Source organism: Ceratotherium simum, chromosome 10 (genome assembly GCF_057802395.1).
Source record: "Ceratotherium simum simum isolate JZ-2026a chromosome 10, ASM5780239v1, whole genome shotgun sequence".
In the NCBI taxonomy this organism is placed as follows: domain Eukaryota; kingdom Metazoa; phylum Chordata; class Mammalia; order Perissodactyla; family Rhinocerotidae; genus Ceratotherium; species Ceratotherium simum.
The window spans coordinates 76,271,880-76,343,431 of NC_141909.1; the positions used below are offsets into that span (position 1 = coordinate 76,271,880).

Sequence of the window (71,552 nt, forward strand, 5' to 3'; positions counted from 1 at the left end):
GTTTGGGATCAGGGAAAATTCAGCCAATACAATCAAATCTGCTATTGTTCCTAAAAGGCTTATCCAAGTCTTTTCTGTGAATAAGACACTTTCATTTTTCCTAAGCATGTTTTCTGTTGATTACTTTAATAGCTAACGTTTGTTGAACACATGTACGTGCCAGGAACTGCGTGTGTTTGTATGTGTGTCTGTGTGTGTTTTTTAAACGTTAACAAGCCTTTGTGGAAAATACTTTTGTCACCCTCGTGTAACAGATGATGAAACAGAGGTTCAGAGAGAGTAAGTAACTTGACCCAAGACACACAGCCACCAAACCCGCTGATCTACGTCTCCCAGCTCCAGGTCTGCACTCCCGTTGCTCAGCTTTGCTGGCAACCCGCAGCTGGCCCCGTGGCTCTCCAGACCTCTCTGCACTGGTAGAATGCTTCCTTGTGCTGCACGTTCTTCTCCAACTTTGTTACATTGTTACATTAACAGTATTAACGTGCTTCTCAGCCATGGATTTGACCTTTCATCCATGCCGTCGCCTCTGCCAGGGAGAGCAGTTACCATCCTCTGGGGCAGCCTGCACAAGTGTGACGAAGCTCACGTGCAAGCCGTCTGGCCACACTAGGGGTGTCCAGGAAGCAGGCGCCAGCCCACTCTAACCAGGCTTGGGGTAAGATGTAGCTCCAACTGTAAGTCAGCAGCTCTCTCTCCCCCATTCAAGAAAGCAAGGCAGCCAGAGGCCAATGACAGAATAACTTCAAATCTATTCTAATCTGTGAAAAATAAAACTAAATAACTAAAATCAGTGGCAACTTTTACGATTTAAACCAGTATAATGTAAAAGACTTGCGCACACCAGTGTCATGACATGATGGTTGAGTGTGCATGGGGTACTATAAATCGTCAAAGGCTATCAGTTATAGCCTATAAATGGTGCATCGTAAATGTCAGGCACACCTACCTTTTTCTTCATTCGTCCCCATTATTCTGTTGCGTGCTGTCATAGTAATCATTTAACGTTACAGTTATAAATACACATGGATCCCTTTTATGATGTCTGTTTCTTAACTGTGAGAGTTAATATCAAAACATTTGACCACATCAGTCATAAAAATCCATCAATTACATACACAAAATTAACGAAGTAGTTTGAATTTTCTACTGTGTTGTGAACTTTGTCTCAGAGGCAACAAGGTCAGCCCAAGGTTACACGTGTTATCGTTTAACAATCCTGTTGACAATTACGATGATGATTATATGGAGCGTAGGCTGCAATTATAGAGTCCACAATGTAGCAATTCATACAAGGAAATCCAAAGACCTAGTTACTCCTTTATGAGACACAGACTTTCTCTATGATTTTTTTCATCAATTCTTTAGACTTTCTGTGCTGCTAATTCAATAAGTATAAATTACAACAGTAGTAAGTGTGCTACTTAGCCTAGAAGTTTGTTTCAACAAAAGATGCCTATCTCAGCAGAGCTTCCCAAAGGGGTTTAGAAAGGTTCCTCCTAAACTGTGATAAAATACCTAGTGGTCTCCTATTAAGTCCTCTCAACTCAAAGCCAGAAAGGAAAGGGAAGCTGCACCAAGTTTGTACACTTTATTCACAGTCTGCTGTCTCTTATTTCAGAGACCATTTGAATAGGCTAGTTGTGTATTTTACAGCCCACAACTGTTCAACAAATACTTAATGTACATTCAAGATATGCAGGCCTTAGGCTGGCTGCTATAGACGACACGAAAACTAGCAAACGTGCAATCCCTGCCTCTAAGGAGCTGACAACGTGGACGGCGGGAGATGCCAAGTACCCAAGTAACTATATTAGAAGACAGAGAAAAATAAATGCCGTAGAATAAGCATGCATAAAATGACAGGAATCTGAAGAAAGGAGAAAGTCATCCAGTTGGAGTAGGGGAAGGCTTCATGGAAGAGGTGCTCCTTGGGCTAGGACTTGAAAGATGGCTCTGTATTCCAGGCAGAAGGTAGAGCATGAACAGGCAGAGGCAGAAAAGCAGAGAATATGGTTTGGGAACACAAGGAGTCATTTGGCTGCTCAGCAGTGGTGGGTGAAGAGGGAATTAAAGCTGTAAGGATGTTGGCTGGTTGCAATGAACAAAAAGTTACCGTAAGAAAATCCACCTAAGAGTTATCTAAAGACAGGAAGTGAAGACCAGTGGACTCCATGGGGACTGGAATTAGAAAGTTAGAAATGAAGGCTCCTACTCCATTTCCCACAGGGCCCGCAGGCCCTTGTCTTTCTGCGCGGTTCTCCCTGCATGTCTCCTTCATTCTCCCACTTCTCTCTGCAGACCAACTCATCTGCGGGAAGAACTCCAGCAGGCACATGGCATTGGTTTGTACTCTGAAATCAACAACTTTCTAAGACTTTTTAGTTCAAGTACCGGGTTGGTTAGTAGATTCAGCTGCAATAAAAAAGCTTGTTTCTCACAGTCAAGAAATCCAGAGGCCTGGTGTGCCATGGTGTTCTAGTTCATTGCTCTACCATGCATGGTTTCCATTCCAAGATCCCCTCATGCTCCAGGATGCCATCCCAGCTCCAGCTGTCATGTCCACCTTTCAGCCAGCAGAAAAGAGGAAGGGGAGAAGAGCACACTCTCCTTCTGAGAGAACTTTCTGGAAGTTGCACATATCTGCTTATTTACAGTGACTATGTAATGTGCCATCTAAACTGGAACCCTGGTGACAGTGAAAGAGGGTGCTATTAATAACTACACCAGAATAACAGGCATAAATGGGGACTTTCCCAGGACTTATAGCTATCTTGTTTCACATATTCCATTGGCCAAGACTTGGTCGTACGGCCACCCCTATCTGTAAGGGAGGCTGCACATACTGCCCTTATTCTGGTGATATGTGCCCAGCTAAAACATGGGAAAGAGGAGGATGGATATCCAATGAATGTCCCTGCCATAAGTACTCTTTGACACCTAACAAATCTCCCAGTATGAATCTGCAAGTTGTCATGGTCTGTGGACTGGTTTCCTGTCAGTCAGGCCTCTCCTCTGGTCCAATCAGCTGTGAACAGAAGAGGTCATGGGGGCAGGACTTTTGGACTGTAAGGTTCCCCTTTCAGGGGCCGTGTACAGGGGCAAAGACTGAGAAAGGGGCTGGGCAGAGCAGGCAAACTGATGGACCTGTCAACTACAATAGGCTATAGATATGCTGCAGAGGGGCATAAACGCTAGAGTGGAAAATCACAATCCAGTCCAGCAGGCAGGCCGGCCATAGAAAAGTCACCAGAAGTTTTTTTAGCAAGGAAACGACGTGAATGGAGCTTTACTAAAACAAGGTTACCCTGGCTGCAGTGTGTGGCCTGATTTGGAACAAGGTGAGAGAGAGAGCTGAAAGTCCCCTCACATAACACCTGCATTAGGCCAGGTGAGATTGAATTTGACTTCGAGCAGAATTTTAGAAGGAAGGAGAACTATTAAAGCTAGGTAAGCAATTATAGCAACCACAGGGGTACTAACAGTATAATGGCAAGAGAGGAGTAAGAAAATCTATGAAGAGTAGAATTACAAATCCAAAAACCATGACAGTTTGGGCCACACAGTGTAGTGGCATTCAGTACAGGTTCAACTGCATTATATACCACCACATAATAATGTGTAGCCATAATGATACTCCCCTCCTTCAAAAAATATTCATTATACCATGTTTCAGAAAGCAAGAAAGTTTGTGATATGTTATATAAAATCTTCTTATTCAAAATGGTAAGAAGTTTTGCGTTCATTTGAGAAGAAAGCCTAGGTATCTAGAAGATGCCCTTATACAAAACATCTTATTTCTCAAATAATAATTGAGTCTTCACCCCAGCTGAAACAAACATGTCATCAAATGCATATTATAGTACAGCACTTAGATGTGTAGATTACTTTTACCCTGCTGACCATCAGACAGAAAACATGGCTCTGGAAACCCAAGTTCAACCACCTAAAACCTCAGCTAAATAAAGGTATAAAACTCATTCAAAAAAGGCAAGCCTCTTATTAATCATAGAAATGAAGCTAAATAATACATGATGCCTTCATATGATGCAAGACACTCAACATCAGTCCTAGGTAATCTTACTTTTTGAAAAGGCTGAGTTTCCAATTGAAAGGCTAGAGTTTATATGACTCTCTTTTGAAAGACCAGTTTCCATAACAATTCAGTCCTTGAACAAAAAATGTGGACTAACAGAATGATAAGAGCATAAAGGACATATACAGAAATCTGTGGCCATCTTTTTTGCTTACATAGAAATACAATAAGCAACTAGTTCTGTCCAGTATTATGCTCTAAATTTAAAGAAATACACGTACGGAAACTTAACAAGAGGCCTCCTTGGTAACTTCGAATAACAACTAGGAAAACTATACTAGAACGGTTGAAAGTAAAATACAAAGAAGCTTCTAGAAAATTGAGCCTCTGCATCTGACTGCTGAAACATTCCTCCATTTCTAATGGGGATTTTTTCAATACCCCACACAAATTATTTTTGACTTGGCCAAGCAGGGAGTCTATTTTAAAGCTCCCAATGTGAAAATCATGGAAGCTCTGTAATCAAGTTTCCCACCTGCATCTCTTTTTAGGCACACAGTCCTTTATTCTCCGAAGGATGAAAACCTCTAGCATATAAAAACTTTGTTAAGCTGTCACTATCAATAGGGTAAAAAAAAAAAAACAACACAGTTGACAAAGAAGAAACAAATTGCATCTTCGAATAAGTTTTCTTGAAGCTCTTGTTAAAAGCTATAACCTCTGATGTTAACTAAATTTAACCCACTCTGACCCTCACGGTGCCCCTTAACCTTTTCTTTCTTCTGCTTCCTGTGGCTGCTGGAGAAAACTGGCCCAGTCCTTGGAAAAGCGTTCTCTGTCGCACACAAAGGCCCAGCCTTCCTGCTACCCCACCAAGAGGCCCTGCGTCACGGAGGGGTCAGCACCTGTGCAGAGAAGCAGGTGACAGTGGCCTGCCTGCATCCTTCCAGAGCAAGCTGCGAGCGCGTCTACCCTTCAACTACCACACTGCAGCTCTAGGCATTCATGCCACTGAAGTTTAGGTTTTCTTTGTGAATGCCGACTTTACACAAATTAACCTATTGCTGTTCAACTGACTGTAAAATTAGTAGATTTACTGTTGCAAAAGAAAAGAAAGAAGGAAAACTGAGAGCTTTCGCTTCCACTTTGGGGAGGTCACAGATGCGTCCCAGGCTGCCAACAAAGCAGCCTTTAAAACCTTTGCAGAGGACTCTAGCAACTTTCAGGGGGAAAGCAGCCAAACAATGACAGACGTGTACAGTGGGAAATCTTCCCTATACACTCAACATGCAAACTCCACATCCAAGGAACCTTCCAAAATGAGATAATTTGCCTTTAATTCCATTTCCCTCAAGGATGTGAAACCATGAGAGTACAAATTTGTCACTAATATTATATTTGCTGTCAGTCCTGCCTTTCTTAAACAGCCCTGTAACTAGAAGCTCTCATGTGGGTGTTGGAAAACATTAGCGGGTTTTATTTAAAATGTAAAACACTAATAACCTGCTCCTGTTTTGCTCTGATTTACACAGTAGTAAGCACTGTACGTTTTGTAGGGTTTCCTGTACTAGCTCTTTATATTTCTGCATGATGTCCTATGATAGTAATGGGAATTATTTTCAAGTGTTTCAAAACGACCAAAGTTAACTGAATCACCCCAAAACCCTATATCTTTGAAGTGGAAACACATGGCCCTTGTTTTTCCAAAGACTTTTGAACCCATTTTCTGCTTCATTAAGTTGCACGAGGGACTTTTCACAGAAGATAAATAGACCTTCTGTACATAAATATTCTTTTATTTTGCAGACATGAAAGCTTTTTAAAAAAATCATAACAATATGTCATTCATTTTAGATAATTTTGCTCATTCACAACCACCATCATGTTTTAATAATTGCTGCCATCGTTTTTTGACAACAGAAATGATTAATCTGGAGTCTAATGTTGTGGGAAATCTTACATATGATAAAGAAACATATTCTGAATCTAATAATAGTTTGAGAGTACACCAAGGGTTTTAACACAGATGTGGTCACCAGATGTTCTCCAGCTCCTCTGGGGAAACAGCATAAGTAACCACATGATGGATTTAGGTTACTTAAAGGAAAAGATTCCTAAGTCCTTTGAAACATTGACGTGAGCTACCGATGGAGGGCTAAATCTCCTTGCCTGGAGTTTTCTTTTTTTTTTTTTTTTTAAGTGTATGGATGTTTACATGTTTGGGATGGATTAATCACAGTTCTGCCTGAAGACGAATGGTCGAGATTTGGTAAGAAGGCTTCCAGCTTTCATGTTACAATAATAGACACACAGGATTGGGCTGAGAGTGTCTTCAGGAGGTTTTTGATGAGGTACCTCACACTCAGCCAGAGCCCCTTGTACACCTTGCTTTCTGTGTCCCTTTTGACAAGTTTGTAAACACAAACTCAGGAGAGCATGGATCCTCTCAGCTATGATGCTGTGATGAGAAGCTGCTGCCATTTCAGACAACTGCCCTCAGCTAGATTTAGTGGGCACTGCACAGGCTCTCACACACAGCAGCCTTCACCTCCCCTATTGCAGCCAAACTGCCCTAGTAAGAGCTTACAACCTAATGGAGGAGGGTGTACATAAATTAACTATGATCCAGTGACAACTACTTCTGGAAGAAGGTGCTGAATATTTGAACGCACACAGGCTCTGCCACATCTACGTAACTTCAAACACAACCTAGGACTTTGAGGAGTAAAGATTAGCTTCTTGAAGTAATTGCTGCAGTCATTGTGGCATCATGAAGTCACAGCCCAGTGTTAATAACTTTTTAAAGAAATCACTCATAAGATAATTACTTTGTGGAACAGATATATTGAACCTCAATGACCTCAGGCTAAGCCACTGCGTCTTACTAGTCTCCTGGTTTCGGAAGGTTCCCTCCATGCCAGCGGAAAGAGAGAGGACTTTGAAAGCCAGCAGTCAAGGAGAAGGACAGAATATTTCCTTTAATGCTTCATCAGAGTGAAACGCCACAACAGGCATTGTGTGAGAAAATGTGCGTTCAGGGACCAACCACAGAAATGAACACGGAAATTACATTGCGGTGGAAAATGTAGGCGTTTTAGAGTCCCCAGGATTTGAGTCTTCTTGAGTTATATTTTCATATTTTGGGATTTTTTTTTTGTAAATTATGGGTAGAAACAATAACAATTAAGAAAGTTCTATACACTTCTAAGAGTCCTCTTCTATGCACATACTGAACCAGACAGTTTACAGAGAGTTTGAGGCACAGTACTACTACTTCCCCAAACCAAAGGTGCCTTAGCAGATTCAGGCCATAAATATAGGAAAGGGTCCTGGAAGAGCCAGTTGCCTGCTTTACTATCTTTACTCAAGAGTCTGCAAAGTCTGCCACCACGGAGCTGAACCCCAGGCTCTCAATGACACATTAAAAGCTGCTAGGTCCCATTTCAGCTGGAGGTCAAAGCCGAGTTCAAGGGAAGAGATGAAAAAAAAAAAAAAACGGCCTGTATCTGAGGGCATGTCTATAAGGCCCACCTCCTTTCTGCTCATCTCCTTCCAGGAACACTAAAGCATCTCCTCTTGTCGAGACATCTGACAAGGGCAGTCTAGAAAATTTCCCAATCATCCACTCTGGACATGCCTTCAAAGAGGGGCTACAAACCGGATGCTGGCAGGGAGTTCCAGCTGCCAATGATCGATCACCTGGTGTGAATTTATTCAAATCATAATCTTACCGAATTTCAATCCTTGGTTTGGGTATTAAGCTCTTCAATCAATTTTACACATTTCACTTAACATCTTCCCGGACTTGTAACTCTGCTTCACTCTACTTTAGTGAGGCAGCGAAAGGAACATTTAGCCTTCAGAGCACCAACTGTGGCACCAGGCTGCCTGGGTTTTTTTATTCTTGATTCTCTACTACTTGTGCGTCCCTGGGCAAATTACTTAACTTCTTTATGCTTCAGCTCCCTCATCTGTGACATGGGGTAATAACGCTGTCTTGAGGATTAAATGACTTGTAGAAGTAAAACCCTTACAACAGCGCCTGGCAGGCACGTAGGTAAATGCCATAAATGCTGCACTTACACTAGTTGAGCACCTACCATTTCCCAAGGTATTGTGCTAGTCACTCTATTCCCACATCTACACTAAACAAACTTGTATCTTGGTATTAAGGAATAATTGAGGCAGAATAAAATGAATCTCTAATTCTTGTTTAACTTGGAAATGGTCACCACGCAAATACTAACCTTGGACTTTGGGTCATACACACGAGTTGTGTTTATGAAATACTTTACTGAACATTAAGAGTATGTAATTCAACAAAGAAAACGTTTATGAAACCTCAAGACCTAGCGGGAACGCAGCCATACCGAGGTTGGCGTCAACGTAACGTAACCAGAAGAGCCCCTCCGACTGCCGCAAACTCGGCACAGCAGCCTTCTGCCCACCTGCGGAGTGGCAGAAACCTCCTCGCGCCCTCTGCACTTTCTGTCGGAGGAATTTATCCTGCCAACCGGCAAGGCGCTCCTCCCCCACGTTACCGTTCCTTTAAAAGACGCGGGTCGAAGCCCCGCCCACTACGGAAAACGAAGAGGTCTCACGGCGGAGCCCGATTACCGGCTCCTTCTGCCAGACGTTGTTAATCGTCAGCCCCGGTACTGGTAAAGGTACAGGCGAGGGGCGCTGAGCGGGGAAGGGGACCTGCGGCGGGAGGACGTGGTCTTAGGGGCCTGCCTGTGGAGGAAACGACATTGCGCTCGGCCGTGTCCCTGGAAGGTCAGTGCCACCCATGCCGCTGGGCGGAGCGCAGAGAGGCTCCGCAGGCCCTGCCGTGGGGTCGGGGATTCGGCCAGGTTCTAAGGCTGTCTTCGGGCCCTAGCCGCTAGTCTAGGTAGCCCGCGGCCGCAAGACAAGACCCGGCGCCGGTCTCTGCGTCCCCGGGACCTTCCGCCCCGCCATCCCGGCGCGCGCACGCACGCCCTACGTCCCTGGGCCCCTTCTCAGGCTGAGGCGCGCCGTCGGCCCCCTTCCGGGGTGGGCGTGGCCGCCGCTGATGCACGTGACCGGGGCGCTCGGCTCGCAGCGCTCCCTGCGCCCGGGTACCTGGTTTCTGCGCCGGAGCGGGCAAGACCGGCCGAACTCTTTCCCTCTGCAGCCTCCGGAGGAGGCCTTGGTGAGGAAGGTCGCGAGTGGATGTGGGATTTTCTTTTTTTCCCATTTGTCGTTTGGTAGGCTCCATATGTATATGTATGTATAAGACTCCTGAAAGAAAGAAAGACGTTTTCTCGCTGAAAAGCCGCAGTTCCGAGTACATGTTATGAATGGCCTCAATCTAAGAAAGTACATAGAGTGGAGGCGGTTCTGGCTCCAATAAATTGACTACTATTTATTGTGCCAGGCACAGTACAGTAAAGGATAAATCAGATTCGTTCCTTCAGAGAAATTATCGTCTAGTGAGGGAGAAATAGTCATAAAGTAATCACAAAATTATAATTGTGCCGTAAAGGAAAGAGAAACTATACTATGGAAGCATTTAATGCTGAGCTCAACATGTAATGTTGACATGTGGGGGTGGGGGGCGGGAGTAGGGGGAGATCGGCTTAGTTTGGGAGGTAATCAGAAGAATTCCCTGAGAGAGAGAGCGCTAGGCAATGATATGGTGTTCCCTAAACCGAGGGGAAGAGCATTTCAAGAATCTGAAAGGCTAGTGTGGCTTAGGCAGGAAGGAAGTTTGGTATAGAACGAGGCTGGAGAGGTGGGAACGGTCTTGTGGCCTCATGAAAGAAGTTGGTCTTTAATCGCAGGGCAGTTTAAGGTGGGGAGGGCACTGAGTGTGGAGACAGCAGTGCAGAGGGGGGAATTGATTACAGAATTCCAGTGTGGTGTAGGAGCCTAGTCAGGAGACTAATGGGAAGCCAAACGATATGAAGATGTCTTATACTAGGGTGGTGGCAGTGGATATGGAGAGAAGTGGATAGATTGGAGTGGTATTAGGAAATAAAATTGATGAGACCTGGTGTTGAATTAGCTGTGAGAGTGAGGGAGAGCAGAAGCAGAAAAGACTACAGTGGTCTGGATGGACCGTGATGCTGGTCACTGAGATAGGGAGTTCTGGCAGGGTAGATGACCATTTAGAAGATTAATGTACAGGAAGAAGTCCAAATTTTCATATTGAGTCTTTAGCTCTGGATTTAAAAGCTTTTTAAAAAATATTTTCTGGATGATTTTTAAGTTATTTCAGTAAAATAACTAAAAAGTAAAATAAATTAAAAATTTTAAAGCTAAGGAAATGTGGTTAAGTAATTGGCCAAAGATGTATGTTGGCTGTTTCCACTGTTGTAAATCAGTGTTCTGTTTCTTAACGAGCCAACTTCGGTATGGAGAGTACTTTGTGCTCCTTGTGGAAAAGCAAAACCAGAGCCGAGGAAGAGCATCACGAAGGCTTCAGGACCACGGTGCAGTCCTATGGGATTAAGACTGCACAACCCTATGTAGAATGTGGTGGATGGGACAGTTTGCAGGTCTGCAGGCAGAAGTAAGGACTTTGTGCAACTCCTTTGGAAAGTGTGGGAAAGGATTCTTAAAGTCATAGGATTTGGCAAAATTAATTTCACAAATATTTAATACACTAGAATCTATGTAACTTTGATCCAGCCTCCCAGGAAAAACTAGATATCAATACGAGCTGGTGAATATCAGCCATATGAGAAAGGCAGTGAGTGAACAAATAAGAGAAGTTATTTTCATCTTTTCAGTCTACATAGTTTCAAAATGCATGCAAGCAATTTAATTTCTTACAGGACAGGACTCCCTCATAACCACATACTTAAACCATGTTCCGGGAAGTTTCCTTACAAATAGATTATCAGTACCTCCTGAAGAGGTAATGCAGAATAGTGTACCATAAGGGGATGCAGCTGTCCTTTGGAGCAGGAATCATTTGGTCCCTTTTTTTTACTATGAGAATGTTCACAGCCGCTTTATTTATAATAGCGAAAAACTAAGAATAGCGTAAGTGTTCATCAGCAGGAAACTGGATTTAAAAATTGTGAGATACTCATATACTGGGACAATTCTCAGAAATAAAAAGGAGCAAACTATTGCTACATACAGCAACATGGATGAATCTCAAAAACATGCTGAGATGCCTTCTAACAAAGAGTACATACTGTTTGAGTCCGTTTATATGAACTCTTAGGACACAGTGCGATGGGAAAAGATCAAAACAGTCATTGCCTCTGGATGGGGATGGAGATTGACTTGGAAGAGGCATGAGGGAACTTCCTGGGGTGATGGTAATATTCTACAGGTTGATAGGAGTTTTGGTTACAGAGGCATTTGTACTTGTCAAAACTAATCAATCAAATGATATGCTTGAGATTTGTACATTTCATTGTGTGTAAATTTTGCCTCAAAAGAAAGTGAAAAGAATGGTAGACCAATACTGAACTCTAGTTAATGATATGCGTGCTGAAGTATTTGAGGATGAAGTGTACCAATATCTGCAGCTTACTTTGAAACGTATCAAAACATAAATAAAATGGATGGAAAGAAAAATAGATGGGTAGATGAAGCAAGGATAGCAACATGTAGAGTCTAGGTGAATGGGTATTGGGCTGTTCACTCTACATAATTTTTCAACTTTTCTGTATATTTAAACGTTTTCATAATAAAAGTTGGGGAAAATAGTCCGCAAAGAATATTGTTCATTTTAGACAACTGAAGACTAACATGAAAATATAAAAAACTCAGCTCTAAGCTCACCTGAAATACACAGCATGTGGAAGTAGCCACATGTTTGTTTCCTAATTCCCCACTTTATGGCTTAATATTTAAATCATTTCAATTTTTTATGGAATATGTAGATCAAACATTAAAATTACTCTGTGTTGTGTGCATTGGAATAATGCAATTGACATTTTTTCTTACATTATCCTAGGAAAGTGAGTGATGATACCAAAGAGGTCCAAGAAGAGGAATGAGGACTGAAAGTAGCAGGAAATGCTAAAAGAGGATACAGCACAGAGGAGGAAAGGGGCTTTGGGGACATTTCTCAGTTTCTCCTCCAGTGCTTGGAGAATATGGAGTTTTTCAGTGATCCAATCTCGAGTAAATAAAGAACAACAACAAAGAAATTATGTGTTTCTTTCTAGAATGTGGAGTTGCCTGCTGAGTTTAAAACTGCTAATAGAGGGGCCGGCCCTGCAGCTGAGCGGTTAAGTGCGCGCGCTTCGCTACTGGTGGCCCGGGTTCGGATCCCGGGTGCGCACCGTCGCACTGCTTCTCCGGCCATGCTGAGGCAGTGTCCCACATACAGCAACTAGAAGGATGTGCAACTGTGACATACAACTATCTACTGGGGCTTTGGGGAAAAAAAAAAAGGAGGAGGATTGGCAATAGATGTTAGCTCAGAGCCGGTCTTCCTCAGCAAAATAAAAGAGGAGGATTAGCATGGATGTTAGCTCAGGGCTGATCTTCCTCACAAAAAAAAAAAAAACCTGCTAATAGATGCAGACTCATGCTGCATAGCATGATTTCGATAAGGTCTGAATAATCGTCACATCAGAAATGGATATCTCCTACTATAAAATTATGCATTATAAGTAACTGACTTTAAGATAATTGGCTTTTAAAATATTTTCGGATGTCTCAGAAAGGATAGTTTTGGGAGTGAGAGTGATTAAATGTATAATATTTTCATAAGAACGTAAGCATTTTGATTTTGATTTAGACTACTGGTGCATTCAGCCTATTTATTTGACAGAGGTATCAAAGACATTTCATCAGAGAAGTTTTATCAGAGAACATGGCTTCCTATTTTGCATCAGCCTTGAAAGGCTAAAGGTAATACCAGATACCCTAGCTTGAAACCACTTACATTATAATGTTTTCTTACTCATTTTCTTATGTCATCTTTTTTGGGGAGTCCTGACTCAGTGGTTCTTATCAGGAGATGGGCAAAGAAATGGCTCTTGTTTTGAAAAAGCATCCCCAGGTGGTGCTGCTAGGCCTCTGGTTTCTGAGAACCACTACTATAAAGTAGGCGTGTTAGGGGCCGGCCCCGTGGCTTAGCGGTTATGTGCTCACGCTCCGCTGCTGGCAGCCCGGGTTCGGATCCCAGGTGCGCACCGACGCACCGCTTCTCCGGCCGTGCTGGGGCCGCGTCCCACGTACAGCAACTAGAAGGATGTGCAGCTATGACATACAACTATCTACTGGGGCTTTGGGGGGAAAAAAAATAAAATTATAAAAAAAAAAAATAGACATGTTAACTTTTAACTGTTAGCGAAAAATTGTACAAGTTCTGCTTCAAACCGAAACCATCACCATTTATGATGGTGTGACACTTTTAGACTTCAGTGTGATGAAAACTAGATGGAGAAATAAAAGCGATTTGCATTACAAAAAAATCAGAATTTTAAATTTGTAAACTTCCTTAGACATAAGCTTCACTTAGACGTAGGCTTGAAACTAATGAAGAGAATATTTTTTAGAGATGTATAAAGCCAGAATGCCAATTTACTAAATTATGGTGAAATATATAACTTATACAGACTTTTTCCTCCCTGTATGATGTTGATTCTTTTTTAAAAAACTTTTTAATTATTAAAAAAATTTAAATATACAGAAAAGTTGAAAGACTAATAACTAACCACCCATATACCTAGATTCAACAAATGTTGCCATAACTGCATTTATATTTTCTGCCAAGCCATTTCAAAGTAAGTGGCAAATGTCATGACACCCTCCCCTCGATATTTTAGCATTCCTTTCCTGAGAATGCCATTTTTGCGCCTAAGAAACTCAACCACACTTCTCTGATAGTATCTAATCCTTTATGAATCTAGTCCATATTCAGATATCCCCCTTTATCCCAACATGTTTTTTTAAAAGCTTTTTTCAAACAATATTGTATTTTACAACTATGGCTCCTTAGTCTTTTTTTTGTGTATGTGTGTGTGTGAGGAAGGTCAGCCCTGAGCTAACATCCATGCTAATCCTCCTCTTTTTGCTGAGGAAGACCAGCTCTGAGCTAACATCTATTGCCAGTCTTCCTCCTTTTTTTTTTTCCCCCCCTCAAAGCCCCAGTAGATAGTTGTATGTCATAGTTGCACATGCTTCTAGTTGCTGTATGTGGGGACACGGCCTCAGCATGGCCGGACAAGCGGTGCGTCGGGGCGCGCCGAGATCGGAACCCGGGTGGCCAGCAGCGGAGCGCGCGCACTTAACCGCTAAGCCATGGGGCCGGCCCTCCTTAGTCTTTTTATTCAAGAATAGCCTCTGCCCCCTCCCTTTTTGTTCCCAGTGACACTGACTCTTTTAAGACACCAAGCCAGTTGTCACATCCCACAGTCTGTGTTTGTCAGATTGTTTCCTTGGGGTGTCATCTGATTTGTTCTTTTCTGAGTCTGGCCCTTGTGTTCGTTGGACACTGGAAGCTAGGTCTAGAGGCTGGAGCAGGTTCAGGTTAAGCCTTTTTGGCAGGACTGCTTCACAGAAGGCGCCGGACATGTGCCACAGCCCAGGAGGAGGCTGTGCTAGGGTGTCAGGTTGTCCTGTCGGGAGGCTGAGCCTGACCTCCGGTTACGAGAGTGACAGCTGGAGTGTGTTTCTCCTGTTTCAGTTTGGAAGTGATCCTTGGGTCTCTGTTTACACCACATGAATTCCTTGTTTCCCCATCAGCTTTTTGCCTAATGACGTTTGCATCCATCCTTGCCTGAACCAGTGATGTGATTGGAGGTAGCAAAATGGTGATTTTTAAATTGCTTTTACTTTTCTTCTCCATTTATTAGCAAGCATTCTCCTCTAAAGAAGGGCTTTTCTTCATCATCTGGGGTTGATTACAGTTCTTCCTAAAAAGGTAGGATAAGTGCTTAGTTCTTTTTGTTTAATTACCCATTTTCACGGTAAGGAGTCAGGGTAGTAGTCACATACAGGCAAATGATCTTTCTTTTTTATAGATTTTTGCATATTCAGAGTATTGAAATGAATTTCAGTCATTATTCATTAATGTTTAAATTATCACATTTACATGTCAACAAACACAATTGTAATACTGTCAGGGAAATCTGAAAACTGGATATTTGATGCTATAAAGAAATGGTTATTAGTTGGGATAATGTTATTGTGGTTATTAAAAAGATAAAAGAGACCTTACCTCTTAGAGATGACATTCAGAAGTGTTTGTTGGTGGGATCGGATTGCTTTGAAATGGTTCGTGGATGGTGGGGGAGGACGGTAGTCTAGGGGTGGAGATGAAACCAGTTAGGTCACGTGCCGTTAGTGAGGAAGCTGAGTGATGGGTGCTGAGGCTTTATCACACGAGTCTTTCTGTACATGTTTGAAAAGTCTGCCTAATAAAAAGTTTTTTAATTGTTTGAATTTGTGTTATTTGCAATTTAAATTTAATTATCTCGGGTTTTTTCTTAACTTTGTGTTTATATTTTTTTCCAAGAAATGCTTATTTTGAAGAAACGTATATATCTTCAACTTTGTTGATTTAAAGCCAAAATTTAGCTTCTATTGAAGCTTAACTGCTATGTAAGTCAAGAAAATTTAAAGCTTTTAAAATCTGAATAATGGTAAAGAACTTTTTTAAAAAACATAGTTGCAGTATTTTTCTACTCTTTACCTTTTCCTCTTCTTGGAAAGTGTTTTTAAAGCTTTAAAAAATTCTACATCATTTTTCTGAAATAGTTTTTATTTTGTAAATAAATACAATTTTTTTATGAGTATAAAAAATACTTCCTCCTTGGGGCCGGCCCGGTGGCGTAGCAATTAAGTACATGCTCTGCTGTGGCAGCCCGGGGTTCAGATCCTGGGTGTGGACATATGCACCACTTGTCAAGTCATGCTGTGGCGGCGTCCCATATAGAGTGGAGGAAGATGGACACGGAGGTTAGCCCAGGGCCAGTCTTTCTCAGCAAAAAGAGGAGGATTGGTGACAGACGTTAGCTCAGGACTAATCTTCCTCACAAAAAAATTTAAAAAAAAATACTTCCTCCTTACAAAAAATTTGTGAAATAACAATAATTGGGAAGAATAGGAAAAAAAATCACTTGTATCTTCAACCTCAAATAAGCAGGGTTTTCATAAATTTCTTTTCATTTGTTTCCTATGCCTAGTTTGTTTATTTGCTTACTTCTTTTTAAAAAAATCCTACATTTTGAATAATATTTTTCATTTTAACGTGTTAATAATTCTTTACACAGGGCACATTAGCTTTCGTCCATAACTGCTAGTTTCGTCCTAACTCAGTGAAATTTGAGACTTGATGCTGCTACTGTTTTTCCCATGATACATGGAAAAAGGTTTTCTCTGGTCTCTTCAGACTTTTCTGCTTTTTTTGGTTTGGAGGCTTCTTCCACCAACAAATACCTGACTGTTTTTTATTGAACGGTAAGTATCTCAGCTGTTTATAAAGTGTAGTTCAGGGGCCGGCCTGGTGGCACAAGCGGTTAAGTGCTCGCGCTCCGCTGCGGCGGCCCGGGGTTCGCCGGTTCGGATCCTGGGCGCGCACCCGATGCACCGCTTGTCAAGCCATGCTGTGCCGGTGTCCCATATAAAGTGGAGGAAGATGGGCACGGATGTTAGCCCTGGGCCAGTCTTCCTCAGCAAAAAGAGGAGGATTGGCAGATGTTAGCTCAGGGCTGATATTCCTCACAAAAAACAAAAAGAAACAAAAGAAAAAAGTGTAGTTCATTCCCACCTTAGAGCCTTTACAACATCTGCAGCTGGAGTCCCCAGCCAATGAATGACTAAAATTGATTCATCTCATTCACTGTGAATGAAACATCTGGCCATAGATCTCACTGAGGTTGGTGGACATTTGAAATGCCAGCTAGATATGTGGAGAGTGTGGTTCTCCAGCATTGTGTGTATTGGTGGGGAATGAATACATCTCTGCATCTGATAGACCCAGAGGTTAAATGCCAGTGGACACTGTTGTCCTTCCTGGCTGTTTCCTTTGGCTCGTTCACTCATTCTACATGTACATACTGAGCCAGGCTCTCGGCTCTCGTGTTTGGAACACAGCAGTGAACAAAATGGACAGCTACATTTTCTCACAAAGCTTACATTCTAGTGAGTACAGATTGTGAACCTGTGTAAATAAATATATAATATGTCAGGCAGTGGTGTTTTTTAAAAGGCGAGGTAATGGGTTTGAAAGTGATGGGGTGTGCTGTTTTATAAAGAGTGGGCAGGGAAGGCCTTGCTGAGTGGTCATGTTTGAGCAGAGACCTGAAGTAAATGAACTGTGCAGCTGTCTGAGGGAAGGGAACTTCTGGGTGCAAGGACCCAGAGGAGGGGTGTTCTCAGTGTCTATAAGGAACAGGAAGGAGGCCAGTGAGGTTGGGACAGAGTGAGCCTGAGGAAGTGGGGAAGATGCTGTGGGCAGAGGTTGGGGGTGGGGGGCGGGTCACAGAGGGCCCTGTAGGTGCTTGCCTGGGCTTGGCTTCTACCCTGAGTGAGATGGGAGCCAGTGGGGGCTTGTCAACAGAGGAGGGGCGTGATCTGACTTATACATTTTAAAAGGATCACTGTGTGCTTTGTGGGTAATAAGTTAGAGGGGGGCAAGGCCAGAAGCTGGGAGAGCAGTCAGGAGGCTATTACTGTAGTCCAGGTGAGAGAGGATGGCATTTTTGGAGCAGGGTGATAGCAATGGAAAAGGTGAGAAGTGGTTGGATCCTGGATATTTTTAGAGGTTGAACAATAGGATCTGCCGATAAACTGCTAAGAGAAGAAGAAGAGTCAAGGAGAACTTTGCTATTTTTGGCCTGAGCACCTGGAAAGATGTCATTATATGAGACAGGGAAGACTGAGGGAGGAGCAAGTATAGGGTGGAAGGTTGGGAATTCAGTCTTGGCCATGTCAGCCTTTGAGTGACTATCAGATATCTAAGTGGAGAGGTGTTATGAGAGGTTCGGGGATTCGATCAGAGACGTAAAAGAAACTTTCCACTCCAAACAAATGGACCGAAGGTATATTTTATTATATAGATAGTAAAGGCGATAGTCTGCAAACAGATCCGAATAGGTCAAATAATAAGAGGGAAAAAACACCAGCTCGACTGGAAAGGGAAAACATCCACACCGGCTGAGATAGCAGCAGATCCGAATAGGTCATATAATAAGAGGGAAAAACATCAGATCAATCGGAAAGGGAAACACCAGATCAACTGAAGGGAAATGACACAAATCAACCGGAAAGAGAAACACCAGGTTGACCGAAAAGAGAACACGTCAAATCAGTTACTTCACAGTAAATCAATTACTCACAACATCCACGCCCCACTGCCGGGAGAGTCCTGTCAATCGACACGGCTGGGCAAGGATCACACGTCCTGGGCAAGGCGTCCCTTCCACAGGTGGAACTCTCACCGGGTCTCAGTCTCCAGCAGTTTATATAAGCAGTTACAGAGTTTGCAGAGCAAGCATCTAGTGTTCCCATGCACCAATGGTTATCAGTGGCGTACGTGCACTGAGCCCCTTGGCTAACGTCCCAGCCCAGTAGTTGTGTACGTGCATTGTTCTCTTTGGTTATCGTCTCAGCCCGGCACAGATGGCCAGTCCATCCCGTGCTACCACGCTCCAAGAGCCTTGAAATGTTACAACTTGCAACTCTCTCCGTGGGAGAAGGGCCAGTTCTCACCAAGCAGAAAGCAGCTTTTATATTTCTTTTTGTGCTGGTGGCTGTAGGTCAGTGGAGCAGTCAAACATGGCTGTGCTCATGTCAAGACAAGAGGTTGGGTAGCCAATTAACTCTACAAGTTTGCAGCTCAGAGGAGAGGTTGGAGCCAGAGCAATAAATTTGGGTATTAATAAGCTAGGTAAGGAGGGATGTGAGAATATACACATTCTGTCACTTTCTATTCAGTTTACTGTGCCTTTTTTTCCTTCACATCATTTGTCAACAGGGGGCATGAGGGGTGGTTATGGGCAGGGTCAGTGGGTTGTCCAGCCCGGTCAGATCAAAGCTAGGGACAAGAGGGAATTTCCAGTTTTAACCAACACTGCTGGTGATTTTCACGCAGGTGACCCTGAGGCTGTTGTTTGAGAAGCACTGCTTGAGGCACCTCGTCCTTCCCTCTTTCATCTGCGGCAGGGCACACCTCTCTGAGCTCGTGGTTCGCCAGTGTTTCTCAGCAAACCCTGGAGGAGATGACTGAGTCCTCTCGTCACTCCTTCAGCCTGCGCTTCTAAGCTTTACCTAACTCGTGAATGGAAGGAGAGAGACACATTATGGTAGAGAAGCAGCTGAAAAGCCAAAGTGCCACTTACGAGTGCAGCATTATAACCGCGCAGTAAAACCAGTATCGTGGTGTGTGCCTACCGCTTAGTTCACACTTGGTGGTAATGCCTTCCTCACCTTGTGAGTGGTCCGTATAGTCCGTGAGGTCAGCACTTTGAGTACTGTCAGGGTATTTCCTTTCTGCGAGTCTCAGCTAGTCCTTCCAGTGGGTCAGCTTCCTTCATGGAGAGTCCCCTCTCCCATAGTAGTGCTCTATCAGATATATCGATAAATTCTTAGCAGTTAATGATATTAAAAGTTTATGAATTAGTGTTTATGAATCACCAAGGATTTTGTATACTGCATTGTCCTTAATAAACCTTTAGGATGATACTTGCTTTTGGAGTTGGCACTGCAAGATCCATGAGAAGTAGAGTCAAATGAGATAATATTAGGGGAAGAAAAAAATTGGAAAACAAAAGCACTGTGCAAATATGGTTTATCCTAACAATAATTTTTACTGGGGACAGTCACCATGAGTTAGTGTGACTGTGGTTGCTTGCTAGTCCATGTTATTGGTGTGTTACCAAACCCAAACACGGGTTCGTTTATCTGCCGCATGGTAGGGCCAATAAAGAAAAAAACTGAAACACGAGGCTTGTGGCAAGGAAAGAGGTTTACTATCGAAAGGCAGCCAGATGAGGAGAAAGGAGTTAGTTAGAACTCCGATCCACCTCCTTGAAGGTAAAAAGGTAGTGGTTTTTATCTGGGGTTTTAGGTAGGGGAAGGGGAGCATGTGGCTGTGCTGGTTGGCACCCTCCCACCAGCCTGTGTTTGGCCTGGAAGACTGGATTTCTTTTCCCTTGACTGTCTGGACTTTTCTGGTTAGTTTTCATCTACAGCCTGTGTCTGGCCTTGTGAGGCTGAATCTTGATGTCTGGACCTTAACTTCCTGGGAAAGACAGCTCAGTCATATACTAAGGAGGGACAGAAAGACCTGGTTAGTTTTAAACAACAGTTGATTATGCTGAATATGCACAGCTGTGGTTAGCAAAACTTATCTCAAAGTTTTTGTTCTCTTCTTCTAGCCCAGGGAAGATTTTTTAACCTCTTCATCCTCAGTTTCGGGTGAAAATTTCCTGTGCACGGATCTATAACATTCACAGATGACATAGTCCCTACAGCCTCACACACGCTCTCCATGTACCATAATATCAGACCATGGGAATAAATGATTGAGTTTTAATCAACTTTTCTCCCTACTTTTTAGGATGGCTGCTCTTTTTCTAAAGAGGTTAACATTACAAACCGTAAAGACTGAAAATAATTACATTAGAAGATGTTTTGGTAAATACGTTGTGCAAGAGGCGGCACCAGCACAGTTGTCCCTTATTGCTTCTGCCCCAAGACTGTCCTACCTGATTCATGCAAAAGCTTTTAGTAGTGTTGAAGACACCCAGGATGGAAGAAAAAAGAAAAAAAGGAGTGAAACAGATTTTAGTAATGTTGGAAGGAAAATTAGTGAGCGAATTATTCATGTACTTGATGAGAAGGGCAATGATTTGGGGAACATGCACCGAGCAAATGTGATTCGACTCATGGACGAGCGAGACCTGAGGCTTGTTAAAAGGAACACCAGTGCAGAGCCTCCAGAGTACCAGCTCATGACCGGAGTCCAGATTCACGAAGAGCGGATGCGACTGAGAGAGAGGGAAAAGGCCAGACCTACACCAGGTGGGTATTTTGCTGTGTGTTCCCTTAGGACTACACATCCACAGTTAAATCTACCATTTGCCAAGGTGCCTTGGGACAGTAGGGAAGTGAAAAACTGGAAAATTCAGTTTCACTTCTGTTTCCAATGTCTTTTTTTCATCTCTCATTTCCATTCTTCTTTTTTTCTTTTTTCCTTGATACCCTGTGTCCAGCATCTCTTCCTTTAAACCTTCGTTAAATGAGGGAAAAACAAGGTAAACACCACGAAAATGATGGGCTCTCTTCTCCCCTGGTCCTTAGCTTTGTCTCCTTGTGCCGGGGAATGTGGAGTAACTGACAGGTGTAATGAAACGAGACTTGGACGAGATGGATTCAAGTTCCTGTTCCTGTCCTGGGCCACTCATTTACCCTCTTCCTTTATTTTTTCATCTCTAAAGTGGAGGTGTTTGGTTAACTACGTGGAAGCAGTTTCTAAACTCTAATAGAGCATCTCCGGGCCCAAGTATTTGTTACAATATTGGTAGTGACACTCATTTACATATTTTGCCATTCAGCTTACAAAGGTCTTGTCATTTAAACCTTATAGAAGCTATGAATTGGATATTAAGTGAAGATGTTTGTTTTTCATGATTCCTAATAAGTGCTGATCATTATGAAAGATTGTTTTATGGAAAATGCACTGGGACAGGGGTCAGAAGACTGGTCCCAGAGCTGCCACAGTGAGGTTGTGTGTCTTGAGAAAATCACACATTATCTGTGGCTCAGTTTTGTGACACCACATTTAACAACAAGGATGTAGCCTGGCAAACAAAATATTCAGAAGAGGCCACCCAGGGTGATAAGGACATCAAACTATGTCACAGAAAAAAAAGTTAAACAGCCTGGAGAAGCCACATTGCTGTATTCACAGACGGTTGAAGGGCTAACCTGTTAAATTCATTATTTTGTTCTGATAGAGAACTAGGACCAACTGGTAGGAGCTGTAAGGAAGCAAGGATGTGTTGATAAAAGAACTCTTTTTTAGAAAAAATTATTTTGGAAATTAAAAAGTATCCAGAAAATATAATAGTAAACACCTGTTACCCACCATCCAAAATAAACAAGTGTTAACATTGTCATAATTTCAGATTTTTTAAACAAAATACAACATTACAGAAAAGTTGAAGTTCCCTTCTCCTGGTCCATCCTCCCTCCCCTGCTCACTCTCAGGGATCAGGGTGTAGATCCAGTCCATGTTGTTAAACTCCAGTTACTTACAGATGTATTCATAAACAGTATTTAGGATGATTTTGGGCATAAAAATTATAAATGGCACAATGTTGTTTACCAGAGCTATGTTTATATAATAGTTATAGCTATTTCTTATAATTACTAAATGACATTTCATCATAAGAATATACCATAGCTTTGTTAGTCCGTTTCCACGGACATTGGGCTGGTTTCCAGTATTTCATTGTTATGAACAATGAACATATCTGTCAGTGTCTCCTTGTGTATTCTCGAGATTCCGTGGGGAAAATTGTTAGCAGTGTATAAAATTTCTTTCTCTGCCTCCTCACGCCATTTGGTACTGTCAGACTCTGATTTTTGTCGTGCTAATAGGTAAGAAACCATATCTTATTGTTCTGATTTGTATTTCCTTTCACTGAGTTTCTTCTCCCATGAATTGCCTATTCATATTCCCTTTTTTTCCTACTTCGATGGTTTTTATTTCTGATTTGTAGGGTTCTCTGTTTCGTATGATGCAAAAACCTTATCCTATTTAGATTTCTCACTTTTTTGCCTTTTTTATTACCCAGTAGTGTTTTTGATATAGGAAATTATCAATTTTCTCTTAAGAAAATCCTCCCCCTATCCTGAGGTGACAAACGTATCCTTTCTTCTGTTTTAAAAGTTGTATTTTTTCATATTTAGTCAGTCAGTCCATCTTGGGAGATTTTTGTATGGATCAAGACCTAACTTTTCCCCAACATGAAAACTCTCAATTGTCCCAGTGCCTTTAATGAGTAGTCTGTTCCTTCCCTGGAAAATAACTTGCTGATAGATTTCCAGAGACAGAGTGAGTGAATGCAGCACGTAGCAAGCTCCTGTTGTCTACCGCAGTCTGGATGACCCCATAGCTAGGAGGGCATCACAAGAGGAGTCAGATGAGCAGAGTACTTTCCAGGTGCTGATCCACATCAGAAAGGAAAATAAGGGCAATTAAGTTTACATAACCTCATGAGAGTCAAGATGGCGGCGTAGGCAGACTCTGAACTCACCTCCTCCTGTGGACACAGCCAATTTACAACTACTCCTGGAAAAACTACCCCTGAGACAGAACTGAAAACTGGATAAGAGGAACTACTGCAACAACGGACAATCCTAACTGAGGTAGAAGAGGCAGAGACTCCCTTCTGGAGAGGAAAAACGCCGCCTTCACCAGCCGCAGTCCCTCACAGCTGCCCTGGAGCAGCCCATAGGTACGCAGCCCTCCCTGAAGGAGCAGGACCCTGAGCCGGGAGCACCCCCGCTGTGGGCATTTTGTGGATCCAGCACAATCGAGACGAGTGGCATAATATCTGACTTTGCCTGCTACTAAAACATTGGGGAGTACCCCCAGAAAAGCTGGTTCACAAAGAAATTAAAACCGGCTTTTAAAGGGCCGATGCGCAAACTCACCCGTTTCAGAAAACAACCTAAAATCACCAGAAAGAAAGGTGCACAGTGCTTTGGTGAAAAGAGACTCACCTAATAGGCCCTGAGTGCATCTCGGTGAGAGGTGAGACCTCTCCAGGGACTGGGACATTGGCGGCGGCCATTGTTGTGGCCTGGTGTGGGCGTGCTGACACAAACGCCATTGGAGTTCTCCCTGAGGCCTGCTAGCCCAGGGTCTGCCCCATCCACTAGAGCACCGATTTAATCCAGCTCAGCCAGGGCAGGCAGCCCACCCTAGAGACTGGCCCCACCCAACAACAAGCGCTTAGGCAACGTGTGGGCCTGCATAGATTGTGACTGGATTCTCTGCAGCCTGGCAACTGAGTCCACTTCAGTGGGGCAGGGCGTGCACAAGGAGCAGGTGGAGAGTGTGGGGCGGTGGTGGAGTGTGTGGGGCTCCTGCTGTGGAGAGACTGGGTCCACTTGGGGAGGTCAGGGCGCGCACTCAGGGCAGGACTGTGTTGACTGTGTGTGTGGACCTGTGGGTGGCAGGGCTTGTCAGCTGCAGAAGACTTGTGCTTCTCAAAGACCCACATAGGGGGTTTGCCCCACCTTCCAAAGCCTGAAACAATTGGGTGCTCCCATGCCTGAGGCCAGCCCCACCCAGCTGCAATCCTGAGAGAGCTGACAAGAGACCTAAATGCTGGAGGCTTACAGCAATAGTAAGGCCCTGAGCCTAATAACCTGCCATGCTGGGGGCCTACTCACTTAAAAGAAATAGTGCAACACAAATGTGGTATTAGAACTTGCAGCCAACTGTGCTGGGGCTCCCCACACCAGATAAAGAGACTGAAGAGCCCACAACAACTACAAGCAGCTGAGCATTACAACAGCTGGCCAGGAGCATAACTCGGCCTCCCTGGGCGCCTACAGGGAGAGAAAACAGGCCACCACAGAAGGACACACGTAGCCCACATAGGGGTCACCCCTGGAACATTGAGAACTGAGGGAAGCAAACAGCAGGCCTCCTAAGGCATCACTTACATAAGGTCACCTATCCAAGAGCAAGAGACGTAGCTGACCTACCTAATACATAGACACAAGCACAGGGAAAGAGGCAAAATGAGGAGGCAAAGGAATACATTCCAAGTAAGGGAACAGGACAAAACCCCAGAAAAGGAACTAAGTGAAACAGAAATGAGCAACCTACCTGACAGAGAGTTCAAACAAAGAGTGTTAAGGATGCTCACTGATCTGGGGAGAAGAATAGATGAACTCAGTGAGAATGTAAACAAAGAAATGGAAGATATAAAAAAGAACCAATCAGAAATGAATAATAGAATACTGGAAATGAAAAATTCACTGGAGGGACTCAAAAGCAGAGTAGAGGATACAGAAGAACGGATCTGTGAGCTGGACGAAAGACTAGAAGAAATTAGCCAAGGTGAACAGGTAAAAGAGAAAAGAATTAAAAAGAGGACAGTCTAAGGGACCTCTGGGACAACATCAAGTGCACTAACATCCATGTTATAGGTGTCCCGGAAGGAGGAGAGCGAGACAAAGGGGCAGAGAATCTATTTCAAGAAATAATAGATGAAAACTTCTCTAACCTAAGAAAGGAAACAGACATCCAGGTACAGGAAGCACAGAGAGCCCCAAACAAGATAAACCCAAAGAGGCCCACACCAAGACACATCATAATCAAAATGTCCAGAATTAAAGATAAAGAGAGAATCCTAAAAGCCGCAAGAGAATGTCAAGTTACATACAAAGGAAACCCCATAAGGCTATCAGCTGACTTCTCAGCAGAAACCTTACAGGCTAGAAGAGAGTGGCATGATATATTTAAAGTGCTAAAAGGAAAAAACTTACAGCCAAGAATACTCTACCCAGCAAGGTTATCGTTCAAAATGGAAGGAGAGATCAAAATTTTCTCAGATAAGCAAAAATTAAAGGAGTTCGTCACCAAGAAACCAGTGTTACAACAAATGTTAAAGGGACTGATTTAAGGGGAAAAGAGAAGACCACAAATAGGAAAAATTATCTATTTCCACGATTAGAACGTAATGGATACAAATGCACAAAAAAGAGGTTAGATATGATATCAAAAACATAAAAGGAGGGAGGAGGGGAGTTAAAGAGCACAGCTTTCAGACAGAGGTCAAACTAAAGTGACCATCAATTCTGTATAGAAGAAGTAAGGAACAGAGAAGGACTACTAAAACACTGAGGAAAAAAAAAAAAAAGTTAAAAAATGGCAGTAAGTACATACTTATCAATAGCTACTTTAAACGTCAATGGACTAAATGCTCCAATTAAAAGGCATAGGGTGGCTGAATGGATAAAAAAACAAGACCCATATATATGCTGCATACAAGAGACACACTTCAGACCTAAAGACACTCACAAACTGAAAGTGAAGGGATGGAAAAAGATACTCCACGCAAATGGCAATGAAAAGAAAGCTGGGGTAGCAGTACTCATATCAGACAAAATAGACTTTCAAACAAAAACTGTAAAAAGAGACAAAGAAGGGCATTACATAATGATCAAGGGAACAATCCAACAAGAGGATATAACACTTGTAAATATCTACGCACCCAATGTAGGTGCACCTAAATATATAAAGCAATTACTAACAGACATAAAAAGAGAAATAGACTAACACAATAATAGTAGGGGACTTTAACACTCCACTTACACCAATGGATAGATCATCCAAAGAGAAGATCAATAAGGAAACATTGGCCTTAAACGACACACTAGAACAGATGGACCTAGTAGATGCATACAGAGCATTCCATCCAAAAACCGAAGAATACACGTTCTTTTCAAATGCACATGGAACATTCTCCAGGATTGATCACATATTAGGCCACAAAACAAGTCTCCATAAATTTAAGAAGATTGAAGTAATACCAAGCATCTTTTCTGACCACAATGGTATGAAACTAGAAATCAACTATAGGAAGAAAATCAGAAAAGCCACAAATACATGGAGATTAAACAAAATGCTACTGAACAACGACTGGGTCAACGAAGAAATCAAAGAAGAAATCAAAAAATACCTGGAGACTAAAATGAAAATACGACATGCCAGAATTTATGGGATACAGCAAAAGCGGTTCTAAGAGGGAAGTTTATAGCAATACAGGCCTATCTCAACAAACAAGAAAAATCTCAAATAAACAATCTAACAATGCACCTAAAGGAACTGGAAAAAGAACAACAAACAAAGCCCAAAATCAGTAGAAGAAGGGAAATAATAAAAATCAGAGCAGAAATAAGTAAAATAGAGACTAAAAAAACAATAGAAAAAATTAATAAAACCAAGAGCTGCTTCTTTGAAAAGATCAACAAAATTGACAAACCTTTAGCTAGACTCACCAAGAAAAAAAGAGAGAAGGCACAAATAAGTAAAATCAGAAATGAAAGGAGAAATTACAACAGACACCTCAGAAATACAAAAGATTATAAGAGAATACTGTGAACAGCTATATGCCAACCAATTCAACAATCTGGAAGAAATGGATAAATTCTTAGAATCATACAACCTTCCAAAACTGGATCAAGAAGAAGTAGAGAATTTGAATAGACCAATCACCAGTAAGGAGATCAAAACAGTAATCAAAAACCGCCCCAAAAATAAAAGTCCAGGACCAGACGGCTTCCCTGGTGAATTGTACCAAACATTCAAAAAAGACTTAATAGCTATCCTTCTCAAACTCTTCCAAAAAATTGAGGAGGGGGGGAAGCTCCCTAACTCATTCTACGAAGCTGACATTACCCTGATACCAAAACCAGACAAGGACAACACAAAAAAATAAAATTATAGGCCAATATCACTGATGAACATCGATGCAAAAATCCTCAACAAAATACTAGCAAATCGCATACAACAATACGTTAAAAAGATTATACACCATGATCAAGTGGGATTTATTCCAGGTATGCAGGGATGGTTTAACATTTGCAAATCAATCAACATAATACAGCACATTAATAAAATGAAAGAATAAAAATCACATGATCATCTCAACAGATGCAGAGAAAGCATTTGACAAGATACAGCATCCATTTATGATAAAAACTCTGAATAAAATGGGTATAGAAGGAAAGTACCTCAACATAATAAAGGCCATATATGAGAAACCCACAGCTATCATCATACTCAATGGTGAAAAACTGAAAGCTATCCATCTAAGAACGGGAACCAGACAAGGATGCCCACTGTCACCACTCCTATTTAACATAGTACTGGAAGTCCTAGCCAGAGCAATCAGGCAAGAGAAAGAAATAAAAGGGATCCAAATTGGAAAGGAAGAAGTGAAACTGTCACTATTTGCAGATGACATGATTTTATATATAGAAAACCCCAAAGAATCCACCAGAAAACTTTTAGAAGTAATAAACGAATATGGTAAAGTTGCAGGATACAAAATCAACATACAAAAATCAGTTGCATTTCTATACACTAACAATGAAGTAGCAGAAAGAGAAATTAAGAATACCATCCCATTTATAATTGCAACAAAAAGAATAAAATACCTAGGAATAAACTTAACCAAAGAGGTGAAAGCGCTGTACACGGAAAACTATAAAACATTGCTGAAAGAAATTGAAGAAGACACAAAGAAATGGAAAGATATTCTATGCCATTGGATTGGAAGAATTAACATAGTTAAGATGTCCATACTTCCTAAAGCCATCTATAGATTCAATGCAATCCTTATCAAAGTTCCAACATTTTTCACAGAAATAGAACAAAGTATCCTAAAATTTAAATGGAACAACAAAAGACCTAGAATAGGTAAAGGAATCCTGAGATAAAAGAACAAAGCTGGAGGTATCACACTCCCTGATTTCAAAATATACTACAAAGCTATAGTAACCAAAACAGCATGGTACTGGCACAAAAACAGACACACAGATCAATGGAATAGAATCAAAAGCCCAGAAATAAACCCACACATCTATGGATAGCTAATCTTTGACAAAGGAGCCAAGAACATACAATGGAGAAAAGAAAGTCTCTTCAACAAATGGTGTTGGGAAAACTCGACAGCCACATGCAAAAAAATGAAAGTAGACCCTTACCTTACACCATACACAAAAATTAATTCCAAATGGATTAAAGACTTGAATGTAAGACCTGAAACTATGAAACTTCTAGAAGAAAACATAGTACGCTCTTCGACATTGGTCTTAGCAACATATGTTCAAGCACCATGTCTTACCAGGCAAGAGAAACAATAGAAAAAATAAACAAATGGGACTACATCAAACTAAAAAGTTTCTGCACAGCAAAGGAAACCATCAACAAAATGAAAAGACAACCTAACAATTGGGAGAAGATATTTGCAAACCACATATCTGAGAAGGGCTTAATCTCCAAAATATATAAAGAACTCATGCATCTCAACAACAGAAAACTACCAACCCAATTAAAAAATGGGCAAAAGACCTGAACAGACATTTCTCCAAAAAAGATATACAGATGGCCAACAGACACATGAAAAGATGTTCAAAATCATTAACTATCAGGGAAATGCAAATCAAAACTACAATGAGATATCACCTCACGCCCATCAGAATGGCTATAATTAACAAGACAGGAAACAACATGTGTTGGAGAGGATGTGGAGAGAAGGGAACTCTCATACACTGCTGGTGGGAGTGCAAACTGGTGCAGCCACTATGGAAAACAGTATGGAGATTCCTCAAAAAATCAAGGATAGAACTACCATATGATCCAGCTATTCCACTGCTGGGTATTTATCCAAAGAACTTGAAAACACCAATGCATAAAGATACATGCACCCCTGTGTTCATTGCAGTGTTATTCACAATAGCCAAGACTTGGAAGCAACCTAAGTGCCCATCAAGGGACGAATGGATAAAGAAGATGTGGTATATGTACACAATGGAATACTACTCAGCCATAAGAAACGATGAAATCCAGCCATTTGTGACAACATGGACATTGAGGGTATTATGCAAAGAGAAATAAGTCAGAGGGAGAAGGTCAAATACCGTATGATTTCCTTCATTAAGTAGTAGATAATAACAACAATAAACAAACACATAGAGACAGAGATTGGATTGGTGGTTACCAGAGGGGAAGGGGGGTGGGAGGAGGGTGAAAGGGATAATTCAGCACATGTGTGTGTTGATGGGTTGTAATCAGTATTTGGGTGGTGAACATGATGTAATCTATGCAGAAATAGAAGTATAATGATGTACACCTGAAATTTATACAATGTTACAAACCAATGTTACTGCAATAAACAAAAAGTTAAAAAAAAAAAGTTTACATAAAGCTAAACTTTTTTTTTTTTTTTGAGGAAGATTGGCCCTGCACTAACATCTGTTGCCAATCCTTCTTTTTTTTTTTCCCCATTTTTTCTCCCCAAGGCCGCAGTACATAGCTGTGTGTCATAGTCATCAAGTTGTAGCTCTCCTATATGGGATGCCCCCTCAGCATGGCTTGATAAGCTGTGAGTATGTGTGCACCCAGGATCCGAGTCAGCGAACCCCGGGCCCCCGAAGCAGAACCCGCACATTTAACCGCTGCACCACCAGGCCGGCCCCTAAACTTGTTCCTTTTAAAGGACTATTCTTTTGTTGTTCTTTCAGCAAATGATGGTAATAAGAAGTGGAAGCATTTCGTATTTCAATATTCTTGTCGGGTAAAAATTGGTACCTTTATGTCTGTCTCCCTTGTTTAAAAAAGTGTTTACTGGTCTATGAAACTAAAATCAGAGAAGACCGTTAGGGCCTCTGTGTTAACCTAAGATTTTATGAAGTGTAAGTGATGAAGTTCAGGTCTCATAAGTAGACTAGTAAATAGTCCTGGTACCAAGTCTCACTGTTTCAAACTAGGACCGACCCTGACAAAGGAACTAACTTTTTCTTCAAACATTGGAAAACATGATTTGGACACAAAGAGTAAACAGATTCAGCAGTGGATTGAGAAAAAATACAAAGTTCAAATTACTATAAAGAAAGGGAAGAATGCAGAAGAGCCAGAAAATAAAATAGTAAGTAAAAGCAGGTATGAGTAACTGCTTGTGTTTTTTGTTTTCTGATCTAAAAATACAATTGTAGAAAATCTGGAAAACATAAAGCCAAAGAAAAGCACCTGGTAATTCTACCTGGTGATGGCCGTAGCCTTCCAATTTGTTTTTCAAAATGCAAGCATACTGTATATACTTTTTCCATTGTAGCATATTTTGCCATGTGAAACATTCTACTTTATCATTTAAGGGCTATATATACCATTCTATTTTACAAATTGTAGAATATCTAATATTTAAATAGGAAAACTAGAAACTGTATAGATTCACTTTTTAAAGTTTGTTTTGTCTTTGTAAATGCCTATGAGCATATAAAGTCAAATTGTCTTCTGGAAAGTGTGTATCAGTTTACAACCCGAGGATAAGTTCATGGAACATCTATTTTGCATTTAGAGTTAGATAACTTATCAGCAACTGAAAGGCAGCATTAGTCTTAAGTGGTTTCAACCCTGGTTCCATGTTAGAATCACCTAGGCCTAGGTCCCAGCCCAGCCGACCTACAATCTCTAGAACTAGGTGTTTGTATTTTTCTAATCACCCCAGGTGATTCTGTGTTAGTGAGTGATGGGAACTGCACTGGGCTAACAGATGTTCTGGGATAAGGAGGTACTCTGCCAGTGCCCAAACCCACTGCTCTGTACTTTTTGTGACAGGGTAGTCTGGGGCCAAACGTAGCCCCTCAGTTCCGTGACAGAGCGGGGATTTAAAATTACCACACCTTTACTGCATTAGTTTAGTTACACGGAATTTGCGTAACTGCCTGGTTATTGTATAGGTTTCAGTCAGCTCAACCAGATATGTATGATTTGATTTAGCTAATCATTTAAGAAACAATTCAAAAATGCTGGGTTTTATGGGTATTAGAGCATTAACACTAGAAAGAATCAAAGACATTGGTTTTAAATTAATCTTTGGCTGCTTTTTCTTTTTTAGGAGGAGATATTTAATCACATACTCAAGACTATGCCTGGAACAGCTACCTTCTCAAACAGGCCACAGTCTGTTAGAGGAGGAAAAGCTGTAATGTGTGTTCTTCGTCATTTGAGCAAAAAGGAAGAGAATACATATAGAGAAACTCCAGGGACCCAGAAAGGAGACACTTTGAACAAAGAAAATGGAAACGATAGAGAATTAGATGTTCCGCATCCATGATTTTAATAAAGAAAAAAATGAGCTGGCTGGTCTGTAGTCCTTTAAACAAAGCAACCTGATCCTCAGCTGAGGGTAAGTATTGCAACTGTGGAGAGCACCTTGTCTTCAGTACAGCTCTGTGACTCTCTGTTTTTAGGCAAAGATAAGCCTTGTTCTTGTTTCTTTTTAGGAGGGATATATCCACTGAGATGAGAGGCCAAACTCCGCTTTTCACGAGAAGGTTTTACCTTTGGAAATAAGGAAAACAGATCATTAGAGCTGAAAATCAAACCTGTCTGAACTGATTTTACACTAGTTGTACAATACTCCTTTATGAGAAAGTGAAGTCCATACGATCGCTATCAGTAGAATAAGCAGTTGAAAATATTCTACATAGACTGCATCTGGCTTAAGCAATTTATGTTTTAAAATGAACAGCTTGCCTAAGTCGTCTCAACTTACTTTGAGCTTCATTTTCTTCTTGTCAGGGTCGTGCACAACAGCATGCCTAGTGAGACTTTGCTACAATGAAGAGAAAAGTTACATTTTAAAAACATTCCCACTTGGTGTCTATTAATATGAAACTCCATGAGTTATTTAAATAAACTGTCAGCCTTCTTTCTGTTATATTCCTTTGAGGGATTTGACCTCTACCTAAAAAGATTCCCCACCAGAGCAGAATTCCTCAAATCCTGGACTTAACTCACCACCTTTTCCCAGGACCCAGGTTAGGAATTTAGACTGTCTCAACCACCTGTGGCTTCTTAGTTCTTTCATAAGTACGAGGTGGGGACCAGTTCCTGGAGGAGGTTCTTTTAACTGACCACCAAACACCAGTGGGAATTCTGGCCAAAGACTTGCTGTCCTTGCTGATGCTGCTGACCACCAGCAATCAGCTCCAAGTTGTTTTCTAACGGTCTGGACCTCTGCTGAGCCAGCCTCACTTCTCTCTTCAGTCTTGATTATAATTCATGGTAAGCGCTTGTAGGAGCACCAACCAGAGTGAGTCTGCAGAACTGCACAGGTCCCTCCATTTAGTGTCATGATCTTATCAATTCCAGTCACACCAAGACCTAGACTACATTCCCAAAGTTCTATGGTCTCTGCTGTCCTTGCTGCCCACTTCCCTTCTCAATCCTGAGATGATGGCACTCTAAAAGGACACCCAAAATATCAGCATACTCTTATAAATAACAAGCGTATGGTACCATAGGCCACTGGTTCTCAAATTTAGCCCAGGTAAGAATCACCTGGAGGGTTTGTTACACAAATTACTGGGCCCTGTCCCCAGAGTGTCTGATTCAGTAGGTCTAGAGTGGGGCCTGAGGATATGCATTTCTAGCAAGTTCCAGGTGATGCTGATGCTCCTAGTTCAGGGCCACACTTTAAGAACCACTGGCATCGGCAAATCTGGTTGTTTCGCAGACTTTAAAACTTTAAGCACTACTCCTGCTAAAGCAAGAGTGGACGACGGGTTCAGAGCCCCACTCCCCCAGCATTCCCCATCTGCAGGCCCTGGGACACCATCCTGGAACCCAGGGCCCCTAGAAACCCAGCTGGAAAGCCCCAGACCTACAGGACTGCACCTGGGAGGGTGAGTGCTTACCTTCATTGCGAATGTTTTGCCACAGCCAGCATGTTCACACAGAAATGGGCGCCTTTCCTCGTGAAAAGAGAGAATGTGGCTCTGGAGATTAAACACAGTTGTGTAGGTTCTATCACAGCCTTCTCTTGGACATCGACATACATCCCTTTCTGGGGCATGAGTTTTCATATGTTGCTTCAGATAGTCTTTGCGTTTAAATGTTTTCTGGCACACTTCACATGTTATTTCCTCTGGTGGAGCAGACAGACAAATTTAGCCAATTTCTCCAGGTATTACCATATAGAAAAAATTAATACTGAATACGTAAGTAATGTATTTGATGCCAAAAACCTTATGATTATCATAAATCAGACATTTCAGGGGAAACTAACTCCAGTTTTTATTGCTTAACAGTTTGTCTCAATTCTCCCAAGTTCTTTTTTTTTTTTTTTTTTTATTTATTTTTTTAAGATTTTATTTATTTTATTTTTCCCCCCAAAGCCCCAGTAGATAGTTGTATGTCATAGCTGCACATCCTTCTAGTTGCTGTATGTGGGACTCGGCCTCAGGATGGACGGAAAAGTGGTGCCTCGATGCGCACCCGGGATCCGAACCCAGGCCACCAGCATCGCAGCGCGCGCACTTAACCACCAAGCCACAGGGCCGGCCCCAAGTTCTTATATTATATAAAATCACTGTTCCCTTCCAAGGAGCAGGGGTTCTCAGCATGGTGGCTGTGGGCAAGCGGTGAAAATTAAACAGAGTCTCCCTCTTCATCCTCCACTACACAGGGCACTGTTTCCAACTGTCTCACGGAACACCGGTACCTCCCGAGATTCTTCACTTGCCAGGGCCTTTACCACTGCCGGTGTACACAGTGGCTCTCAGAGACCTGGCAGAGCTCTTCCTGAACCTGGGACCACAGATCTCTGCTCATTTGTCAAACAGCTGAGGTACGCAGCATTTCACAAAACACAAATAGAAACTCTATTATTTTAGAGCACATGTTTAATATATCACTCTTTAAAAGCACTAAATCAGTTCTATAGGAACAACTATTTGTACCATGCCATTCACATCTGCCTTACCTTTATGGGCTTCTCTGACATGTTTCAGAAGCTCTGTCCATGTCTTTGCCACAAAGGAACATTCTTTTTGACATATATAACCTATTAAAAAAAAATCAACGGGTGCATTTCCTCTTGTGAATATTCAGTGTAAACATCAATCATAATTAGAAAGGAAACATACATGCCTATATAATTTTTTTCCTACTTCCCAACAGTATTCTGTTAGTCTCAAGAGGAGGGAATAAAAACTAAAAGAAGTTTATTTTACAGTAAAACCAAATAATTGCATGGCAAGGTACTTCATACAGGCTTTTTACCTTACCGGACTTCACAAGAAAGGTGCCCTCCCCTCTCCTGCTGTTCTCGGTCAGTGGGGTATCCTGTGCATGCTGCACCCCTAGCTGCTCTCATTCCCCTGCTCCACAGCTCATGGCCCCTCTCCCTGCTCTGCTTTCTGCTTGCCTCTTTTTTCTGAGCAAAAGAGTTATGTGGTCCTCTGTCCTTGGCAAACCACCGACACTAAATCTCAGTAGTTATGTGCCCACCCCTTGGCTTCCTCAAGTCTTACCATCTAGTAAGATTCATACTGCAAAAAAGAAGTAGGGTACAGCTAAGGAAGAAAAACCCAGAAGAACCCAGAGAAAAACACTGAACAAAAATGGACATTGTGCTAAGGACTAGAATTGGATCAATCAGTATTACAGCCAACCTGAGTTTCACCCAACTAAATATCAGCTAGAAACTAAAAAGAATGAGGCTGCCCCTCACTCTCAGCTACTAGGCTCGTTTAAAAAAAAAAACCCATAAATTCTAGGGATTTGGAAATTGGAATACATCAAAAATCCCTCATGGAAACAGATAATAGATTCAAGTAGTTAGTTTAATGAAGTCTTTTTGAAAAAAGGTACAATCTGATTACTCCAAAAACCTCAAACTCTTAGCCAAGCCCTTTGAAGGCCAACAAGGAAAAGAATGGTACAGATGGTAAAGAGAAGAGGTTAAAAACAATTATAAAAAAGCAAAACTTTGGCTGGAGAAGCAACACTTTCATAAGTATAAAGCACAGCCAGGCACTTGCTGTGAGTAATAAAACATTAACTCTGAACAACAATGACAGTAGTGGAAGAACGGACAGCGCAGACAGTGCCTCTTTGGTCAGCAGTATAAACCTGAACAAGCAGAATGGTGCTTGTTCTGTTCAATGTGCCTACACAGTTCCGAGCTTCTCGTTAAGAGCACGGAATAGAGCAGAAGGCACCAAGGAGTCAAAAGAATTACACAAATATCCCCTATAGCTGGAGCGTTACTCAAAGTGGGCGCCACCAAGCAGCATCCACACATACCCTCGTGGACCTTCCCATGCCGTTTCAGCCCACTGGGTGATGCAAAGTGCTTTCCACATCCTTCGTGGGTACACCTGGGTTAACAACATGTGAAGTATTAGCCAATCCATTGTCATAGAGAACTCCACTCAGGGTAAACATTATTTTGTCCTTTTCTCCTACCAAAGTCCCCTCTTCCCACAACCAAACCAGTCATAAAAAGGAGATTTAAAGTTTAGACCTAATCATAAGTGAAATTCAACTTACTTGACCAGGCTTGGGACAAAACAAACTGAGAGAAAAAAGTCATTACTTTTTTTTTGGCTTATGTGATCAAATTAAACACTGTTTTAAACACAGTGCTTCACGACGACCATCGAGCAGGCAGTCAGATTCCTTGACGCCCTTTGCAAGTGTGTTCCAGTGTGTCCAGTCGCCCTTTCATGTTCCCCGCGAAACCCTCTCTAATGGCTAAGCTCAATTACTTTTGTTCTGTAGGAAAGGAATACGTAGTGTCTTCATAATGACATTTCATATACTTTAACAGGCTCTAACTAGTCATTTCTTAGCCCACCCTCCAAGCTTAACCACAATTGTACTAATCTCACAAATTATTATGAAACATTAAATATTTCTTTTAGAGAAACAAAAGCAAAATTAAACTTGTAAAGTGCTCCAATATGTCAGTGGGTATATACTGTACATGTTAAAAGAAAAATGTTGATTAAGAAACTGCTTCAGAACATTTGTATCCAACCTTTGCATTTCGATCTGATTCTCACCTGAAATGTAAGAGATTTTCCCCACGTAAAGTACCTACTTGAACAGTGGTTCGTTGGTATGCTGGCACTGATGGATTTTCAGCTGCTGATGTTTCTTAAAGGTCTTCTCACAAGCTTCAAAACTGCACTGTAGTAAAGATTTGTTAGGCTTGAGAAAAATCAAAGAGCAGTACATAACAGAATCCTCTCAGGATAAAAACACTGGAGATTATATAGTTGCTACTTTCACCCATTTTAGTTACTGTAAAACTCTATGTCAAGAAGTTTTAAAGAGTAACACATTTGAAAGAGCAAAAATGTTTCATCTGGGGTAGCCTACCAATAACATAGTTTAGTTAGCACAAAAAAGTGCTTTCAAAGTAAACCATTATTACGAAAACTAGTGTCAGATCAAATTGACGGACAAAATTTGGCTGATGAAGATTTTAGAAATATAGGCAATAAGCAAATATTGAGAGAATTTAAGCATATAAAATCATTCATACTTACTACATATTGCTTCTGCTGATTTTCATGTTTGCGCTCAAAATGTTTCCTCAAGTTTGATTTTGTGTTGAATTTTTGATCACAGCCACTAGCTGCACAACTGTAAGAAATTGTGTAAAGCAAAATATTAACAAACAGAAGAGAAGTTTTAAGATGCATAGCGTATATCCTCATACTTTATAAAAGCTGATTATTTCAAAGTAAAGTATAAAATAGTCTTTAACAAATTCCAAAGTGTTAAGCTGTACCACGCAGGCCTCTTAATGCTGATGTGATTATCATGTGACGTGGTGCATTTTCATGTGAGCTTCTGAAATTAAAAGCACACCGCATCAGACACGCTCTCCACGCTGGGCAGAGGGAAGGTGAGAAACACTAGTTCCCAAAGCCCAAACCTTGCTTAGGCTTCAATCATGTTTAAGTTAAATTGTTCTCAGTTTAGAATCTGATAACCTTAATTTTGCTTAAAATGTCACTATAACCTGCATTTCCAAAAGACCTCACAACAACTAGTTTCAGCTTATCGTTAAGAAGTAAAAACAGATACTTAGAGCAGAACCATAAACCATCATGCCCTGTGGCATATCACCAAGCCATTCTAGTTCCCCTTGATGAGCGTTTCTGTAGCTCGGCCTCCAATTATCTAAATTTTTTGTGAAGTTGTGTTTTTTTTAATATGTGCTCTTTTTGTGATGAGTTTAATAAGCTTGATGGATGAAGCAGGACTTCCTTTACAAGCCCTGACCCTGTCTATCATTCACTGAATAATACTCATACCAGGCACTGTGCTATCCCCAGGGCGAGGCAGGGAAGGACAGAGCCTAACAGTGCACGGTGCCAGTGGGAGATCTGCCGGAGGCCCCTGGAGGCACAGGGGAGGGGCGCTGCGGCAGAGACCGCTAAAAGTTCCAACAGGTATAGTTTTTGACCTTAGGAACAGAACGCAGAGTGGATACATGGTCAACAGAAACAGCTTTTTCCAGCCTCCCTTGCAATTAGTGGTGGCCGCATGGCTAAGTTTCTGGCCCATCCTGCTCAACTCCCACACAGTGTCTAAAAACGGGGCATACTTCTTTTGCCCCCTTCCTCCATCCAGCATCCTAATCATGCTGGAATGCTTATGCAACAGCTAGAGCTCCAACGGGCATCCTGGACCGTCACATCGAAGCCCCAAGATGAGGACGGCAGAGACAGGTTAGAAGGAGCCCAGGCCCTGAGGACTGTGGAGCACCCCTTGACTATCCTCCTCTCGTTTCTGCATTTCAGGTATGCAAGCGAAAAAGTGACTTTTGTTTAAGCCTCTATTTTTTTTTTTTTTTTTAATTTACTTTCCCCCCAAAGCCCCGGTAGATAGTTGTATGTCACAGTTGCACGTCCTTCTAGTTGCTGTATGTGGGACGCGGCCTCAGCGTGGCCAGAGAAGCACTGCGTCGGTGCACACCCGGGATCCGAACCTGGGCCGCCAGCAGCGGAGCATGTGCACTTAACCGCTAAGCCACGGGGCCAGCCCTAAGCCTCTATTGTGCTGGGGTTTCTGTCACTCTTGACTTTAATCCTGACACAGGCATCTAACCCAACACAAGTGTGGGGCAGGAGGACAGGGCCAGGAAAAGTCCTGACGGGAACCACACAGCAGGCACAGGGCATGCAAGACCCCGTCAAGGTCGGGGGTGGGGGGCTGCTGGTCAGTTACGCATGTTCCACGTCTGAGCGTCAAGCAAACGGGGCAGGATTACAGAAAGGCCAATCACAAAGGCCATCTCTGTGACGTACTACAAACCTGGACTTCATTATGTAAGCAGTGCTTAAAACCACTGCACAATTTTAGGAAGCGAAGCAACCTGGAGGGTACTGTGGGAGAGGGCCAGCCTGGAGGCAGAGAAAAAACTTCAGTCCTTCAAGTGAGGAGGGCATTCAGTGCCTGAAATAAGACAGTGGCAGCTGGAGGAGGGGAGAGGGATCTGAGGGACATGTAGCAGGACTTGATGACCTGTTTGCTGGAAAGGGTGGGAGAGAACGAGGCGTTCAGGGGAGCTGCCTCATCTTGGCTGTGGGTCACCGGGTGGCAGTGATGCCACCTGACAAGAACAAGGGAGGAGACCACAGGGAAAGCTGAGCTCAGACTGGACTGTGAGCGATTCTGGCCATGTGGAACTTAAGAAGCCAAAGAGACAGCCAAGTAACACTGTCCAGCAGGCAGCTGGACATGGGATCCGGAGCTCAAGGGAGAGCTCTGGGCTAGCAAGCGAGCCGGAGGAGATAACCATGCTGCGGTCTTGTTCCAGCGGGAAAAACCCTCACCTTTCTAATTCATCCAGTGCGTCAGTACCCAGACCCATTTTCTCTTTAAGATTTAGTTTTTTAAATAGTGTAAGTCACTTAGCTCAGAAACCAAAAAGCATAAAAGGGACACAGCTGCATGTTTCCTTCCACCCCTGCCCCCTAGCCACCCAGCACTCCCAAGACAGGTGACAACATTTTCATTTCATTTTGTCGTGTAACTTTTAGGGTTTCGTTATACAAATAGAAGCAAATATAAATATAGGTTCGTCCTGTCTACTCCCCCCGCCTTTTTACACACAAAAAGGTGGCCCTCTTCTACTCCTATTAGTGTTGCACCTAACCTTGTACGGGTATTTAATACAGGCACAAGTCTATCCGTAGAATAAATTCCCCAAAGTGAAACTTCCAGCCCTATTTTCCAGACCACGCTTAATCACTCTTTGCTAATCTAGTTGAACTATATTTTGAAATAAATGAAGCTTCACTCAGGGTCATTTACATTGACGACACACTGTGTGCTTGAACTGGGGCTGAAGTAAAGATACCCGCCGTCCTCAGGACTCTGCCCCATTCCCGCTGGCTAGCACACGGGTTAGCCGGGAGGAGACAGCTCTCCACGTGGAAAAGCCACAGTGAAGGCAATCCTGTGTCACGAACCCACCTTCCTCACACTGTCTGGAGCTTAGTGAGATGTGAGACACTTCACATTCATCACCATCTTAAAACTAAAAGAAATCAACTTAGGTCATTAGAAAACCTTACTGCTCAAGGAATTGTCTCATAGAACAAAATTATGATACCAAATTCCACCATCTGCAAAACCTGCCATACAGCTATTTCCTGGTATGGTCTCCAGCATACAGCTATTTCCTGGTATAGTCTCCAGCATACAGCTCTGGACATTTATTAAATTTATTTTGTTTTTTCAATGAAAACTAAATGTTTTCATAGAACATTTTGTTTAGTGCTTCTCAAAGTGTGGATGCTTCAACATCACCTGGGAACTTGCTAGAAATGCAGATTCTCAGACCCCACCCCAGACCTGCTGAACCAGAAACTCTGGGGTGGGGCCCAGCACTCTGTTTTAACAACCCCTCCAGGTGATTCTGATACCCTCCAAATTTGAGATCCACTGCTTTAAAGTAGCTGATTTAAAAGAAAAGCTGTACCCACACCCTTTCAGAAATAATGAGCAACTCCGAGAAGAATAAAATTAAAACTGGTATACAGAGGTATAGGAGCTTAATTTGAAGAAATACAAGATAAACTATTAAAATCTCTACTTCTTCATGGTTTTATCTTATCCCAGCAGCTTATCAGTTCATGAAGACCCTGACAATTCAGAGCCAAGAATATGCCAGGGAACCATTTTCCATCTGGTCTGAACTGTGTGTTTTTTGAGGCTGATTTCCCATTTAGTATATATTTTACAGGGAGATGAGAGGATGCAAACTCTAGAGAACTTCAGATTAACTCATTCCTGAAGTTATTACACACACACGACCCACAAACCCCCTACTCTCCTGCACACATTCAAAACCTAGTCTCCGCTCACATCAGGAGATGCAAATCAAAGCAGCTTCACATTCTTGACCTGGAGAATTTTCTTACCAGGTCTATATGCCAAACACAACCACTTCAAAGACCTACAACAGTTGACTACTTACACAAACGGCTTTTCTCCAGTGTGAATCAGGACGTGGCGGCTCAGATGGTAGTCCCTGACGAAGGCTTTGCCACACCCTTCATGCTCACAGACAAATGGTCTCTAGGAGGCAGGAAAGAAAAAAGCACATCAATCCTGCCCTAGTTAGTAGCTCTGGTATTGTTTCAAGGCCTAAAATGTCTAGTCTCCAGAGATGGTTTAGTCTCTAGTCCTTGTCTCCAGAGATGGTTTCCACTTACTAAGCACTAAGCACCTGCTCCACCATGGCCAGACAAGGTTTCCCTGCATGAAGTTACACAACATAAATGCCACAACTTCTCACAAAGTCACTGCAGATTTTGTTCTATGACCAGCATATGAAATAAGCGGCAGCCTTCACAGTGACAGTACGGCATTGTTCACCTGCTCCTAACCCAACACCGGCTTCAACGGCAACCCCCTTAAAGATGACTTATCTGCTGCTAGCATAGCCTATATGCACAGATCTCCACCACGGCGTGTTTTTATCTATTCAAAGCCTAGGGCAGAGGAACGCGCAGGTTCCGTCTCATCCTGGACAAGCCCAGCGTCTGTGCTAAGAGAATGCCTGGCACAGCTACAGGACAATGGTTCACACCTGAAAAAGCTCACAGGTGCCAGGGCAAAGCAAACAGCTCACAGCCCTAACTGGAACCACACTCGGGAGCCAGGAGATGGGAGGAGGGGACTCCGTTCTGAACCTATAGGAAAAGCGAAAACACGCCTCCCAAATAACCAGTTGTATTATTTAACTATGGAAAACATACCACAACAGTCCAGGAGGGAGGGACCAAGGCCTCAAATGACAGTACTAGTAGCAAAGCAAGTGGACAGGAAGACAGATGAGCTGTATTACCGGGGCAGATCCACAGGACTTGGCACAGCCCGTCATGGAGTAGGCTCAATAAATATTTGGCAAATTAATGTGTGAGATTTGGGACAACAAAGATGTCTCCAAGTTTTCCAGCCTGTATGAAGGAAGCTGGTAGTGCCAATATCCAAAATACAGCACACATATCTAAAAGAAAAGGTATGCTCTAATGTGAACATACTGGTTATAGAGCCCAAAGTTTGGAGGACAGGATGGGTGAGAGGAAGGACAAGGAGGCAGAGCATAATGGATGTTATGAGTGAAGCCAGTCACTGGGTTAGACCTCAGAGAGAGCTGGGAGGGGAGGATAAAGCAGAGGGCAGAAGAGAAGCCAATGAAAAGGGTCAAAGAGAAAGAGGAAAAGAGCTAGAGAAGGTTCCAAGGAGTAAATGGTCAGCCTTCAAATGCTGGAGAGGGCAAGCATGGGAACCATGAAGACACACAGAGTGGCGGCCCATAAGTTAGGTAAGTGCGAGGAGCAAAGACAGGGACTGCAGGCACCTGGTTTAACAGCTAAGGGCCTTCAGCTGAGGCAATGCAAAAACTGGGAAATTGAGCAGATTCCTTAGCCTCCATGAGCTTCCCTTTCCTCACCTGTCATCTTCCAAAGGCTTCCTATTGCCCTCAAAATAAAACCCAAACCCATTTGTACCCTGGCCTACAAATGACCCCACCTCTCGTATGGTCCCCCACCCAATCACACTGGCTCCCCTTGCACCCCAGGACCACAGGCTCCTTGTGCAGTTCTCTCTGCCAGGGCTGTTTTTCCCTCAAATGTCTGCATGGCTAGATCTTTTACTTGTCATTAAGGTCAAGAGAGAGGCCGTTCCTGACCAGACGCCAGCAGCCCTGGCTTTACTGCGTCTCATTCCTACCCATTCCTTCCTCTGTCCCGCTTAAAGCCTAAGGTGGGTGACAGCAGGAGCCTTGCTGTTCACCGCTCTCTCCACTGCTGGAATGGTAGTGAATTATGAAAGAATGAACGCACGCTGCTTGCAAAACCTCCAGTACTTAGAAGTCATCTCCCATTCCAGTCCCTGGAGGCCCGTGCTTGCGGCAGGTGTCTGAGGGGGCAAAGGGGGGGTTCCAACCGTGCACGTATTTACGGATTATGGGGAGATGGTGACTGGCCAAGACTCTTAGTAAGCCCCGAACCCATAACAAAGACAGCTCGGTTCTAGAACTTCTGGTCTGCCTCCTCATCTCCTTCTTTAACCTAAGGCACAGCTGGTTCGCTTCTGCAGTCCAGGGTGCCAAATCGGAACACGTTCTTGCAAACCCGGCCCTGTGCACCCACGCGCTGTCCCCAGACCGCTCAGGCAGCGCGCACCTGGCGGGCCACCTTTTCACTAGTCCCTGGGGCTGGCCGCCACACCCCTCTGCGGCCTCGTTACCTCCCCCGTGTGCTTGCACAGATGCGCGTCTAGCTTCCAGGCCTTGTTGTAACTGGCGCTGCAGTCGGGGAAGGAGCAGATGAAAGTCCTGGGGAGCGCGGGGGACGGCGGGGGCGGGGCGGGGCTCTCGCCGGCCGCGGTGAACGCGTCGGCGATGGTCAGGGAAGACACCGCCTCCGCGACCGAGACCGGCGGCTCCAGGGCGCTCGGCGCCGGGAGCACAGCCACGTGCGGCGAACGGCGGCGCGCACCGGCGCTCGGCGCGGCGCCTACCGCGCAGCGCGGAGCCTACGCGTGACCCCGCCGCACTTCCCGGAGCGCGGGCCCGGCGGGACTGGAGCGCAGGCGCGCGGGCAGCAGGCCCCGCCCCACGCCGGCGCCGCGTTCGCGCATGCTCCAGGGAGGCCCTTGCCGGCTCGGGGACCTGTTGCTCTGGGTGAGGAGTGGATGCGATGAATGAGAGCCCACAGCTTTCTATTCGCCAGCATTGGGCGCCCGTGCCTTACCGGGACTACAAATCTCGAGGCACTGCTTAAGCGTGACATCTTTCCCATCCGCCACCGCCCTCTTTAAAGTACTAACCTTGCATAATTTAAACTATCCTGTTCTTACCTCATTATCGGTTCGTCTTCTTTATCGAATCTTTTCTTTGCGTGCTTTCTACATGCTTCCTCTGCAAGCCTCAGGACAGTGCTTCCTAAACCTGTCTGCACATTAGAATCATGTGGAGATCTTTTAAAAATCCCAGGCCCAGAGCATACTCCGGACCAATTAAAGCACAATTCCTAGGGGTAGGAAACAGGAATCAGTAGTTTCGGAAACTCTCCAGGTGATTCCAACGTGCAGAAAAGTTTGAGAACCACTGCCCTAAGTCCTTGCTGCTCAAAGTGTGGTGTGTGGACCAGCAGCATCATTGGAAATCAGAACCTCAGACCTACTTGAATCTGAGAGATCTCCAGGTGATTTGATGCACATTAAGATTTGAGAAGCACTGTTTAGAGGCCTAAATGAATATGGGTATCTTGGTTTATGAGGACCACAAGTTAAAAGGATGTCCTTGGATGAGGATAGCAACGACAGGGTGGATTGTCTGATGTTCCGCCAGGTATGTATTTTTCACATCTTGCGTCATTCCGAATCATTAAGCAAGCCCTTGTTTGAAGGTGATAAACAGGTCCCTGCAGAGAAGTGTAGTTTTGAAAAGAAGCCAGGGCTTAACACCTGAACTGGAATCCTCACATCATACTCACTCCTGAGCCTCAGTCTCCTCACCTTTCAAGTGGAAGGGTTTATAACACATGTCTCACGGTGTCATGAGGACTGTGAGAGGGCGTCTGGGACTTGCATCCACTTGTTGCTTTTCTTTTTTGCCACTCCAGCCCCTTTCCAGGGGACAAGTCCACATACTTCCCTCCTACAACTCCAAAAGTCTTAAATGGTTCCCCTTGTGTTGGTTCTGGCTTTCTCCTCCTCATGCCCACTGCACCATGAACATGGTGAGGCCCTCTTCGAGATCCTCCCTTCTCTTGGCCTCCTGACCCCATATGGTGTACCCATGGCTCTCCTCCTGCCTTCCTGACTTTTCCCTTCTCCTTGGCCAATTGTTCTTCCCACCTTTGTAGCTCGGTACCTAAGTTTCTGTGCTGAGCCCTTTGCTATGATGTAGTAGGAGAGCATGGACTTTGAGCCTCAGTCACCTGACTTCAGATTCTAACTCTAAATTTACTAACTGTAGGACTTTGGATAAGGTTCCTTGAATCTCTTTTCTCACCTTTAAACTGGAATGTTAATACCCACCTGTTAGAGTCATTTTTGGAATGAATGAGATTATATTAACTGACAGTTCCATTTATTATGTGCCACCCCCGTGTGAGGGACATTTCCCACCAACTTTCAGTTCTCCCAACAACTCTGCATGGAAAGCAGCTAACAGGATCCAGGCTGTGCCTTTCTTCTTCTTTTTCTTCCCTGTGAACCGATCCATTGCTCCAGCTCTTTCCTTTCTGCAGATTACTCCCCAATGTGTTTTTCCAATGGCCCACATTTCTAAATGACAAGTGGATTTTTTTTATTTTAACATCAAGCAGTCACCTCAAACTCACCAACTCAAACAATCTCGCTATCTCTATCTGGCTACACCTCCTTCCCTCTTTCTCCCTGTCAACAGGGGTATAGTTCTGTCTCCCACTCATGAAAACTCAGAACAATGGTTCTCAACCCTGGCTGCACATTAGAGTCACCTGGGAGCTTTTGAAAATGATGACACCTGAGGCCCACCCACACCAGTGAAATCAGAGTCCCTTATCCTTCTCCCTCCTCTGCCCATCACAGCCCTGGCTGACTTTTGCACCTGTCCCATCTGTTTCTGTCTAGCTTTTCTTTGTTCTGGGCCCAGACCCCTGCAACAGCCTCTCAATAAGTGTTCCTACCTTTGCCCTCCCCTGCCTCTAATCTCTCCTGCGTGTGGCTGCCAGCCTCATCTTCCTAAAACCTCTGAGACTTTCTACATTTGAGTTTGCAAGACTGGTAATTGCAAAGCATTTTTATTCCTCTTGCTATTATTCCTGCAATTCAGGTAACAGCACTCAGGTGGGCAATGGGGTCCCAATGGGCTCAGGCCCCTCTATGCCCCTTCCTCCCCTGGGAGCAATTCTTGGCCCCCATCAAGTCTGACTGCCTCTAGATGAGCCTTCGCTGACTGTTGCAACCCCCACGCGTCTCTTCTGCCTTTGAACTTTTGTGGTCCTTTCTTTCTGTAGCACTGAGTAGACAGTCCTCGAATGTGTTGGGTTATTTTTAACTATTCAGGTATATAATTCCCTATTTCCCCAGTCTTGATTTAATCTCCATAAGGGCAGAGACTGGATCATATTCTTTTTGAATCTTCAGTAGCAAGATGACTTGTACACACTAGGGACTACGTTATTATTAGTCAGTTAAATGAACATAACCATGAAACCATTGTGTGAAATCTTAAAGGTTTGACATGAACGTCCTCATCCAGGAATCTTTCGTGTGCAAGGAACATAATCCTACTCAAACTAATCCACGGGAAAAGGGATTTAGTGTAAGGATTCAAGGTAATCTCACGGCCCCAATTGCAGAAAGACCTCATAGGATGGGAGTTGTCCACAGACAGTCTGTTTCTCACTCTGTCGCTATTCGAGTTGGCTGTCCTCCTTAGCCTCCCTCCTTTGCTCTCCAGGCATCTCTACGAGGACTCCATTCATTTCATTTCCTGGGTACGTGTGTGTGCATTTGTGCCTGTGTCTTGCTAGCTCACTCACTCGCTCCTGCATGTGTTCTCTCTTTCTTCCTCCCTCCCTCCCTCCTCTTCCCCTCTCTCTCAGGCTTCCTGTCCTCACAGTCCCAGGTCTCTGATCATCTCTGTCTCTCTACTGTTTTCTCTGCAGATCAGCTTCTTCTATAAGAAGTTTCTGCCCCTGTGACGATGGTTTTCCAAGGGCTTTGGCTCAACTCAAGCAGCCCCGCCCAACTTTACATAATCTGGCCTCGAAACTCCCCATGGCTAATGACACCTGAAAGAGACTCTTTGGCCCACCTTGGGTTCATGCTCTTCCTCAGGCCCAAACAGCTTCAGCCTGGAAGGGATAAGACTGTGAGGTCTTGTAGGTCAAGCCAAAAGGTTAACACAAACAGAACTCTGGTATGCCTGTTCTAGCTAGAAAATCGTGTTCACTACTCTCAGCTTTTTATCTGCCTTTTGTTTCTCTCATGAAGGGGGCTGGAGATATTTTCCCTCTCCTTGACTCGAAGCTCAGCTGTGTGACTTGCTTTGGCGCTATAAGTTGGAAGTGACAATGTGCCAGTTCCAAGCCTAGGCCTCAAGAAAACTTGGGTATTGCTGTCTTGTGCCTCTGCCATTGCCACAGGAGGACATTTCTGCATTAGCGTGTCCCAGGAAGAAGAGGGACATGAGGAGCAAAGCCAAGTCATCCCAGCTGAGCCCAGCATAGATCAGCTTACCATCAGTTGACACTCAGCCAATCCACACATCTGTGATAATAAATGATAGGAAGCTGTTGAGTTATAGGATGGTTTATTCAGCAATTTTATGCAATAGCTAACTGGCACACTCTCTTTGCTGGTCCTTCGCTTGAGCCAATAAATATGCTCAAGGATCTCATTAAAAAAAAAAACAAACTCTTTTATGTCCCTGTGCTTCTCCTATCCATTGCATGATTTCACTCCTGCCCTTTACAGCTAAGTTACTGAAAAGAATAGTGTGTGCTCTTCTTCCTGTTTGCCTAGTCATACTTTCATCATCACCACCATGATCATCATCATCATCGAAATTGTAAGCATACAGAAAAATAGATGGATCCACTCATGGATCCACTGCCACGGATGGTGGTAGCCCTCAGTTCTTTGCCATTCATGTTTTGTCTAACTGCTTCCATTCCCAACCTTCCTCACCCATTTTTTTTGCTAGAGTATTTTAAAGCAGTCTCATCCATCATCTCATTTTGCCGTATTATCTCATTTTGTTAATTAGGTCTACCGGGTTATATATAGTATATATAATATTCTCTTCAATTCTATTATCATACCCAGCAAAATGAACAGTAGTTCCTTGAAGTCATCTAATACCTACAGACCCTCAAACTCAGCATATTCAAAACTGCTTTCCTCTTTCCCTTCCCCTCCTCCAGGGTCTTCTTGTCCCAGTGAGAGGGGCCGTCATCCACCCAGCTGACTGAACCCATGGCTTCTTCCTTCTCTTACCCCCTGCATTTATTTATTTATTTTTTTATAATTTTATTTATTTATTTTTTCCCCCAAAGCCCCAGTAGATAGTTGTATGTCTTAGTTGCACATCCTTCTAGTTGCTGTATGTGGGACTCGGCCTCAGCATGGCCGGAGAAGTGGTGCGCCAGTGCACGCCCCCTATCTGAACCCGGGCCGCCAGCAGCGGAGCGCGTGCACCCAACCGCTAAGCCTCGGGGCCGGCCCCCCCCTGCATTTATTAAATGGCCCATCACGGTTGATTTTACCTCCCCATTTTCAGTTACACCCAGGAAAGGCCCTGGTTCTTCTAGTTCCCATGAATGGCTGTGATCCCATCAGAAAAGGGGTGTTCAGGGATCAAATCAGTCCACTCCCTAACCATGTGGAGAGAATTCTGCTCAGAGACTATCCTCCCCAGAACTGCTCCAGATCTCCCCCGTTCTCTCCTCGTTATTCCAGCGGGCCTTAGGCCTTCTAACGCTAACAAATATAGTACTAAAGAAAAAGAGTGTACACAGTAGGATTAGAAGGGAGAGTCCTAGAGTCAGGAAGGCACACTAAGAGGCCATTATCATCAGCAGAGAGTGAGGTCCAGGCTTGAGGTGGTGACCATGGGACCAGAAAGAAGGAGGCAGGCAGGAGACATTCGAGAGCACGGGTGAAAAGGCAGCTCGGTGCTGGTGGGTTAGAAGCATGGGCTTTGGCAGACCTAACTTTGGATCCTGGCTCTACCATTTACTATTTGACCTTGAGCTAGTTATTTAGTCTCTCTGAATTCTGTGTTATCTGTACAATGGGGATAATAATATATATGCCCCGGGGTGGTTGTGAGAACTATATGAAACAGTTCATCTGAGGTGCTTAGCACAGGACTCAGCACACAATAAGTAATCAAAAAATAGTAGCCTTTATCTTTTCCCCCACTTGCTGCTGACTTATGTCTTCCATTCTTAAATCAGAATTGTGTTTGGCAGACTTCTATGACAGCGCCCAATAATCACTGCTTCCTGGTATTCATGTCCTTGTGTAATTACCCTTCTCTTTGAGTGTGGACTGGACCTTATGAATTGCTTCTAACTAATAGAATAAGGCAAAGGTGATGGGACCCAAAATACTGGGACTTGCATCTTTCTAGCAGACTCTCTTCCATTACCTTCTTGGCTTGTACATTTTGACGAAACAAGCTACTATGTTGGAGAAGCCCACAGGGCAAAGAATTGAGGGTGGCCTCTGGCCAACAGCCAATTAGGAACTGAAGGCCTCAGTCCTGCAGCCCTTGAGGAGCTGAATCCTGCCAACAACCATGTGGGATTAGAAGCAGATGCCTCCCCAGTTGAACCTTCAGATGAGACCCTAACCCTGGCTGACTCCTTCATTGCAGCCTGGAAGAGGCCCTGAAGCAGAGAACCCAGTTAAGCCGTGCCCAGAGTCCTGATCCACAGAAATTGTGAGATAGTAAATGTGTGTTGGTGTAAGCCACTAAATTTGGGAGTAATTTGTTATGCAGCATAACTAATACATAAAGTCAGTCTTTCATTCCACAAAATAACTTTAGACCTGATAGTCCTGAACTCACACTAAGGAGAGAGCATCTGAACAAAGAGTATTCTGACAGGAGTGGGCACTCTCACCCAGCATCCAGCCATTATACAAGTTTCTTCCTATCCAAAAATCAGATAGATAGTGTGACAAGAATGAGTACAGTTATGGTGATAACTGGACAAATAGCTCGAATGTGGACTGCCCTCGAAGATCTTCAGTGTGTGGTCTCTTTTATTCCAATTTTATTCTTGTCTTCCAATGTTTGCTTCTCCTGGATTGGTCCAGCACAGCCAAGGTGGTTAGCTAGGGCCATTGTCCTTGTGGATCAGGCAAGGCACCAGGACATCATCCCTGAAACACACCTTTCACTTAAGAAGCAGAACCACGTGCTCTGCTTCTTCTTTTAGAGGCATATGGTAGAAAGACCTTCGGATGGGGCCTGAATTGCCGCTAACTACTTGAGCCTGACTTTGGGCAACTCTTCCCAACCTGTTTTGATCGTCCACAAAATAGAGAAGACCTGCCTACCTCCCGCACAGAGTTGTTATGGGCATCACGTAAGAACTTGGCACGTTAATTCCCCTCTCTGTACTTCAGTTACTTCATCAATCGAGGACAATAGTACCTACCTCACGGGTTGTGAGGATTAAACACGCAAATGTGTGTCAAGCACGTAGCAAAATGCTTGGCTCAGAGGAATTGCTCAGTGACTGTTAGCTCTCATCACCCTGATTACTATGATCTGTGCGAACACCTTTGTCAGTCATGAAGTGCGATGCATCTGTAAACTGTTACTGACACTGGGTTCTCAAATACTGGCTCGAACAAAAGTGAATGAATGGATGAGCACTGTTGCATTGGCCAAGGTTAGCCCAAAGTGAACCAGAAGACAGCAGTTAAGAAAAGTTCCCTCCACTTGCCTGGGGATTGAGCAAGAGAGATTCCAGCCCTCGGCCACATTCTCAGTATAACTCTCCCCATCTCTCAGGGGGCTGCAGGAGTCACTGATTGTCTAATGGCCCAGTTAGGAGAGGTCCCTCAGGCTGTCATCTGTATTTGTGTGCTCACTCCCAGCTGCACTCTGTCAGCAGATTTCTCGCCCTGTCTCAGCGTCTGTTCTTTGGAACAGACTTCTCCTGAAATCATCCAGTGGACAGTGCTCAGACCTGGTACCATGTTTCTCCTCGGTTGTCCACTCATCTTGCACTTCCAGCCTGGCCTCTCTAATTAGCCCTCCTCTGGCTTCAGTCTGATCATTGCATTTTCCTGCAGCTGTAATTGCCCCGCCAGAGCACCGCCACAGGCCTGTGTGTAATCACTCCCACCCACTTCAAATCCATTTTAGTCTGGAGTCGACAGATACCATCTAGTGAGCGAGGCCTAATTGCTCTCTGATTACCCACAGGGTCAGGCGCTTACGTGTGCACAGTTTCTATCCATGGCCCATGCAAGATTTTCGTGTTTGATAATTTCCTCTGCCAGCTTTTTCACTGAGCCACCAGAGACACCCCTGGCAGAGGTGAGCAGGCGTCCAGAGAGAGTCCTTGCCCCATTATGGATGGCTTCTTGGTTTACTTTAGGGGTAGAATCCATTCATCTCTCTTCACCTCCAGTGCCACCATCTTGGTCCTGTCTGCCATCGTCTCACCTGATCTCCAGGTGCATCCTGCAACCAGGCTCACCCTCTTCTGTCTTCTCCACACAACTGCTAAGGGATCCTTCCCAAATGCCAGAGATTCAGCATTGTCCCAGCGCCTTTAGGATAAAGCCCCTCCTCCTTACCAGTACCCTGGCCAGGCATCAGAGAAGCCCTATTCTCTCCCGGCCTCCTTTCTCACCACTTCCACTCTGTCCAAGTGCCCTGAGCTTCCTTCCTCACTCACGCCTGCCCACCTCTCGCTTCCCCCAGACCTCCCATATGCTCTTCTCTTGGCTTGCATCCCTCTCTCCTTCTTGCTCCTGCTGTCCTTCAAAACTAGCAAATGTCAACTTATGGGTCAGCTCCTCCAGCGAACTTGCCAGACCCACTCCATTTGGCCAAGAGGCCTTGCTCCATACCTCTTCATGGCACTTAACACACGTTACCGCAATTCCTTAACTAATCTTCCCCTGCTGCGCGCACGCTCTGCAGCACAGGCTCCATGTACCTTATTCACCACTGTATCCCCAGCACCTAGCGCAGGGCCTGGCACATGGTGGGTGCCAATAAATATTTCTTGACTGAATCAATAAATTTTCCACCACTGCTATGAAGCCACAGAAATAACAGTGGAAGTCGTTATGGCATTTCCCTTGGTCAAACGTTTATCGGTCCAGATAACACTGCACATGAAATGTTAATTTTGACTTGAACAAAAGACTTTATTGCTTCCTAGCATGCCGACATGTTTTTATTTTTATTTCTCTCACATCTTTCACAGCTTCCCTATATCCTATGAATTGGCTTTGAAATACTGCCCCCACTTTCTTCTCAATCATTTTAGGTCAGTTTTTGGCCAATTTCTATACTATGTACTATAAATACATCATCTCGTTTCATTCTCCCCCGAGTCTGTGAGGCAGACGTTATTATTCCTACTTGAGGGTGAGGAAGCCCCGTGACCTTGGGCAGGGACTTCTGCATCATCGGACTGTCTAAGGGCCACACCCTGCTTAGTCATGCCTAAGGCTCCTGCCCTCGAAGACCTCTTCTTGTCCCCACATCTGTGGGTTCCATACAGTCCTGTTGAGTAGTCCCTTTGCTAATAAGTGGTGGCGTTTGTTTATCAACTACATTTTAGAGTGAAAACTCTACCCTTCTTGAGACTGGAGAATCATCTGTATTACCTGCCTCACAGCACAGAGCAGGGACATGGCAACTTTTTAAATATTCTTTGCAACATCCGTGCACTCAAAAAATATTTATTAAACCTCCTTAGAAAGTGAGGTTCCAGAGGCTAGAGCGATCCCGTTATGGAGATGGGGAACAGCTAAGACAAGTGAACACAACTGTGGGGCACAGGGCTCTGGCCGGGCCAGCGTGCCGGGACAGCTCCCTCTCATTTCTGAACTCAGGATTTTGTGCTTTTATTCCCTCCACTGTGTGGTCATGACTGTCACCTTCCTTGGACTCACTGGGGTACATGAACAGTGACTCCCAGCCTATCTGACCTGTCACAAATGCCACCGCCTCTTCACCCCAGCCACATGAGTCACACACTCCTCCGATGGCCTCTCTTCTCTTTACTGAGTCTTCTGGGTCAGAGATTAGAAAAGAGAAAATAGCTGGTCTCAAATGTTAATCTTCTAAAATAGGAATTGGAGCACCTGTAGGAACAGTTGCTTTCTCTTCTCTCAAGGTCCCTGCTCCTATATGAAAAGAGAAAGTGCCTTCATCAATTTGCAGCTGGATGGAATGAAATAGCTCTGTTCGCCTTTTCTCTTTTCCAGGCCTTTTATCATTCTTATCCCCGGTGGAAATAGGGTCAAAGAAACGGATTTATATGTGTATTTCCTCTACCAAATATAGAAAAAAAAAAAATACTCCACCACACACCAAAAGCTCTCCCTTTGTCACCTTGCTGCCCATTACTACAACTGGGGAGTCATCCCCATCGTCCTCTCCCCAGAAAATACCCACACACGTAAGCAAAAGATTATTGCACACAATTTCATGGTGTTTGGACCCCAGGCTAAGAATTCTGCTCCAGAGGATAAGTAGAAAAAAAAAATTCAAAAGTTACACTTAGGGCAGCTGAGACTAAATGGAGCCAGCAATTTGGTTTGGAATTTTAGATCTTTTGGTTGCTTTTTGTGGTCACAATTTTAACTCCTGGAGTTAGTGACTATTTCCAATGGGGCTTGTCTCCAGCTCGGTGGCGTCTTCCAGTGTTCCAAAGCGTGGGTGGCCAGGAGAGGCAGCACTGTCATCGGAAGGGAGCGAGTTCTCCCGTGGGATAGTTTGTGACAATAAATCTTGTCCATAACAGGTGGCTGACATCTTCGCCTCCCACAGAGACTTACCATTTATGATGCTCTCAGTGATTGCCACAGAGCCACATGTGTTCAAAGTACCAGTGATAATGGGAGTGAATCTGCCTGTAACGGCTTAAGGTTGGTTCTTGCAGATTTTATTGTGGAATCTCTGTGTGAGATGCGGTGCCAGCCCCACGAGATGCTCAGGGGGTGCACCCCAGAGCCTTCCAGCTGACAACTGGGGCACCTGGGCCAGTGCCATTTTAGTGGTAAAAAGTGTTAAAAACATTCGAGTGGCATTGCCTCTTGTTTACAGCAGGGGTGGTGAAGAAAGACTTTATGTGAGTTCTAATCATTGTCATCACATACAAACTTTTTATTTTTTTTTCTTTTATTTATTTTTTTTTGTGAGGAATATTGGCCCTGAGCTGACATCTGCCAATCCTCCTCTTTTTGCCGAGGAAGACTTGCCCTGGGCTAATATCCGTGCCCATCTTCCTCCACTTTATATGGGACGCCGCCACAGCATGGCCTGCCAAGCGGTGCGTCGGCGCACGCCCGGGATCTGAACCAGCATGCGAACCCCGGGCCACCGCAGTGGAGTGTGCACTTAACTACTTGCCCCACCGGCTGCCCCCAGACTTTTTATTAAGCTTCTGTTGAGCAATAAATGAAAGTACGCAAATCTGGGAGAAAAGCAGGCTGGTGTCCTCTGGAGAAAATTGAAGGTCTGGTTTTTCTCTTTCAAAGTCATTTTGAGCAATAAAGAATCTTTTGTTTCTGGTTGTGTTTGCAAAAAAAGTGCTGTTTGAATATTATAATTGTACTAATATTTACTTAAGGACTATTGTTTTTATTTACATTGCATGGGGGGGACAAAAAAATCACGACGATAAATTTCTCGAGCAGCAGCGCACTCAGCATTAAGACCCACGCAAAAGGAGTGGCTGTCTCTGTCGAGTGGTTTCAGGGGTTCAAGAAAGAACTCCACCCCACAATGGTTCCTTTACTTTATGCTTGAAACTACACACTGAGTGTTTGGGTACCTGAAAAAAACACGGCGGATATTCCCGGGAAGGCCACATCAGCACCCTCCGGCTACAGGCCCCCAGAGCCCCCTCTGGTGGAACAAGTCGGGTTTATTGCACATCCCAATTGACGTAGAAGCCTGGCAGAGTCTGGCTGGAGATGCAAATTGGAGAGTTTTAAACTGTATTTTTAGGACCTTTAGCAATTTAAAGGCCACCACCCAGATCCTTTCACATTTCTGAGGGCTAACACCAGCCTTCCGGGCGCCAGCACCCAGGCCTTTCCAGAGGCATGCCCTGGGGTTGCAGGGGCGCAGCCACGCCGGAGGGAGCCCCTCCTGTGCCTGGCCCTTAGCCAGAGGTGCGGGAGGGGCACGCCCAGCAACCTTGCCTGCAGCGGGGTCAGCCAGAGTCGTGCCTCCCCCTCCCCTGTCCCGCTCCCCATTCTCTTCTAACATTTCCCCTGGGAGCATTTGATAAATCCTGCACACAAATCCGCCTCTCAGGGTCTGCTTCTGGGGAACCAAGAGTCAAATCATTTTATGAGGCTTATTAAGGAAAACAACATTCCCCTGCCCACCCCCACCCCCACCCAGACACCCTCCGATTTCTTGTTCTCCAGAAACAACAATATTCATCTTAGCTTTATTTGCTATCTTTTTTTTTTTTTGGTATGTTCTTTTACATCTCTAAATAACATTCTTATAGTGCTGCTTCCTGATTTTTCAGTTTTAGGCATTTTCTATTGATTTTCCTCTATGCAATACAAAGATTAAGACACACGTACACACACATACACACGCACACACACACACACCCCTTCCATTCTCCTAAATGGTTATAAAATAACAATACTAGGTTACTCTTATATAGAATTTGTTACACGCCAGGCATTGTTCTAAGCATTTCATGTGCATTAATTCAATACTCCCCCAAACCCTAGGTTCTGTGATAATCCCCATTTTACAGATATGGAAACTGAGTCAGAGTAGTTAAGCAAGTGGCCCAACCACTGCTAATAAGTGGTGAATAGAGATTTGAACCTAGGCAGCCTGGCTTCAGCGTCCATGCTCTTAATCACCACGTTATACTGCTAGGATTATGCCATAATTTGTCAGACCAGTCTTCAGTGTTTATACTAACATGATTATATCGATGCTGTTAACAGCTGATCCCTGTGGTAAACTGTGATTTCTCTTTCCATCTTGCAAAACTTGTTATTTTATCCGGAGTCAAAATTGTCCAGTTTTTTGTTTACCTGGTCTTTTGTGTCTTATGTATTTATCTCTGATTCAACCTAAATTCGCCCCCAGTTATCTAAATCTCCTCTCGTTATGCTCAAACAGATCAGGTATTCTATCAGTTTTACCTTCTTGGAGAAATTTCTCCTGGAGCACTTCTGACCTATTCCAGTCTGGCCTGGCTGCTCCTGGGACCTGCTGCAGAGCCATCCTCCTGTATGCCTTCTCTTTGTCATCCATGGGTTCTCTTCACCTTCTCCTGTTCCCTGGACTGTAGTCTTCTTCCCTCTTGGTCTGCTTTTTATCTTGGTAGAGCCCTCTGTGGCTTCCTGAGAAAGAGTACATAGGAAGTAAAATTTGGGGGACCTTGTACATCTAAAAATATCTCTTGTCTACCCTCATACTTAATTGATCGTTTGGCTGAGTATAGAATTCTAAGTCTGAAATATTTTTTCCGCAGCATTTTGAAGACATTGTCTCCTCGCCTTCTGGCTTCTAGCATTGTGCTGAAAACTCTGAAGACGTTTTGATTCCTGATCCTTTATATAAGCCTCTGTTAAATCTGTTTTTCCTCCACAGCTCTGGAAACTTTTAGGATCCTCCCATCTCCTTAGTGTTCTGAAATTTCACAGGGATATGCAGTGACGTGTCTTGGTGCAGCCTATTTTCACCACTGGGCTGGGCATAGAGCAGGCTCTTGTAACCTGGAAACCCATGTCCTGCGTCCTAGGAGACTTTCTTGCATTACTTTTTAAATGATGCTCTTTAATCCTCTAATGTTCTCCTCTTTTTATTCCTATTTTTTCATTTCTTTTCCTTTTTTGCTCTATTTTTTGGAAGATTTCCCCAGCTCTATCTTCTAATCCTTCTACTGAGTTTTAAAAATATTCTGTACTATTTTTTAGAGATGCCCTATGATCCAGCCATCCCACTACTGGGAATCTATTCAACGAACCTGAAATCAACAATCCAAAGAGGCTTGTGCACCCCTATGTTCATTGCAGCATTATTCACCATAGCCAAGAAGTGGAAGCAACCTAAGTGTCCCTCGACTGATGATTGGATTAAGAAATTGTGGTATATATATACAATGGAATATTACTCAGCCATAAAAAAAGACAAAATCGTCCCATTTGCAACAACATGGATGGGCCTGGAGCATATTATGTTAAGTGAAATAAGCCAGAGAGAGAAAGACAAACACTGTATGATCTCACTCATATGTGGAATATAAACTAACACATGGACAGAGAAAACTGGACTGTGGTTACCAGGGGCAGTGGGGGTGGGGGGGTGGGCACAAGGGGTGAAGGGAGTCATATATATGGTGATGGACAAACAAAAATGTACAACCCAAAATTTCACAATGTTAGAAACCATTAAAACATCAATAAAAAAAAAAGGAAAACAAAACAAAACAAAAATATTCTGTACTATTTTTATGTTTTTATATTTTCTCCTATCGTGTTTAAAAAATTTTTTAATTTGCTCTCCATTTTTTTTTTTAGTAGCATCCTGTTCTTATTTCATGCACATGGTATCTTCTCTGATCGATTTGAGGATATTATTGATGGTAGTTTTGAATTTTCACCTCCCTGCATGGCCTCTGTTTCCTCCACCTTGCTTTCTTCTCTTTTTGTTGACCCTTGTCTTATATTAGAGACTTTCCAGCTATGTGGTGATCTTTGGCTGCCTTCTCATATTTAATTAAAAACCAATTGAAGGCCGGCCTGGTGGCGTAGTGGTGAAGTTCACATGCTCCACTTCAGCAGCCTGGGGTTTGCAGGTTTGGATCCCAGGCGTGGACCAATGCACCACTTGTCAAGCCATGCTGTGGCAGTGTCCCATATAAAGTAGAGGAAGATGGGCATGGATGTTAGCCCAGGGCCAATCTTCCTCAGCAAAAAAGAGGAGGATTAGCAACGGATGTTAGCTCAGGGCTAATCTTCCTCACACACACACACACACAAAAAAACCAATTGAATCCCTGTACGTATGGGTGATGCCTGAGAGCTGAGCCAGTTCACCAGGGAACCCCAGTGTTTTTAGGGCTTTCCTCCTGGGCTGGTCATGTTCCCCAGGTTTCTGCAGATGGTATGCTTCTGGCTGCTAGAATCCCAGAAGCTTCATGGAGGAGGAGCCTGGGAGTCTCCCTGTTCATTAGATAAACTTCCCCTCCGTCTCTCCTACCCTCCACTGTGCCAGATTCCTGTCAGTCCAGAGACCCTCTGTTTTATCCTCTTCATTGGTTATAACTCCAAGCTTCTGTTGGGATGAAGAAGAGGGAAATTGCCCACAGCAAGGAGTGTGAGTGTGTGTGTGTGTGTGTGTGTGTGTGTATTGTAAGATCTAAAATTTCATGTGCTACTTTAACATCTTAGAGCCTCATAGGGCCCCAAAGTCCTAACTGTGAGCTCCCCTGCTCTGGCCTGATGTGTCCCCCACCAAGCAGGAAAGGCTCCCCACTGTCTAGTTCCCCTGTCAGCTAGAACTGCTGCACTGCACTGAGTAGGTTTCAGCTCCTTGCCAGCCCATGAAATTAAACAAACCAATCACATCCTCTTGTGGGAACAAGGGGGCACCCCACCCTCTTGTTACTACAAAGCCTGCCTCCCACAGCCCCTTCTGGTTCACTCTGCTCCTGAGTGCAACCACCATGTGGCCCTGCGTGGCGCGCTGTGTCCTCCTCCCCCAAGCTGTGAGTATGTGACTAATAGACTGCTGTCATCTCATCTATCCAGTGCCATGTGTTCAGCCATCTCATACTGTTTGGGGTGGGGGATCCCTCCCCACCAATGGGGTGACTAGGAGGTGGTCAGTACAGTGCATGTGTGTGTGTGTGTGTGTGTGTGTGTGTGTGTGTGAACATGCACAGGGTACCTACGTGTCTACCTGCTTCTTAAACACACTTTCCGTCAGTTTTTCTATTTCCAGCACCTCGTCTCTTCTGGAGGAAAGGCATGACAAACACTGGAGTCAGGTGGCCTGGAATTGATTCTGGCTCCACCCCTGCTCCAAGCTGTGTGGACTTGGGCAAGTTATTCAATTCTTCTGTACCTCAGTTTCCTCCTCTGAAAACTGAGGATAATAACAGTAGAGGGTTGTTCCCATGAGTAAATGAGATGCTACACATAGAGGGCTCACTTCTGATTCAAGATGGTGGAGTGAACATGAGCATTTACTGTTTCCTTCTGGAACCCTAATAAAATGACAGACAGGACATTTTTCAAAAAAGTGTATCATCCCAGGAGGGCAAAAGAACAAGAGATAAGATTGTAGCAACAAAATTTTGGATGCTGGAAAGCAGAAATTTAGATGGCAACTGATTCAGCAGAGTCAAGAAGCCAAAGGGAGAACTGCATAAGTTCATACACAGCACTCCAAACAGTCAAACGCGGTGAGACAACTTTGGAGGCGTTTTGGCTGATAGAAAAAGAAAACACTTTGGAGATTATGAGATAGATCCACAGACTTCCTAAAAAAAGGGACTGGTAGCAATTGGTACTGTCTGGGAATGATCGCTGAAGGAAAGAGAATGAGGCTAGCATTCCCAACTGAGAGCAAGTTTGGAATTACACAAGTCTGGGGAGTTGGGTAAGGGATTATCCTAATACCAATAGCCAAAGGGAATACGTCGTATATTAAAAATTATATAATGCATTCCGTGTCGGGGAGAATTTCAGGCAGTGGACCCTCATTTGGAGGCTGATCAACATGGAATCCACACTGATTCAGTGCCTGGTTTTCCATGACACCCCTGGCTGCGGCAGCCTCCATGGCACATGAGGAAGCAGGCCCAGAATTTCGAAACAAGATGTCAGGCCCTGCTCTAAGCACTGGGAAGACGTTGATGAACAAAACAGGCCAAGGCCCTGCCAGGGTGCTGGCTCCAGGGGCCGCTCCAACCTTGCACGGAGGGAAGCCAAGGGCACTGGATGCTTGAAGGAGACAAGGAGAGGGTTTCACTGACCCAGGAAGGGAGGCCGAAGTCAGTGCTTCACACTGACCGTCGATATCATTGATGACATTTGACGATACCCTCACCCAGGGTTTGCGCTGCTTCATAAACACGGAATTTGCCGTGGAGCCCATGTTGCTCCTGAGAAGAAACCATACAGAGCCATCTTGTGGTGGAAAAAAGACACACAGGTTTCAGCCTAAACACTTGATTGGATTTTATACACCATCAGCAGGTGTCAATACATCGGCATGCTACTGCACCTGTGATTCCTCCCTGACACTCGATCGGGCAGCATTTTAAAGTGGTCAGCAAATGTTTGCAGCAGTCTATGCTTGTCCCGCTAACACATTTACCACAGGTAATTAACTTAACTACCTGATAAAAATGTAATTGGCGTGTTGTAATGCTGGCTATTGTCTGAAAAGAGTTTGAATGACAGTTACGTTGGCTCCTTGGTTATCTTTATAGGCACAAAATCAAATCCAAATTTGATCATTAGTTTGTGATTTGATTAAAGTAAACAGTCAAATTGGGTAATCATGATCCTGAAGGATTTACTATTTGCCACAATTAAATATTTGGATTTTCATATTGTTGAAAAATAAGAAGAAATTAGTCAGATTGCTTGCTGATGCTGCCAAATGCTGTGCAGCCACACTCTCTCTGTCAAGGATAAACCTAAGTTGTCAGAGATGATATGAGACTTAAGTATCAATCTGTCCACGTCAAGGATTCATATTGCCTCTCCTGGAAGCCTCAGTCATTTCACGTGAGCCTTTTATCAGGTTGCAAACAGCAGCAGCACACGCTGTATCCTGAGACCACAGAGTGTAGCCACCTGGGCACAGGGGACAGACTTTCAGAGTGTGCCCTGCACAGCAGCTGGGCCTGAGCATGGACCGTCTGCTGCTCCAGCACTGGTGTCACCTGCGTCTACAAGACTGTCACCAACAGCTTGGACAGTGATGGAGAGCTTCGCCCAGCCACATCAGCCACGACCAGTGAGGCACGTGTGGTTTTCTGCACACAAACTTCAGCCCTCAAATAAGCTAACAGCCTCCTACCTAAGCACAAGAGGCACTCCCATCTTGAACACTCATTACAAGAGAATTTTTAAAAATGGGATGACTAATAAGGGTTTTTCTCACTCGGCCTAGAGAGTGAGGATCCTTCAGATGCTTCCATTGATTTGGGCAACTTCTCAGCAGCCTCCCAGGCCTTCTGGGCTGTGTTTAGGCAAGCCACATCTCAAGACCACAGATAACAGAACTGTAAGAGCCTCAGCATGGTGTGGACGTTTCAAGCCCCAAACCCAGATCGGGGATAATCTGCTACAATGGCTTTGGCCTTACTCTTGAAGTCAGCTAAGGCAGAATTCAGTTGGGTTTTTAAAACAAGTAGTTTTCCCCATGTCCTCGGGGCAACCTAGAACATGCTTCCTGCTCCTCTGCGCCCGTCCAGCCCCCACCCCGTGCCAGCCTGATCTTTGCCCCGCAGACGTGGAGGCGCCTGCCCAGCCTCAGCCCTTAGCCCGCTGAGCCCGCTGACTTCCTGCCGAAGTGCGCTGGCCTTGCCCACGGTTTAACTCCTGGCTCAGCTGGTCTTATCCTGTCATCTCATTGTTTCACGTGTGCCACGTAGCACCCACGTCTCCCCAGGGAGATGGTAAGTGCCACGAAGGCAATGGGCACCATGTGTAGAACAGTCATAGGATTCATTTGTTCGATTAACAAATTCTTACTGAGTGCCCACTATGTGCCAGGCACTGCTCTAAGCACTGGAAGATGTCAATGAACAAAACCGGGGCCAAGGCGCTGCTCTCGTGGGGTTTCTATTCTAGTGGGAAGACAGACAAGGAACAAAGAAATATATCACATTCTAGATGGAGAATCTAAGCATGGTCCAAGGTCACTCAGGAGTCCACGGACCAGAGACAAGAAGAAAATCAGTCTTCAGTGATGAAAGTCAATCTGACTCCCCAGCTGTCAATGTTACTGTGCCTCACTGCACACTGATGCACATGCATTAGACAGCACGTTTGTGGATGAGACACAGGCTCTGGGAAGTCCAGGTGACTCCTAACATCTTAGGTACTCCAGTCTCTAATCCAGTGGTTCTCACAAAATACGCAGCACTTGTCCCACTGGGGGGACTTAATTAAGAGTGCGTCTTGGGCATGACGAGGCTGCTTTCGGCTGCCTGATAACGCCTTGCAATGTTCACCGAGACACAGCAGCCCAGCATCAGGAGGTGATCAAGGAGGTCATTCGTGCTGCCAATTTCAAATTACTCTTAGCAAATACAGTTCACTTTATAGAGCAAACAGGATCACCCAGTTAACTTATGGGGCAAGAGAGAAAGAACTTTAACCATCATTAATGTTTTACTACCTTTCTCAAAAAAGTGTAACCTTTAACCCCCAAATCAACTCTAAACTGGGGCTGAGGAGGTCTGGCTGCTGGGTCAGTTCCGGGTGCTGGTCCGTCACTGGGCCAATGCTCTTTCGATCAGGAGAAACAAATAAACAGAAGATAAGCTCTCTAAAGCACACCCAGAAGCAGACCCAGAATTTCCCCAGCAGAGATAACCAGTCACTTGGCCCTCATTTGTATGATAGGGAGCTGTCTGCCCAAGTGCCCTCTCGGCCTGTGACGGAGCTGCGCCTTCGTAGTGACCAGCAGTCAGGGAAGCCCTTCCATCCGCCTGGAGACGAGTATAGCCTAGGGCTAACAGCAGAGTCTGTAATTGACTTGGTCCCAGCACTGACTGACTAACTGATAACATGAAAGATCTGATGCTCCCACGAAGATGCCACACTTAATTATCAGTAACTACCAGCAAGGACCTTATTTAGCACAAGAACTCCAAGGTCTGAGTCAAATCTGGTGGAGAGAGCGTTTACGTTTGAGAGCTCCGGGATGCCACAGAATTCCCCAGAACCTGTGCAGCCGGGGCTTACCTGGACGCACAGCCCACTTGTGCTGAGCAGGGAACTGAGGCAGATGTTCAGGCCCTTCCCTCCTTTCTCACGTGTAAATGACAGGTAGTTCCAGGCACTTTCATTTTCATAGATGACTAACGCCTAATTATTTGTGACCTAATAAGTGAGTCGTTAGGAGTTAGCACAATTTATTACTCACAAACTGAAATTGGCAGAGGAGTGGAATATCCTGATGGTTCCTTCCCAGAGGTCTGGCTGTGAGCAAGGCTCAGCTCTGTGGCACAGGCAGCATAGTTGGGATTCCTCCCATTGGGGAGGAACACTCCTTATCAGTGCTGTCTTGAGCTGGTCATGCTTTGCAATTGCTGCTTTTCTTGCTTTTAAATTATAACTTACTATTGGTTTAGCTTCTTCCCTGTCACTTTAGTTTGTTGTGGCTTGTTTGATTAGCCCTGAAGTGTGTAGTGGTGTATTTCAGCATCTGCCTATAATTTCCCAGTTATTATACCTTAACACACAAATGCACTGAGATTCAAATGTGAACCACCCATGCCCCTATTGCTAAATCATAAATGTACACAATTCTGCTGAATGTATTTGAGGAGCTCTTTTTCTATGCCATATGGAAACTGTCTGAGATAGGTAGGCCATGAAATTTTTAGCTTGTCAAGGTGGGCTGCTGTCAGAAAAGTTTTGCAAGCCACTGTCCTAGAAGTCTAGAATTACACTGCACCAGTGTAGGCAGTGGTATGCTAGTAGATATTTAGCAACCAGCTCTCGGGGGCAAAAGTGTGTGTGTGTGTGTGTGTGTGTGTAATGTGTTTAATATATAGATTAATTATAAATTTTACTGATGTAGAAGATGTGTGATACACAATTTGCAAATAAAAAATATACAGTACTCTTGATTGTAAATTCCGCATAGCCAACTGACTCTCACAGAACGCGTTCAGTTGATTTTCGTTGAACGCTTGTATCCATGGGCAAACTATAGTTGAACTGATGAACAAATGTAGTTTCAATATCATGTTAGTTGATATTTTTGTTTAAGACAAAAGTAAAACGACGATGACTACATCAAACTTCAGTCATTTATCGATGTGTGTGACTTTTTTGCTAAATCAGATAATATTTTCAAACACTGGAAGAACATATTTTCAATTTTTCAGCTATTCACAGTTTAACAGCTATAGACATGATACACTTTTAAGTTAATCTGTATTATTAATATTTTCTCCTTTACTTTCTTAAGTCTGCACAATCAACGAAACAACAAACCAAACTCTGATTTGTAGCATTTTGCCAATTTTGATGATGTAAACACTCCCACCTGGCCAATTTCAATCTATTGACACGGAATTGGGAAGAGATGCCCAGTGACACAGCCTGATATGGTATGTCTACCGTTCTACTCCAGTAACCCAAATAACCTCAAGAATGTAGATAATAGTAAAATGTAGTAAAAAAACAAATGAGGAAGTGATCATCTTTGAGTATTATTACCTTCTTTTTTACATAACAATAATTAATAATGGCTATGTTTAATAACTGGCTTGGAAGATTCCTGAAGATTCTTGCGAGCCTGTCCCAGCCAGCCCTTCACACTACTGAGTGTATGGCAGTAAAGGTGGCTGTGATTTAAGAAAGGCTCGTTATTCTTTCAGACAGTAATTGTTTCCCCTTCCGATTTCCCTCAGTTTACAGTTCGGCCAGCGTCTAAGCCCAGGCTCAGCCCTTTGTCGCGGTTGCCGCCCCGTGCCCGCTGGGGGCGCGGCGTGAGCGCGCGGCGCGTCTACAGCGAGAGGGGCGGGCGGGTCTGCGCCGGCGGCCCCGCGGAAGCACGGCCGCCCGGGAGAGGCAGTGCTGGAAGCAGTTTCAGAATTAGGAAGCGAGTGCCAGCCGGGGACTAACAGCCTCGTGCAGCCATAAAAACCTGCCGGGCGTTACGTCTTGAGAAACAAGGTGTTGGCTTTTAAAGTGTTTAATTTTCTCTCCCTTAAAAATGTAACCACAAACTGTAATTACAGGCAGACCATAAAACTCAAATTCCAATATCAAAGGACATGTCCAAGGATATGTATGTGTGATTTACACATTTTGTAATGCTTTATCAAATGACTAAAAATATTCTTTTTTACCCTGTGTGAATAACTGTGTTAGTCCCTTTATTGGTAGTGTGGAATTTTTTTTTTTTTTCTTTTGTTTGTGAGAAAGATCAGCCCTGAGCTAACATCCATGCTAATCTTCCTCTTTTTCTGCTGAGGAAAACCGGCTCTGAGCTAACATCTATTGCCAATCCTCCTCCTTTTTCTTCCCCAAAGCCCCAGTAGATAGTTGTATGTCATAGTTGCACAGCCTTCTAGTTGCTGCATGTGGGACGCGGCCTCAGCACGGCCGGAGAAGCGGCGCGTTGGTGTGCGTCCGGGATCTGAACCGGGGCCGCCAGCAGCAGAGTGCGCGCACCCAACGGCCAAGCCACGGGGCCAGCCCAGTGTGGAATTTTTTTTTTTTTCTTTAAAAGCTGGTTTCTTTTTTTTTTTGAATTTTTATTTATTTTATTTTTTTTCCCCCAAAGCCCCAGTAGATAGTTGTATGTCATAGTTGCACAGCCTTCTAGTTGCTGTATGTGGGACACGGCCTCATCGTGGCCGGAGAAGCGGTGCGTCGGTGCCAACCTGGGATCCGAACCCCGGGCCACCAGCAGTGGAGCGCGCACACTTAACCGCTAAGCCACGGGGCCGGCCCCTGGAATTTTTTTAAGTTTTATTTTTTTCATAGTATCTAATTCTTAATGATAATAGGTCTTAATGTCTTTCAAAAAGGGTCCATTCATTTAAAATACAGCAAGACAAAAACATTTTCTCTATCTCCCACTCCCACTTTTTTGTTGAAAGGAACTGGGCTCCTGCTGATGAGTGACTGCTGTCTTCTTCCCTCCTTCCATCTGGGACTGTTCTAGACCTGTTCCCAGCTCCATTCCTACCATGTGCTATTCCAGCAAGGAAGTACCACACACTTTGAAATTATTCTCTTTTCAGAAGAACCCTCACCTGTGATCTTCTTGGGAGAAAAAGTTGTAAAAAACAAACAAAAATTATTAATTTGGAAGCCATCTTGGAGTTTTGAAAACTAAAATCTGCTCTTCGAAATCAGATACTACAAGAAATATGTATTTAAATATTCATACTAATAAATAATTCTATAAGCACCTTCTACTCGTGGTAGATATTTAGTAATAGATTGAACAAGAAGAAAATAAGGTCGATTTTTTTTGACCTAAGAAGGCTGAAAAAAGTAGACAGTCTCATAACTTCCTTTCTTTCAGTCAGGGGAATGGCAGTCTTGAGATACAACAATCTGGTTTCCAAGAGGGACCTGGAGAAGTAAGAATGGAGGCGGCACTGACGGAAACAGAGCTGTCACCTACAGTTTGAGTAACTTTAACACTAATAGCATTTACGTACATTCAAATGAACTCTTTTCTTTGTGCCCAGATGGTGTATTGACATAACTGCTTTAATGAAAAGGTCTTTTGACAACAAATGCGTTTTGGTTTTTGAAGGAGGAAGCATTCCTTGTTGGGCTTAATTGATGAGGCTTAAATATCCCCTTTTTTCTAGTCAATCTAGCTCTCAACTCCTCTCGTATCGTTAATGACCACGGGGCAGGGAGCAATGGACTGAGGGTGCCTGGCTGTACAGTTTACCCACATCCCCCAGGGCCTCAGTGAGTCATCCCATCTGGGGTCTGCTCCCTCTGTACCTCCACCTCCACATCTGTTTTATGGGTATCTTCCCATAGCAGTCACTTCCCTCCTGTTCCTGGGGAGGCTGTAAGCCCAGTAAGACAAGGTGAGTGAGCATGCTTTACCTGGAACGTGCTACTGCTTCAATCCCTTCTCCGATTGCCCCAACCCCAGCCCAGGTGGGAGCAGAGTTCTATAATTGGCCAAGAATATAAAACTGGCTATTTGAACCAATGGCTCTTTTTGGAGCTTAGGCAGGAGTCTGGTGTTGGACCACAGTAAGTATATTTATCTTTAAACATCACAAGTCCAAGTTCCCTTCTGAGGCTGGTGGAAAGGAGGAAGAGGGGTGAAGATGAACCTCCTTCCCAGAATGTGGAACTGAGTACAACAGTCTGTTAGCAGCATCTTGGGGAGACTAGCTATGAGTCCTGGAACTTCATTCATTCAACAAGAAGTTATGGACTGAATAATACTTAACCCAAAGTAGAAAACAATCTTCTGAATATATGCCCCAAATAATTATAGACAAATGACTAAAGTAGTTGGAACAAAATTCTTATTGAAATATTCCTGTTTACATTCTGGCCAGATTTCACTTCTGAGGATAAAAGTAGGTATTATAGCAACAAAAGCCTAAATTAATAAAAGCACAGGAAAAGACTTTGATAGAAACTGGAAATTTCTGTAACTTTTGTCCAACCCAGAAATTTGGAAGATGTTGGATGAGACATCATCTACAGAACCTGGAATTGAGAGCATTTCCTAGGACATTAGTAATAGGTTTAGCTAAATAGGATTATGATTCCTGGTCACATAGCTCCTCACTATTTTCAAAGACAAATAATCACCAAGACTACAGAGACCAACACACAACAAAAATGGAAATTTAATAAATATTTAGTAAACATTTTTGATGCTAATGATAACAATAAGCGTTTTACATATTTGGATCAGTATGATAAAATACCCATAGGTCTGTATCAGCCATGAGATCACTGGTCTAAGGTCCAAAGAAAAATAATACTTCATATCAATGTGTTCACAGTATATAGTATAGGGCTTTCACGCTCTCTACGTATGTGGGCATATATCATACTTTGTGCTTTGAAGCACAACTTCATATATTTGACCTTTACAAAAAAACTGTAAGGAAATGTGTTATTCCCAGTTTATAGATAAATAAATTAGAATATGGATTTTTTTTTAAATGTTGAATGAATATAGGGAAAATGATTCGCCTAAAGTTACACAATTCAGTGGTTGAGCTGAAAAGATAACCCCAGTCTCTGGGATCCCAGTTCCCTGAACTGCCCACTGTGCCGCCTGCAGAGCACGAGGGTGCCTCAAACCTCTCTTCTGAGAGCCTTCACAGGCGGGTGCGGGCTTGAGAGAACGTGGTCCTTCCCACTCCCCTTCTGCCTCATCCTTTGTCTGCTGTCCTCAGATTCGGAGACCAGGAGGGTTGGGAGATTTCATCTGAGACAGCTGTTGGCTTCCCCTAATTCTCTAACAAGGGAAACCACAGAAGATGTGTTTCTGCAGAGTGATGACACTGGTCATTGTAGGTGAGGTGAAGGAGAATTTTATTACTCTAATGATTGAGAATTATTTGCAAATGATGATGTATACACATCCATAATAAAGAGTGGACAGGAGAAATGGCGTGAGAAGAGAAGAAGGAACGGGAAGGAAGAAGTGCTCCGTGGAGTGGGGAAGAGCAAGAGGAGAAATTATTGGGAAAAAAATACACACTGCTTACTGGTTTCCAGACACTGAATGAGTATAATTCTGGTAACAACTTTTTCTTTTTTTTTTTTTTTTGTGAGGAAGATCAGCCCTGAGCTAACATCCATGCTAATCCTCCTCTTTTTGCTGAGGAAGACCTGCTCTGAGCTAACATCTATTGCCAATCCTCCTCCTTTTTGTTTTTCCCCAAAGCCCCAGTAGATAGTTGTATCTCATAGTTGCACATCCTTCTAGTTGCTGTGTGTGGGACGGGGCCTCAGCATGGCCGGAGAAGCGGTGCGTCGGCGCGCGCCCGGGATCCGAACCCGGGCCGCCAGCAGCGGAGCGCGAGCACTTAACCGCTAAGCCACGGGGCCGGCCCTGGTAACAACTCTTTCAATGAATATATTTATTCTCTCTAAGACATTCTTTTTAAATTTTTAAAAATTGTAGTAAAATACAAATGACATAAAATTTACCATCCTAATCATTTTAAGCTGTACAGTTCAGTGGCAATAAGTATATTCAGATTGTTCTGCACCCATCACCACCATGCATCTCCAGAACTCTTTTCATCTTGCAAAACTGAAACTCCATATCCGCTAAACACTAACTCTCCATTTTCTCCTCTCTCTAGCCCCTGGAAACCACCATTCTACTTTCTATCTCTATGAATTTGACTACTGTAGATACCTCATATCGGTGGAATCATACAGTATTCATCTTCTTGTGACTGGCTAATTTCACTTAGTATAATGTCCTCAAGCTTCACCCATGTTGTAGCACTTGTCAGAATTCTCTTTTTAAGGTTGAATAATAAGTATTCCATTGTATATACACCACATTTTGTTTATCTGTTCAGCTGTGAAGGGACATTTGGGTTGCTGCCACCTTTTGGCTATTATGATGCTGCTATGAACATGGGTGTGCTAATATCTGTTTAAGTCCCTGTTTTCAATTCTTTTGGGTATACATACCCAGAATTAGAACTGCTATCGTATGGTAATTCTGTTTTTAAAAAATTTTTAATTGTGATTTAAAAAACCCGCATAACATAAAATGTATCATCTTAACAATTTCTAAGTGTACAGTTCAGTAGTGTTAATCTTTTTCAATTTTTTGAGGCACCACCATACTGTTTTCCATAGTCTCTAACACATTCTTATATTCGTCATCAGCAAATGAGATAATAGAAGAGAAGCTCTTATAAGAGTAAATTTAAATTCAATAAATATTAACTAACAATGGCAGCAGCAATGATAAAAATAGTACTAATGATGCAATTCGGTGACAATTTATGCGGGACTTTCTCTGGAACACTGTGCCAGGCACTACAGATGATGTAAAAACCTATGGGACACTCTCTTTGCCTTTAGCATGCTTATACTCTCCCTGGAGAGACAAACATGGGGGCATCAAACTCATAATTGAAGCAGAAGAAGCGGAAGTGCGTGCAGAGGTGTGCTGGCGCTGGGGCACCGTGGGCGAGAGCCCATCGGCGCATCTCTTCCCAACTCCAGGTTCCGTGACATCACCGTCGGCCAGGGTGGGAGTGCTCACAACAAAGGAAGCACAAACACTACAAGTCAGGGCTTGTTTTTTTCCCCAAAGTGCTGGTTGCTAAACATTTACCAGCATACTACTGAGCACACCTAGCTGAAGTGAGAACCCAGGAAAAGAGCATTTTGGGCTGGGAGTATCAAGGACTTTCACAGATGAGAAGATATTTGAAGTGGGCCTTGTAGGCAAAGACTGATGTCGGTGCTTGGGAAACATGTACTCATGGACTCTGCTCTCTCTTGCCATTTTTCTATTAATCATGGATTTGTTTCTCGGCTCCAGGCTCTGATGGAGAAATGACAATGGGAGCAGGTCTGTGGAGCACCCACACTCTTCTACAAGTCCTCTGAAATCAAGTCGGAAGTGCCCACTGATGACCCCACATGCTGGGATCAAATCAAGTGAGTTGGACTGCGAGCAGACCGTCTTTAAAGCAGATCACCTTTTAGCACAGCAAAAGCCGATCAAAATGCAGCAAGCACTGAGGACAGGACAATCTCCCTGTCTTGGACATTCTAGTTTAGCTTAACCTAAATCACCAAAATCACTAAACCCAAACTTGTCCTTCAGAGATTATTGGATTTATTGATGAAACAATGTTGTAAAGATCAAACGAGCTGATTGTACATCAAAAAGCTTTGTAAATTGTAAAGTGCTATACAAAATCAGAAATATAGTAATAAAATATTTGTAAAGAAGAAAAGTGAATCCATATTTTCCATTAATTTTCTTTTTGTTGTAATTACATGAATCACCTTTAAAACAATTATTAAAATATTAAATGTTTATAAAAGACATTTGTTGTCCAAATAAGACACTGTCGTTTTTTGTAGGTACATGCACAATCTTAAATATAAATACAAAGGAATCACAGTTATATCTGTGAAATGGGAGAGGGATGTATGCTTTTATTTATCCTCTGATAGAGGATTTCTAGCCAGCTGGCTCGTCCGGTGACATTACTAAAACATTCACAGTAACTACCTATATTTGACTTTGGCACCTTTTTAAAAGTCAAAAGAGGCATTTGCAAGGAGCCATAAACAGTCATTACGTATGCAGAACAATTGAAGCAGTCAGCATCTGGGGAAGGAAACACATCTGTCTTCTGTCTATTTCTTCCCTAAATGTCTCCCTGAATCAACTTTTATGGGGGTGGGGGAGGTAGGAGGGTGTCGTAAATATCCCATTCTATTGGAATCCAAGAGTTAACAATGGCCCTGTGACTATAAACACAAGATGCTGCATTCAGGAAAGAGGTGCACTCAAGTAAGCAGAGATCTTTGTGACAGTGGCCTCAGTGTGGGCCACAGGCCAGCAAATCACATTACCATGAGAGCCAAGAGGTGGCCCGCAGACAGTGAAATAAAGAGGAGGGGAAAAGCAAGACTAAGCTCGTGCAAAGGAAAGCTAAGATAGACGCTGCTTTACATAGCTGCTTAAAACGCCCCATTTTCCCAGGATGGGGTCACCTGTGCATCCTCGGCAGCACTGGCTGGGTTAGGAGCATTGTTCTGTCCCGCCAAATGCTGGGGCCTCACGAGCTCACTCAGACCTTGTCTTCAGAGAATTCTTTTTAAGAAAAAACAGACATCTTCCCCCCCACTCCCACCCCCCAAAAAAGCCTTTTGGAGACACTGTTTTCCTTCATTGTCCTGTTTTCATTTACTATTTCCTAAATTATCTAAAAGGGCTAAGTCCTCCAAAGACTTGAACAAAAAGTCAAGCTTTGCGTGTTTTCTGCAACTTTGAGGAAAGAAGAACTCAAAAGAAATCTAAGGAAATCCACTAGATCGGTGGTT

The 71,552-nt window shown here is 43.7% G+C and overlaps 2 protein-coding genes across 14 annotated transcripts; one reads left to right on the forward strand and one right to left on the reverse strand.

Annotated features, from left to right (window-relative positions):
* Positions 1-8,615: 8,615 nt before the first annotated feature.
* MTIF3 (mitochondrial translational initiation factor 3) lies at positions 8,616-31,871 on the forward strand. Of its 13 annotated transcripts, none has more exons than XM_087436260.1 (8): positions 8,623-8,812; positions 11,976-12,145; positions 12,801-12,880; positions 14,830-14,897; positions 16,249-16,435; positions 20,538-21,001; positions 30,500-30,657; positions 31,627-31,871. In XM_087436260.1, the coding sequence occupies exons 6-8, from the start codon at positions 20,539-20,541 to the stop codon at positions 31,843-31,845; spliced, it is 840 nt and encodes a 279-aa protein (XP_087292386.1). In that variant the 5' UTR covers positions 8,623-8,812; positions 11,976-12,145; positions 12,801-12,880; positions 14,830-14,897; positions 16,249-16,435; position 20,538; the 3' UTR covers positions 31,846-31,871. The 13 variants fall into 13 exon arrangements, with proteins under 13 accessions (XP_087292395.1, XP_087292386.1, XP_087292391.1 ...); XM_087436266.1 differs by having other exon boundaries at positions 8,629-8,703; XM_087436263.1 differs by lacking the exon at positions 8,623-8,812 and adding an exon at positions 8,829-9,209.
* GTF3A (general transcription factor IIIA) lies at positions 31,825-45,285 on the reverse strand. Its single transcript, XM_087435748.1, has 10 exons — positions 45,193-45,285; positions 43,302-43,589; positions 41,020-41,120; positions 37,073-37,169; positions 36,622-36,710; positions 35,823-35,896; positions 34,498-34,578; positions 33,431-33,660; positions 32,287-32,346; positions 31,825-32,072 (listed from the first exon to the last, which is right to left on the reverse strand). The coding sequence occupies exons 1-10, from the start codon at positions 45,283-45,285 to the stop codon at positions 31,908-31,910; spliced, it is 1,278 nt and encodes a 425-aa protein (XP_087291874.1). The 3' UTR covers positions 31,825-31,907.
* Positions 45,286-71,552: the final 26,267 nt, after the last annotated feature.

Coding starts and splice junctions, on each gene's coding strand:
- MTIF3 (XM_087436269.1), top strand. CDS start 20,539: ATGGCTGCTCTTTTTCTAAAGAGGTTAACATTACAAACCGTAAAGACT. Junction 21,002..30,499: donor AAAGGCCAGACCTACACCAG/GTGGGTATTTTG, acceptor GTTTCAAACTAG/GACCGACCCTGACAAAGGAA. Junction 30,658..31,626: donor AAGAGCCAGAAAATAAAATA/GTAAGTAAAAGC, acceptor TTTCTTTTTTAG/GAGGAGATATTTAATCACAT.
- GTF3A (XM_087435748.1), bottom strand. CDS start 45,285: ATGGATCGGTTCACAGGGAAGAAAAAGAAGAAGAAAGGCACAGCCTGG. Junction 37,170..41,019: donor ACTGGAGAAAAGCCGTTTGT/GTAAGTAGTCAA, acceptor AATTTCTTACAG/TTGTGCAGCTAGTGGCTGTG. Junction 33,661..34,497: donor TGTCAGAGAAGCCCATAAAG/GTAAGGCAGATG, acceptor CTGCTCCACCAG/AGGAAATAACATGTGAAGTG.